The sequence below is a fragment of the Solanum dulcamara genome, chromosome 10 (assembly GCF_947179165.1).
Source record: "Solanum dulcamara chromosome 10, daSolDulc1.2, whole genome shotgun sequence".
NCBI lineage: Eukaryota > Viridiplantae > Streptophyta > Magnoliopsida > Solanales > Solanaceae > Solanum > Solanum dulcamara.
The window spans coordinates 45,332,724-45,404,812 of NC_077246.1; the positions used below are offsets into that span (position 1 = coordinate 45,332,724).

The 72,089-nt window shown below is 36.5% G+C and overlaps 1 protein-coding gene across 1 annotated transcript; it reads left to right on the forward strand.

Annotated features, from left to right (window-relative positions):
- The first annotated feature begins 40,494 nt into the window (after positions 1-40,494).
- LOC129870094 (uncharacterized) lies at positions 40,495-47,675 on the forward strand. Its single transcript, XM_055944685.1, has 5 exons — positions 40,495-41,242; positions 42,627-42,678; positions 46,690-46,754; positions 46,869-47,036; positions 47,166-47,675. The coding sequence occupies exons 1-5, from the start codon at positions 40,622-40,624 to the stop codon at positions 47,214-47,216; spliced, it is 957 nt and encodes a 318-aa protein (XP_055800660.1). The 5' UTR covers positions 40,495-40,621; the 3' UTR covers positions 47,217-47,675.
- Positions 47,676-72,089: the final 24,414 nt, after the last annotated feature.

Genomic DNA, 72,089 nt, shown 5'->3' on the forward strand with positions numbered 1-72,089 from the left:
GGTGCAAGGACGCTAAAGCGGTCCAAGGCAGTTTAGGTAGCTATACTAGCATAGGCACCACCCACACTTGCTAAGTGCTAATAAACTCTAATTTGGTGTTCAAGAATGGTTTGGAACCCTGTACACATAAACAAACTATGAGACCCCACCAAATTCAATATTTTAGACTCAATAAAGATATTGAAACTTCCATCAGAGATCATCTTGACAAAAGTAGGTCTCATACCCAAGGCTCCATTTTAGCCATAAACCACAAGGTTTCTTGAAATGAGTAAGGAAGCCTTGAGACCTAAATCAAGGGTCCTTCTAGACTAAACTCAAAATTATAAAGCTAACAAAACCATCAGAATTTCATTCTAGGTCATTTACTTAAATTTTTGACCAAAGTCAACTGTTCAAACTTAAAAAGCTCCTAAACACAGAACCTTGTATAAAAACCAAATGAACAACCAAGTGAAAAAACTGTAAATGCGGGTTGTTATAGAAAACCTCTAAACAACAGAAATACAAGGATATAGAAAACACGTCCTAGCAAATTATAAAACAACTTTAATCCTCAAAAGTAAAGAGTCAAAAAAGTACTTGAAGGCTAGAACAAGTGGGATAGTACACTCGCATCCCCTACTTGGCCTCCCAAGTAGCCTGCTCGACCGAACAATGTGCCCACCAAACCTTAACAACCAGAATCTCTCTCAAATGCAACCATCTAACATCCCTGGACAAAATAGCAATTAGCTCATCAATATAGGTCAAACGATCATCCAACTGAAATGAGTCATACCGAAGCTGTAAGACCCTAGAAGTAGGAAGAGTCAGAAAATGAAGTCTAAAGGGTGTTCACCTGAAAATATCAGTTTTGCCCCAGGTGATCTCTACGGGATCAGTTCACGAGATGTGAATATGAGTACTAGCCATATTATCCATCTTGTTCCAGCCTGGAACTCAGGTGATAAGTTGAGGGGTTCACGATAGGGACCATGGTCCGTGGTGAGCACCATGAGCCATGGTTCCTTCCATGGTGGACACCTCCTTCAGACCCCTGAATCCAAGCCCAAGGTAGTCACCACAACCACCACCATGGGTCGTGGCAAGGTTCACTGACCGTGGTGGGATACCCTTACAGGTGTGTCATGACCCAAACTAGGGCTAAGTAGTGACACAGCAATCAGAATTATGAGAAATCCCAACAAATCCATCTTGGCATACATTGCATACATAAGGTAAAGAAACATAGTGAACTAAGCAAAAGTAACAATTTAAGGGAATTGGGTCTAAGGGGTAGAATTACTCAACTAATGTCTGAATGGACTACATCAAAACATCGTCTAAACATGCCTCTATTCTAATCTTTGAAGGAAGCTTAGGACAAGGTCCTAGCTCACCCGAAACAAAAGTAAAGTCATAGTAAACAATGTGAAAGAAAAAGTATTATCCTCAATGATGAGGACTAAACAACTTCTTTGAGAATCTAAAGCACTCTAGCCACGAATAGGGTGATCGTGAGTGTCGTTCGTCCATACATTATGAGACAAGGTAGGCAAAATATGTGTAAGTACATAGAAGGTACTAAGTATGTAATATATGCATGAACAATCAAAGGAATGTGAGAAATATGACATATGATGCATGAACAACATAATGAAAATGAATGAGTCTTAAAAGCATTTGAAAACGTGTGAAAACTCATGGTCAATGCATCATAAAAATTCATAGTAAATCTCATATCTTTAACCTTAAATTTTTGTGGGATAGGACCTTTAACCGACATCTTAAGACCATATGAGCTATAACATGGAATCTAATGTAATCCATATTGAGAAGGGGGAGGCTACCTTGCCAGGGTATACTCCGACATGGTACTCAAATCAACTCAACTATGCTATATGTGGATCCACTAGCTAGGCCATGAAGGCAATCCTACGTGGGCAACCTAGTTTGGTACTTTAGGTTGCTACTAGAATTCCCTTGGGTAACTAATTGTGTTATCGGACCAAACCCCACTTAGAAGTCCTCGGTGACTAGTCAATATCCCAACGAAATTCATTAAAACATGATCATAAACATTATAGGGAAAAATAGTAACTACCTATCAATCCATCTTTACAAAATATATTAGGAATAGCTCATTAACTTTAGTGATTCATAGAAATCCATAACTTTGGTGAGAATTGTCCTTATCACCATTTTAAACATGATTGTGTCAAAATTGTACTTATCACACCATAATAACTATCTTTGATCATAACTTGACCATCATCATAACTTCATCATTAAAATCATAAGCTCAACTTTAAATCATAGAACTTTCCTTGAAAATAGTTAAACTCATAATAAACTCATAAAAATCATCTTTAACTTCATAATCATAACTTGGAAATAGATTTATGCATGGGCATTCCTAATTCAACTTAAAATTATGCAATTCATGTAGAAATAGTCTTAGAATAATCATTGATAATAATTCAAAATGAAATTTAACCATCCCAATGCAATTCATCAAAACTAGGGTTCATAAACCATTGAAAATTAAAGGATATATTGAGAAAACCTTGGGATTCCATGGGTGAAAGAAACTCATGGATAAATCCCTAAATACCTTTATTGAATTAACTTAGAATTGAAGAATAACACTAGGTGAAATATGAAACCCTAGCTTGAAACTTGGAAAGGAACCTTGAGAGAATTTAGTTCTTGCCTTAGAAGAATTTAGAAGAATGATTTAGAATGAGGGAAATTTCAAAGAATTGGGTAGATATAGGCTTGGACGTAGCCATAATTGTGTCTAGGTTCATTGAATTGAACTTGGTAAATGACATAAATACCCCTCATTAAAAACTCAAATTTGACCGTAAGAGATGACTCTACGAGTTTGTCACGACCCGACCTAGGGCCTAGTCGTATCACAGCGATTGAAACCCTAAAGGGCTCCAACCAAGCCTCTTGTACATATTATAAGCATACATAAGGTGAAATAAAAAGGCAGAAACATCATAAAAGAGTCTAAAACATGAATAGAAATCTAAAAATGTCTTATGAGAATATAGACTCAAACATATGTCCAACTAGATACCTCTAAACATGAGTATGGGAGGGGTGTAAGACATGTCCCTAGATCACCCTCAATATACAACGTAAACAAAAGTCTTTTGAAAAGAAAACAGTAACTAACTTAAAACTAGTCTCCGGTAAATGAGGACTCATCACAACACAGTCGGATAGAGAACGCCTACTAGTTACGTGGACGATTAGGATCTTCAACCTCAACCCCTATATTATGAGACAATATAGGAAAAAAGTATGCATTAGTACGTTGGAATATACTAAGTATGAGGGCGTGACATGCAACATAAATCATGGAATGCAAAGGTCAAGTAAATCACATGATAAGATGGAATATGTAAAATCATGAAAAGATTATATTGACCAAGGCATTTAAAAGCATAAATTCAAAATCATAACATACTTAAAAGATCATACATATGTGGGATAGGAACTACAACCAACAATAAGACCATGCAAGCTATAACATAGAATCTGATGATACCCACATCGAGAAGGAGGAGGCTACTTTTCCAAGGTAGACTCCTGATCATGAACATGTGCTATTTATGGATCCAATAGCTAGGCCATAAAGGCAACCTACGGTGGCACGTAGTTTATGGGACATGAGGTTGATACTAAGGCTTTTGATAGGGCCATCACCTCAAGTCCACTCGGTGCTAAGTCAAATCCCACGGAATACACACATAACATAAGATCATGATTTCATATATCATAGTCATAATCATAGATTTGAAATCATAGAGTAGCTCATTTTGATAACATACTTATAATGTAAAAATTGTCCTTTCATCATATAATTATATTTGCATAATTCATATCGTTAGGCCTTAGGTCACCACATAGGGTCCTAAGTCAGCTTACTTCATAACTTGCATGAAATTCATACCTTGAACTTAGAGTAAAACTAAATTTCATAATCAATTGACTTTGAAAATCATGTAATTCACTTAAAAACATGCATGATCGTCAACTTTATATCAGCTCATACATAATTCATATAGATAATATGCTTTGGAAGTATAATTGAAAATACTCATAATTTACATCATGAACCCTAGAGATCAAAATAGGAGAATTAATGGGAAAACTCTTCAATTCAATGCAATAACCATCAATTTATATCAAAATAGACTAATGATCATACTTTAAATCATAATTCATGCAATAGGAATAGAGATCATAAAACCCATAAAATACATACTTTAATTTGATAGAAAACCTTGAGAAATTGATTGGATTTCATGGATGAAAGAATCCATAAATCAGTACCCACATACCTTGAGTGGGAATACCAAATAATTGGAACAACTTGAGAGTTTTATGGAGAAATTGAGTAGATTACATGAATTCTTCAATGAAAACCCTTGAGAGCCCTTTTTGTAGATAGAGAAATATTTGATAAATGAATTATAGGAGAATGAATAGAATTAGGGGCTTAGGTGAATTTATAGAATCGGATTAGGCCCTAAAAATATCTAGCTTCATTGACTAATAATTTGGAAAAAGTTTAAAATGCCTTTAAAAAAAACTCCACTCGGCTAAAAAACTCTCCCGGGTCCACGACGCGGACCTGTCGAAGACCCTACTATTTTATGAATTTCTCGAAAATCTATCTTCCAATATACGGGTCCTAAAAATCTACCGAGACCATTTTTCTGTAGGTTTTGACCCCTTGATCGATATTTCGAACTCAGATTTTCCAAAAAGATTAAGGATAATGTATTACATAAGCGGCCTATTCCCAAGACATTCTTAAGGTATTTGTGAGCATTTTTTGAGGGATGTTACAGAATCGTAGGAAAGAGTATAATTCATCAAGATGGTTCGTCCAGTAGGACTTAGAAAACTTTGAAAATCAAGCCTCTGAAGATTGCCTCCATGAGTCGTGATTACAACTCGTCTTTGGGTCTATTAGTCATCATATTGACTCATCCTGCAGTTCTGAAAACAAGCAAGTTTAGAGGTCTCTGAAGTTCAGTCACGTCAATAGGATGATGACTCATCCTGTTGAGTCGTAGAACCTCTCCTAATGGTGCTAATGAACTGTCATGACCCAACTCTATAGGATGGGTGACCGAATTGGACACTCGTGTATACCCTTGCTAACCATAAGTAAACCGGTCTCTTATTTGAGTCATAGTATGCCAACAGGCAAGATAATATATAAGCCGATAAGGCTATCGTAGCATATCGGCACAACTGTACATATATACATATACACAACCCACTTACATTTCCATAAACCTCTAAGAGTAAGAATAGTAACATAAGGCGGGACAGGGCCCTCGCCATACCCGTGAACAAATAAATATATACATCGAGGGTTAATACCAAAACTAGGCTCCAACACTATGGGGCGCTTTTGAACTGCTGAGTGGAACTCCTATGCTGACGGATCCCTAAAGTGTGCATATGTACCTGCGGGCATGACCCTTGAAAAAAGGGGGTCAGTACGACATATGTACTGATATGTAAAGCATAGACATCATAAGGAAATTACAGTTGGCGTAGGGATGCAGGGGAAAGTGTGACATCTAATCATTTACTGTACATGTAGCTTATAACATAAGGTCATACATACTATCATCACGTACAGTACCCATGTCGTTCGGGGACTTGGTGTAATAACTACATCACTTTATTATCATAAGCATTTGTATACTATTAGTGCTATATCATATAATAATATTGAGGAACATACGGCCCGATCCATATACCAAATAGTAATACTGAGGAACGTTCGGCCCGATCCACATATCATATAGTAATACCTAGAAACGTTCGACCCGATCCATTATTATATAGTAATGCCGAGGAATTTTCAAACAGATTTGTATATTATATACCATACCCGACCCTTTATGGGACTTGGTGTCATCATATCATCATATAGTGTACCCGGGCCTTTATGGGACTTTGTGTAACAATTATTATATACCGTACCCGACCCTTTATGGGACTAGGTGAAAGATGTATTATAGTATACACGAGTAAGGTAGTGAGTAACCATATACAATATAAATCATTATCAGAGACTCGATAATGTAAGAAGATTAAGCTATCGTCTGAGGACCAGAATAGTAGTGTAGCCATCTCGAATGCCTTCTAAATGTCATTAAGGCCTATACCACTAAGGATCTTGGGGACCCTACACATGTACTAAAGTAATACTAATAGTTCATAGAATTAGGGATACCCGTCATCACATAGTCCTTAGGACTAGGAGCTTATGCATCCAGTACTTCTCAACCTATGGAGTTCAAGGAAAGTAGTTCAACTTACTACAAGAGTTTGACATTCCGAAGTGAATAAGAGATACTGATTACATTTAGGATGTAAAAGTGGAGTTACCATAGATCTCATATCACATTTCACTTAAAATTAGGACATGCAAAAGGAAGAGAAAGAATAAGCTTTACCTAGTCTCTACCTTTCCACAAGGAGTCATCATTACATTTATCTTACCCGGCCCGTAATGGGCTCGGTATCATAACCTTATTATTGCATTACCTTACCATCATAGCACCACACTTATGTCAAAGACATATTAAGAGGAAAGAAGGGTAGCTCTACGTACCTATGCCAAAACATGCCAAGAGAAAGGAGATAACTTTACATACTTACTACTCTCCATTATATAGAAGCCTTGAGAGGCAATAACTCAACTAGTATTGGAATTCTACCATCGAGAAGTGAATAAGACTTATGAGTCATACTTGGGGTTCTATGAATGAAATTATCCCCACATTTCGTATATCAATCACTTAAGGCTAAGACATGCCAAAAGAAAGAAAGGGTAAGCTTAACATACCTCTTACGGATTACTCTTAAATGTTTGCCTTGTCATCTCTTAAACCTATTTAACATGAAAGTAATACTAAGGTTAATGACCTTTCACTTTCCAATTCCAACTCTACACCCAAGTACTCATAGGAGTTATTTCCTTATCCATTACCCTCGACTAGTTTGTTACTAGTAACAAACCTACCCAAAATCTGGCAGCATCTCTCCTACAACTTCAACATCCCCAAGATTTCAACTCGGCCACAATGTCCACAACCATACCAAAAACAAAAACCAGCAGCATATTTACAAGTAAATCACTTCAACCTTACACAATATAAGCTCCAAACTACAATACAAAAATAGAGTTTTTAATCTTTGTTTTGCAAAATCTTTAACCATACCAAACGGAGGGTCATGTGTCTACAACCAACAGAACCCACACCCAACCAGCTGCACCCAGAGCACTACAACGACAACCCACTACTCGACTTCAATTTAACGCTAGCGATATCAATTTAGTTTGTTTCTAACATCAAGCATCATTATGCAATTATTCCACTTCCAGCATAATTTAAGACATGTAATATACCCCATAACAACATCATAAACTTCAATTTGGAAGAAAAATCATTACCTTGTCCGAAACTCGCCAAGACTTGCCTCGGAAGTTCCTTTAGCGAGCCTAAAACTTCATGGTTGTTTGATAACATTTTGGGATGCTCCAAACCATAAATTTTCACTACTAACACCTTCATAACATCTTGGTTCACCCTAGGTGATTAATTCGCAGAATGAAATCGGAGACTTACCTTTTTTCTCCTCCAAAACCAAAGCTCTCTCTTCTCTCTAGCTCAAGTTTCTCCTCTCTTTTCTTCTACACTTTTCTTGAATTTTTTTGGATAAAAAGAAACTAAAAGGATAAGGATGACTTAAAAGTCTTCAAACACATCTATATATAGGCTACCTTAAGGGGTGATATGTTTCAACCCCTAAGTGGTGACACGTGTTAAGCCCTTATAGGGCCAATGCATCACCCCCTCTACTTAGAGGATGCCACATGGCATGTGGGGACCACCCCCTTGCTGCAGTTTCTTCCACATGGCACTCCTTCATGCTTCCATGTGGCACTCTCTCATGGGCTTCCATGTGTCGCTTACTTTTCCTCCTCGTGGGTTTGTAATCTCATCTTGCTTTATGAACCTATTTAATCCTTACTACGTAACCTTGGTATACACTCAAGTAGCTTAAGTATGTAAGATTTTCAAATTGGTAGCTTACGTAAGTAAGTCGAGTCTTACGACTCATTACTTGGCCTCCAGTTCCTTCCGGATTCTCATAACCACATTTCCAATCTTCCCTTCTATGGGGTGCCACATTCTCCCTTCCTTAGAGTTATTTGATAGCGTCATAGATTATCCGTCTCACATGAAAACTTATAATGAGCTTACAATCCTTTCAAGAAACTTAAGAAGCTTGAATAAAAACTTAAGAAGCTTAAGAGGTTCAAGAAACTTAAGAAGCTTAAGAAGCTTGAGAACCTTCCAAGAAACTCAAAAACCTCTCAAGATACAAAAGTCTTTCAAGGTACAAAAGTACGGGGTATAACATGAACAACACTCAAAGGCTCCCTCTACAACTCGTGTCATAATACTGAGTCCAACCAACATTTTGAGAAATTTCTCCTTGGTTCCATATTTTCGACTTTCGGGGTCATACAATATCTCTCTCCTTGGGAACCATCTTGTCGAATGAGATTAACTTATCATATAAAAGACACAAAAAAAGGACTAGCATTCCAACATGATAATAATGACACCTTGAAATGCATAGAACATGAAAACTTCAAACTTAACATAAAACATGCCTTAAATCATGTGCAACACGCTAATACTTCAAATTCAACGGTCATCTCTAATGGTCATCTCCTCCCTCTCTATCTCACACTGTTCATCTCCGGTCAGTTCTGAATGGCTTCACCGCCGCCGGTGAAGCTCCCTTGGCCACCGAATATAGATCATCAAACATCACCAGCTAATGACACTCTGAATCTGCAAAATAACACTGCAATTTCAAGTGAAGCTGGTGTGAATCAACAACAATCGATCGGTTAACAAACTACTGATGCAATCACTGTCTCTGAAGAGGAGCTGAGAATTGCACACAAGATCATCAATTTTCAGAAACATGGTTTGATTCGAGTATCAAGAACTGTGGTAGATGATTCCTTATCTTTTGGACTACATACAGTCCAAAAATTGGATCAAACCACCGCACCATTTAAGAGCACTGATCAGGCGATTCTTGAGAGAAACATCGCAGAGTTGCCGGAGTTGCGCCTTCATATTCGAAGGGGCTCCGGCGATATTCGAGATGGCGGACCCCTTGGGGTTTGTTCCCCACCTAATGGCGCTTCTACCACCAAAATTTCAACCCAAATGGACAGTGAAATCATTGGGGACGATGGTACCGACGAGGTTGCCGGAGCTCAGGCGACATTTTCAGGTAGAAACCAATGCAAAACGGGGCATTTCATTGATACAAATACACCCTACCAGCAACTCACAAACACTAGAGAAGGAATCAAATCCTCTCAAATTAGCTCGAATTTGCCAAATCAACAGAGTCACTGTTAGAGTGCCAGCGCCGGAGCTCTGGCGAACCATTTATCACAAGATCAAATCCAAAATATCCCTAAGGTCAATGCGCAACTTCCCATCCATAAGAGGTATCTTGAATCATCAACAACAAATTCAAATTCAAAAAGTCATCGAGACACTCATCAAGGTGATATGCACATTTTCACTGATAATCAAGCTGAAGAACATACATTGGTTCAAGACCAATATCAACAATATGGTCAATTCAATCAACTAAAGGATGATATGCACACAATTGATAATGCAAAGTCGATGCATCCTTTTTCCAAAAATGATAAACATGCCTCAGGAACTTCACAACAATGTAATAGTGCTAATGTTACAGACCTTCAAGGTAAGACCAATCCTTCCAACTTGATATACTCTGAGACTGCCAATTTGAAATCCAGTGGAGTTCTTTTGCAACCTAATGCAAATGTAATCCCTAGTAATGCTGTAGGTAACTCCTTGCAGGGCACTGATCATACCAAAATCAATTCTAAAAGCAGCCCTGAAATTCCTACCAAAATGCCTAACAATTCTATTCCTCAAACTAGCAACCAGCTACACACTCAACAACCTACCACCACCCACAATAGCTTCCCTAAGGTGTCTAGTAATTTTGACATCCAGGTTCAAACTAGCCAACCTAAGGTGCCCACCAGCTATGCTAATGTTGTTCCTAGACATGTTGGAACTAAATCAGTCAATACCCAACCTCAACCAAATTCCACTAACCAAAACCCCCAGAAAAATATTTTTCCCAACTTAAAGGACCAGGTCCTTCAGCCTGCCCCTTACACTGTAGTTCAGACCTTTGCTACCAAACTCAGAAATAATCAAGCAAAGAATGAGGCTCCTATTGAATTAGCCACCCCTGAATACACAACCAAACAGGGCCTGCCTGTTGTGTTTTTTGAAAAAGAAGACTTTATGCACAAACTAGCTCAAAGATGCAAATACACCTTGGTTGGCAAATTTACCCACACCATGCCAAAGATAGAGTTGATAAGAAGGAGCTTTATCATTCAAACTCATCTCTCAGGAGGTGTAAAAATTTCTCATTTCAATGCTAGACATGTCTACATTGACTTGGACAATGAGTTGGATTACAATACTGTCTGGACCAAACAGAGAATGACAATAGAGGGCCAACTCATGAGGATTCAGACATGGACACCTACTTTTAAACCTGATGAAGAAACCCTAATAGTGCCAATTTGGGTAGCCTTACCAAAACTACCTTGGCATTGTTATAACATGGAGTTCACCACTGCCCTGCTAGCCTCTGTAGGGAAGGTACTTTATCTAGACACTACTTCCATACAAAAAACAAGGGGAAGCATAGCCAAGGTGAGACTTCAAGTGAACCTCAGCAATAAAAGACCTCTCCATGTTTGCCTGGGATATGACAAAACTGATAAAACTCTAGAGAGGTGGCAAGCTATTTTATATGAAAATGTACCTGATTACTGCATATATTGCAAACATCAGGGTCACTTGATACATGTTTGTAATATTCAAAGAAGGGATGAAGAACAAAAAAAAGAAAAGAAGAAGAAACAGCAAAAATGAATAAAAACAAAGAGGGCATGCTAACCAAGGATCATGATGACACAAATATCAATACATCTGTAAAAGATATTCTTGCTCAGCCACAACAAACACTTGACAATGCAAAAGAACTGTTGTGGCAAGTTCAGAGGAAGAAACAGTCTAAGGGATAAAACAAGCCCCAACAAACAAATGTGATCAGCTCTATCAACCACAACAGAACAAGGGAGTTGATAAACCTCAGCAAAACATCACAGGTCCAGGAGAACCAAGTAACCAAAGGAATTCCACTTTGAAGAATTCAGCAAAAATGCAGGAAAACACCATAATTCAACAACAAAGTACTACTCAGGGGATCAATGTAACAAGGAATACAGGTATTGACTTATTACTCCCCATACCCCTTACACCCCCACATCATACTCCTGCTGTTGTTGGCTGTGTAGTTGATGGAGGAATAGTTGGAGGAGTAATGGAGAACCCCACTAATCTGCAGGATGGGGAACCCAAAGGGGGGGATCTTGTCTCATATTCTGCATGAGAATATCACTGACCTTAGGAGTGACCTTACAGCCCCTGCTACCCCTGCACACAAGGCTCAAAATGACATACCAAATACTGAATCCATCAGAAGAGATCCCCCTACTGATGATTCTACCATGCAAAACATCTTAGGCTCTATGGCCAAGGATTTGGGATCCATTGCAAGCAGTAGTGACAAAGACTCTAATGCTAACAAGAACAAGTTAAGCAAGAAAAGGAGAGAGGCTATCAAAAAGAAAACAAACCTTTCTGAGAAATGCCAAACTCCTTTAACTGACAGTGTTGCAATGCAGCAAAGTGAACAGGGATGTCAACAATTTGTACTTGATGATGATCAGGTGGGTATAGATATCACCCCTTTTCAAACTCCAGAGGTAGCTACAGATCAATTCACCTTCAACACCAACATACAGGACCCTATTGATGAGTATGCTGTATGTGATTCATAAAATAAAGAAGCTAATAATTATCAGCCCTTGCATGATCAGGAGAAAGATAATATTATAAGTGAGCATTTAATCAAAACCATCAACCCCTCTTCTGAGAATATATATGAGGAAGACATCCAACAGGTGGCTAGTTCACAGGGTCTATCTCCTAGAGGGATACTTAAGACCAGATTTAGCAACAAGGAAAAAATTTCTACAAAAACTGCCCCCACAGGCAGACCAAGTACCAGGTCCCATACTTCAAGAATTTCTCAATGATTAGTACCCTTAGCTGGAATGTAAGGGGTATTATTACCCAAGGAGCCATGGATAGAATAAAACTTCTCAAAAATATCCATCAAATTTCTCTTATAGCTCTAATGGAACCTTTTTCTGATAACTCTCATTTACAATACTTCAGAAACCAGCTCAATATGGACCATGCCATCCACAATCCCAATGGTAAGATTTGGATTTTCTGGACCAAAGATGTGAATTGCAAGATTTTGGAGAATGATGAGCAACTAATCACTTGTGAGCTCAATGATGCCATGATCCCAAATCAATTCATCACTACCTTTTTCTATGCTAAATGTAAAGATCATCTCAGAAGACCTTTATGGGATAGCCTTTTACAGCAGTCTACTACATCCAATCCATGGTGCACTATAGGAGACTTTAATGTTATTGTAGACCTTGAAGAAAAATTAGGGGTGTCCCCTATAATATGAGAAAGAGTTTTGAGTTCATTAGCATTATTGAGGCTTCAGGTCTTCAAGACCTTGGTTTCTCAGGTCAGAAATACACCTGGTCCAATCTGAGGGGTATCAACTTTAGAATTTGGAAGAGACTTGATAGAGGGATGGTTAATGATAACTGGCTAGAGACCATGCCCCATACCAGCATTACTCATCTTCCTTCTATGGGTTTTGATCACTGCCCCTTGCTCTTGGAAATGATCGACCAACGACAGAACCCCATCAAGTATTTCAAATTCCTGAACTGCTGGCCTGAACAACCTTCTTTCATGGATACTGTCAAGAATTGCTGGAGCAGACCTTCTGAAGGAAATCCAATGTAGAGTTTTCATCAGAAAATAAAAAGACTTACTGCTACTCTTAGCTGCTGGTCAAGAAATCAATTTGGAGACATCTATGCTAAAGTCAAAGAATATGAGGAGAAGGCTAGACAAGCTGAAGAGAATCTGATCAGTATAAACTCCAATGAAAATAGGTCTCAACTGCATGCTATCAATGCTGAGTACATTAGATACATGAAGTGGAGGATTCTATCCTCAAACAAAAGTCTCAATTTCAATGGTTCAAAGAAGGTGACAGGAACTCTAGCTACTTTCATGCTCTCATCAGAGGTAGTAGAAGAAAGCTTTACATCCACAGGATCCAAAATAAAGAAGACTCTTGGGTGCAAGGTGATAAAGAGATAGCTGATGCTGCTTGTGAATATTTCCAACAAATTTTTACCGGAAAGGAGGAGCACATCCAACAGCAGACACTCTATTGCATTCCTACAATGGTGACTGACAAAGACAATAAAGATTTACAAGCCATGCCTACTATGGAAGAAGTGAAAACTGTTGTTTTTACTATGAATCCTCACTCTGCTGCTGGCCCTGATGGGATGAATGGAACATTCTTTCAGGTGTGCTGGGACATCATCAAAGAAGACCTCCTTAGAGTGATCACATCCTTCTTTTGTGGACAAACTATGCCTAAATATTTCACCCATACTTGTTTGGTTCTACTCCCAAAAATAAACCATCCTACAAAAATCTCTGAGTTTAGACCCATAAGCCTTAGCAACTTCACTAACAAAATCATTTCCAAACTCCTCTACCTAAGACTTGCTCCTATTCTCCCCAACCTCATTTCCTTGAACCAATCTGGCTTTGTCAAGAATAGAAACATCTCTGAAAATATAATGATTGCCCAGGAAATAATCCACCAGATCAAAAAACCAAATGTTGGAGGCAATGTTGTGATAAAACTTGACATGACCAAGGCTTATGATAGGGTATCTTGGAATTACACTTGTCTTGTGATGAGAAGAATGGGGTTTAAAGAAACTTTCATTGACATGGTTTGGAGAATCATGGCTGATAACTGGTACTCTGTTATAGTCAATGGTTCAATACATGGTTTCTTTCACTCCACAAGGAGTCTCAAATAAGGTGATCCTCTCTCCCTTGCTTTATTTGTCCTAGGTGCTGAAGTACTATCCAGACTACTGAATAATCTTCATCAGCATCCCCAATTCCATGGTTTCTTTATGGCAAAAAAGGGACCTCAGATCAATCATCTGAGTTTTGTAGATGATATCATCATCTTTACTTTTGGAAGAAGGCACACCTTAGCTCTCATTATGGAAACATTAACTACCTATGAAAGAGTTTCTGGACAATTGATTAACAAGCAAAAAAGTCATTTCATGGTTCCCTCCAATGCTTTCAAGTCTACTATACTGAGAATCAAGAGTATCACTGGTTTCAACCAAAAGAGTAGTCCTATATCATACTTGGGATGTCCTATTTATATTGGTAGGCAAAGAGTTATTTACTACTCTAATCTTATTGCAAAAGTTGTAAGCAGGATCACTGGTTGGCATGCTAAAATCCTGAGCTATGGGGGTAGAGCTATTCTTGTGAAGCATGTTATTCAAGCCATGCCAATACATTTGCTTTCAGCCATCATCCCTCCCTCAACTATCATCAAGCAGATTTAGAGCATCACTGCTAACTTTTTCTGGGATGGAAAAATGACAAGAGGAAGTACCACTGGTCCTCATGGAAGAACCTTAGCTATCCATATGATGAAGGGGGCATAGGGTTTAGACAAATCACTGATGTGGTTAAATCTTTTCAATACAAGCAGTGGTGGACCCTTAGAACCAAGAACACCTTTTGGGAGATTTCCTTAAATCCAAATACTGTCAGAGGGCCAATATTATTACAAAAAGTGGGACACTGGTCAGTCCTTAATTTGGAAGCACCTCATGAACAACAAACACAACATTGAGCCTCACATTCAGTGACAAATTAAGTTTGGCTCTTGCCTTTTTTGGTGGGACAACTGGCTAGGTGTTGGCCCTTTAGCTCACTTTTCTGCTAACAGCTGTAGGTTTAACCACACCCAAGTTTCAGCTTTTCTAACTAATGGCTAATGGAATGTTGATCTCATTATCCAAAAAGCCCCTCCCCAGTTTGTCCCTAACATTTTAACAACTCAATTCAGCTACCATCCTCTCAAACAGGACCATCCATGCTGGATTCCTAATACCAATGGGTAGTTCAGTTGTTCTTCTGCCTAGGAGCTCATTAGAGACAAGAGGACAAATACTATGCTGAATACATGTACTTGGCACCAACTAATACCTTTCAAATGCTCCTTTCTTGTTTGGAGAGCTCTTAGAAGGAAATTACCTAACAATGAGAAAATAACCAGCTTTGGCAAATCCCCCTCTCAGTTCTATTGTTGTGATAGACCTAGCCAAGACACCATTGATCACACCTTTGTTGCAGGAACCTTTGCCAAGAATACTTGGAGGGTGTTTGCTGATTCTTTGGGCATAAAAAAGGATTACACACCTCTTAGAAATATGCTTATGAGATGGTGGACATCTAAATACAAGAATAAAGCACATAAGCTCCTGTTACAAGCAATCCCTGTCTTCATTTGTTGGAACTTATGGAAGAATAGATATGCTTCCAAATATGGAGGGAAGAAATCTAACCTTTCAAGAGTCAAATTTTCTGTCTATAAAGACATCTCTAACCTGCTCATCACATCTTTTCCTTATATTGAATGGCCAAATAACTGGAAGGACCTAGTCATTTTAGTGGAACAATGCTACCATGACACCAAAATTACCCCTGTATGCTGGATCAAACTAGGTGATCACATGGTAAAGCTAAATACAGATGGTAGTGCCCTTAACAACCCAGGCAACATTGGTGGAGGAGGAATACTTAGAAATACTCATAGTGACCTTATCTTTGCCTATGCAGTTCCATTGGGGGAAGGAACTAACAACCAAGCAGAAATCAGGTCTGCTATCTTTGGTCTATCTTGGTGTATTCATCTTGGTTATTTACAGGTAGAGTTAGAGGTAGATTCTCAACTCCTAATCAGGTGGTTACAACAAGAAGCAAAACCCCCTTGGTCAATAAAGGAGTTGCTGGACAATTTAAACAACATCATCAACCAATTCCAAACTTTCAGCTGTAAACACATCCTTAGAGAAGCAAACTACACAGTTGATGTCTTATCCAAACACAGCCACAAATGCAAATCTCCTGAACTCTATTTCACTATGCATGATCTCCCCAAATAAGCTAAGGCATACCTTGAGATGGACAAGCTAGAAATGCCTTCTTTCAGAAGAAAGAAACTCGGGAGAATCAAGAAACCTCCCTAACTCATTCCATTTTGGTTCTAACTCAAACTTCAACATGGTTTTGTCTATGCATAGCTATAAATACCATGAAGATCTCATAGTTAGAACTTCTGGCAAAAGGAAAATCTCCCTTCCTTATTACTATCTTTATTATTTTCTTAGAATAACCAGTCTAACTTTAGAGGTAAGGAGTAGAGTAGTTTATATTTTGTCTTCTCTTCCTTCTTGGCTTAATAGGTATAGGAATCTTGATTGGAAGCCCAGGCTGGTTTCCTTGCAACACACATGGGACACATTCAAGTTCTTGTTTTTGTTTTTGTTTGCTGGTCTGTGCAGATACATCACATTACACATCCTGGAATTTTTCTACATCAGTAACAACAAGAGGAGCCACAAGGGAAGTGCTTCTTTTTGGGGTGACTTAATTGTTTCCAGATTTTGCCTTTTGTTTTTGTTTCTGTGCAGGTTACAAACTATAGCAGGAACAACATTCCAGCCTCTTCCAAGATTACAGCAGTTACAACAATCCGAAAGCATTCATCAGGAACACCTCTCAACAACTCCTACCAACCTGAAATTGCACCTCTTGAGCCATCTGTATTTGTCTGTTTATCAGTACAGATTCACAACACACTCCAGCTGTGATAATTTGAACAACTTGCAGACATGCAGCTCTACAGATTCAGCAAGATCTCAAGATCAAAAACAAGAGAAGTTGTTCCTTGCAACAAGTTTGTCAAAACTAAGGAGAAGCAGATGCCAGAAACAAACCTCTGCAGCCATCAGCCCTCAACAACATGCATCATGCAACATCCAAAATCCTCCAAATTTTGCAGGATATTAGCATCCCCAAAGATGGTTGAGCCCAAGAAATTTCAGCTCAAACGGATAACCGGAGACGTTAGTCGAATGACATTGAAAAAGACAGTCGATGTTGCAGGCAGAACAGTAACTCTCAAGAGGAGCAATAGTATACATCATCAAAAATGCTCCAAATTTTGCAGGAATATAGCAACTACAACAATTGTAGAGCCCAAGAAATTTCAGCCCGAACGGAGAATCGGAGATGTTAGTCGAGCGACCTTGAAAAAGATAGCCGATTGTTATGGAACCCCTTTATTTCTTCTTCTTTGGCAAAATCCAAATTTTAACAACTTTCAACAACTTGTATGTTAGCTATTATATGGACCCAAGAATGTAAAGCTCGAATGGATTCTCAGAAACATTAGTCGAGCATCACAGAAGATATGACCGATCTCAACCCATGCAAAGGAAATTGGGTATACTTGATTTTCTTCAATTTAGCTAGGTTTTGTACCTTAGTTGAATAGAACTAGTTTCCTATACTTGATCTTCCTAGTCGAGAGGAGTCCTCTCCTTACATATCTTCCATTTTATTTTCGGAGGTAAGGCCTTTCACGTCCCCCTCCTTGTACTCGTCAGTTTACTTTTATATATATAAGATGAAAATTTTTAAAAAAAAACATACCTTAAAAATAAACTTTCATGAACATGCATGCATATGAATGACATCGAGAAACTGAATACGTAAGAGTTCAATTAGCTTGATTAAGAATAATTTACTACATTAGGCATGAGTAGAAGGAAAGAGGTATGGGTGTTGTTTCATCAAATCCGCCTCTGCTTCCCAAGTAGCACTTTGTACTTGTTGATTCCTCCATAATACTTTGACGAACACTACTTCTTTGTTTCTTAACTTCTTGACTAGCCGATCTAATATTTCCACCAAAACCTCCTCATAGGTCAAACTCTCTTCAACATTTACATCTTCCAATGGTACAATGGAATTTGGATCACCCATGAACTTTTTCAACATTGACTCATGAAATACCAGATGAACCATAGCTAATTCAAATGGTAAACCTATCTCGTAAGCCACCTTGCCAACACATCTCAATATCCTATAAGGTCCAATATATCCAGGACTCAATTTTACTTTCTTACCAAAGAGAATTGCACCCTTCATGGGAGCAACTTTCAAATAGACCCAATCACCTACCTCAAATTCAAGTTATGTCCTCCTAACATCCGAATAGGACTTTGGATGACTTTGAGCCATCTTCGATCTCTCTCTTGTGAGTCTCACCTTCTCCATATCATCTATTACCAAATCTGGACTGATCAAGGCCATATCACCTATTTCAAACCATCCCACTGGGGCCTACATCTTCTCCTATACAATGCCTCAAAAGGAGCCATTAGGATGCTAGAGTGATAACTATTATTATAGAAAAACTCAATCAATGGTAAATTCACATTCCAATTTCCTTTAAAATCAATAACACAAGCCCTCAACATATCCTCTAAAGTTTGGATCGTTCTTTTGGCTTGACCATCAATTTGTGGATGGAAATTGGTACTTAACTTAACTTTTGTACCAAGACCCTTTTAAAATAACTTCCAAAAGTGTGAAGTGAATTAAGTACCTTAGTATGATATAATGGATAAGAAACACCATGAAGCATTACTAATTCACGAACATACAACTTAGCATAATCTTTGGCACCATTAGAAGTCTTCGCCGGTAGAAAATAAGCCAACTTAGTCATCCGGTCTACAACAACCCAAATGGAATCATATTGTTTCTTAGTACGAGGTAAACCTATTACAAAGTACATATTCACATCTTCCTACTTCCAAGTAGGAATTTCAGTGTCTTGAGCTAAACCTCCCGATCTTTGATGCTCAACTTTAACTTATTGGCAATTTGGAGACTTATCTACAAACTCCGCTATGTCCTTCTTCATGTCATTCCACCAATACACTTCCCTCAAATCACGATACATCTTGGTGGAATCCGGATGAATTAAATATCGAGAACTATGGGCCTCATTCACTATGAACTCTTTTAACCCATCAAAATTAGGCACACATAACTGTCCTTGATAAATAATTACACCATCTCCCCCTTGGGAGAAAGACTCAATGGATTTTTCGACAACCGACTTCTTTAACTCAACTAACACCGAATCATGGTCTTGCTTAGCCTTAACATACTCTACAAGTGAAAATTTCGAACCACTATGCATAAGAACACCTCCATCAGTAGAATCAATCAAACATACACCTAAACTTGCCAATCTATGATTATATTTGGTCAATGCCACACTATTCATGGATAATCTACTTAGTGCATCGGCAACCACATTAGCTTTGTTGGATGGTAAAACACACTCATATCATATTCCTTCAACACATATTGTAAACTCTTATGGTAGGTGAACACATCCACACAGAGACCATAAAGACAGTGTCTCCAAATCTTCAAGGCAAACACAACCGCGGCTAGCTCCAAGTCATGCGTTGGATAGTTTCTTTCATGCACCTTAAGTTATCTAGAATAATAGGCTATCACCTTACCATATTTCATCAAAACATAACCAAGACCAACTCTTGAAGCATCACAATATACAATAAAACCATCGGAGCCTTTTGGTAGAGTTAAAATAGGAGAGGTAGTAAGTCATGAGTTGGATAGTTTCTTTCATGCACCTTAAGTTGTCTAGAAGCATAGGCAACCACCTTAACATGTTGCATCAAAACATAACCAAGGCCAACTCTTGAAGCATCACAATATACAACAAAACCATCAGACCCTTTCGGTGGAGTCAAAATAGGAGAGGTAGTGAGACGATCCTTTAACTCTTGGAAACTCTTCTCACAAGCTTCCGACCATTGAAACTTTACTTTCTTTTGAGTCAACTTAGTCAAACATGATGAGATCGATGAAAAAGATTCTATAAATCTTCTATAATATCTGGCTAGGCCCTAGAAACTTCTAATATTTCAAGGGGACAACGGTCTAGACTAATTCTTAACCGCCTCCATTTTCTTAGGCTCAACCATAATCCCTTCACCGGACACAATGTGACAAGAAAAGCCACCTCCCTTAGCCAAAACTCACATTGATTGAAATTGGCAAATAATTGCTTGTCCCTTAGAGTTTGTAATATAATTCTTAAGTGATTAGCATGGTCTCCCTCATTCTGAGAGTAAACCAAAATGTCATCAATAAAAACAATTACAAACATATCCAAATATCATTTGTATACCCTATTCATCAAATCCATGAATGTTACTAGGCATTGATCAAACTAAATGACATAACTAAAAACTCATAATGGCCATACCTTGTTCAAAATGTTGTCTTAGGAATATCACGCTCCCTCACCCTTAGTTGGTGATAATTGGTACGAATATCATTCTTAGAGAAGTAAGTTGCCCCTTGTAATTGGTCAAAAAAATTATCTATCCTCGGAATTGGGTATTTATTCTTGATGGTTACTTTGTTCAATTGCCGGTAGTCAATACACAGACGTAGCGAACCATCCTTCTTTCTAACAAACAAAATGGGAGCACCTTATGGGGATATACTTGGTCTAATAAAACATTTATCTAACAAGTCTTTCAATTGATCCTATAAATCCTTTAATTCTGCCGAACCCATTTGGTAAGGAGGAATAGAAATGGATTGAGTACCCGAAAAAAGTTCTATGCCAAAGTCAATTTCTATTTTAGGAGACACACCAGGTAGATCATCGGGAAATAGTCCAAAAACTCATTAATAATGGGGACCAACTCTAGATTAGTGTCTTCAAAATTTGCATCCCTAAGCCTCACAAGATGGTAGATACAATCCTTGGAAATCATTTTTCGAGCTTTAAGTCACAAAATGAATTGTCCTTTGAATACGAAATTACTACCTTTCCATTCTACGACCGGATCATTAGGTTGAAACTTGACCACTTAGGTCTTACAATCAATACAAGCATAATATGCATATAGCCAATCCATAGAAAGGATAACATCAAATCGGTCATCTCAAACTCAACTAGGTCACATAGAATAACTTTATAAAAAATCAAAATCGAAAAACTTCTATAAACTCTTTTAGCCATAATCGACTCACCTATGGGAGTATAAATGGAAAAAGGTTCTAATTATATTTCAGGGCTAACATCAAATCTCATGGCCATATAAGGAGTAATAAAAGACAATTTTACACCCGAATCAAGGCATAAACATCATAGTGAAAGACTCGTAATATATTGGCAACAACATGGGAGTCTCTTCCACCTCTTGCCTACCATGAAGAGCATAAAACCGATTGTTGCGTTGACCATCTTTTGGTTTCACTTGAGCACCTTGAGCAACTTGTACTTGAGGATGACCATCCTTGACTTGCACTCCTTAGCATGATGATCCGTCTTACCATATTGATAACACATATTCAAGCCCACTAAACACTCACCCTTGTGGTTCCTGCCACACATCTTGCATGCAAGAGTAACTTGGTGAATAGGAGCACCTCCTTGAGGCTTAGGGTTGGGCACCCTATCTTTGTCAAACCTTGGAGTAGTGACATTTGAAGACCCTTGTCTGGAGAACATTTGGTGAAAATGAGGACATCCACCACCTTCGTACTTACTATAAGTAGAATCACCATCATCGGTCCTTGCCCTTTTGAACTCCCTAGTTTTCTCCCTTATCTTCTCACTCTTTATCGCATAAGTCATAAGTCTAGAGATGCCCATTTTCTGAATCAACATGACCATCTTACATTTCTTAGAAACCACATCCGACACACCTGACACAAACTTGCTCATACGAGCTCTTGAGTTGGCAACCATGAATGGAGCATATTACGATAATTGGGTGAACTTGAGGGAATACTCCCTCACACTCATACCACCTAGCTTAAGATTGATAAACTCTTGTACCTTTGCCTCCCTCAACTCAAATAGGAAGAAACAATCAAGAAACACTTTATTGAACTCATCCCTAGTCACGGGATCCACCACTCTAGGCCTCTCACTCTTCAATTGATCAAACTAAATTTGGGCAACACCCTTCAATTGATATTGGCTTCGCCCTGTCAACTAGGCTAACCCCTATAATATCCATAATCTTGTGAATTCTATCAACAAACTCTTATGGATCCTATTCCACCTTAGAACCCCAAAACTCCAGAGGATTATCGTCATGAAATCATGAACTCTTTTTACCATCATACCCATGTTTTGGTTCACGGAAGCAACCACCTCACGATTGGCTTGAGCCATAACGTTTTGAATAAGTACATGAAAGGCCGCTCAAAACTCAACATTGGAGACTTGGTTATTCAAGGGATCATTCAGAGCTTGTTTCTCCTCTTCAACCACATTCTTTCTAGTGAGGTATCTTCGCGAAGGCATTTTCTGAAAATCACAAAGAACAAGCGTTAGAGGGAGAAACTTAGTGAACACTCTATTGCACGATATATATTATGAAAGAAGTGAGATTTTTTCCTAAGATGTTTTGTAGCCTCCTATTCATGGATGTAGAGCGCTTCACACCAATGAACAAGACTCTACTTAATGAAGTATGTTAGACTAACTAGGACTCTTCTAAACCTTATGCTCTGATAGCAAGTTTGTCAAAATCTGAACTAGGGCCAAGTCGTGACACTACATTGGGATTACGAGGGATCCCAACCAAGAAATCTTAGCATACATTGCATATATAAGGTAAAGAAATATAGTAAAATAAGCAGAAGTAACAAGTCAAGGGAATGGGTTTAAGGGATATAATTACTCGATCAATGTCTGAATGGACTACATCAAAACATCATCTAAATATGCCTCTACTATAATCTTTGAAGGGGGCTTAGAACAAGATCCTACTCAGCCAAAACAAAAGAGAAGTCATAGTAAACAATGTGAAAGAAAAAGTCTTATCCTCGATGATGAGGACTCACCAACTTCTTTGAGAATCTAAAGCACTCAAGCCACGAATAGGGTGATCATGAGTATCGTCCATCCCTATATTATAGGACAATGTAGGCAAAATATTCGTTAATACATAGAAGGTACTAAGTATGTGAGATATGCATGAACAAAAAAAAAGAACAACAATATAACATAAGTTGCATGACCAAATAATGAACATGAATGAGGCTTAAAAGGATTTAAACATGTGAAAAACTCATGGTCAATGCATCATAAAAATTCATAGTAAACGTAACGCCCCAAATAATTTAAGCTAATTTTCACATTAAAGTGGATATTTCTTGATGATATGATCAACTACTACTTACTCGAATTTTGTTACGTGAGAATAAAAACTTTATTTCATTAAATCGTGACAGTATTATGATGGATTATATTAGGGTAGTTTAGTAAATGTCCATGATATTTTATATAAGCATATACTTCTAATAATGGTAATCAAGGTGGGATTGATTGTTTTAAAAGAAATGACAAAGTTGGGCAGCCACTAAACTTTTCAGCAATATTGAGTGATGGATATCATTTCTATATTATATCATAATGAAGATCCACTAAGAGGTTCACTTATTTTAGACTAAAGGACGATTATAGGTCATTGAAAATGAGTTATTTCACAAAATTCTGAAGAACAACCTACTCCCTTTATATGGAACTCAAGATACACTCTACATCTTGGTAAGTGTTCAAATCCATTTTTGGGACTGTGTAGCCAGTAGTAATTCTTGAATATCTCTTGTGTAGACCTTTGATTTTAGCAAATAAATATGTTTTTGAAACCTAACGCACGTACCTACAACTCTTATGTTTATGGTGGAGCCTAGATATGTTGTTATTAAGTCGAAAAAAAGGATGAAACGTAAGATAAGTTATGTCCAGATTCTTGATTTAAAAATCCTTCATGTATAACGGTTAGTGTTTTGATAATATCTTTTTGTAAAAAATGCATTTTGTGGTGATTTATTTTGGATTACAAACTTAATATATATATATATATATATAAAAGTGTCATGAAGGAAATAAAATCTATTTTTGCCGATTTTATTTTCAAAATTTAAATACAACCTGAGGTACTTGGCTTGCCAAAGTTACTGTTTTGGTAACATAATTTGGTTAAAAATATTTTAAGCTTACTTTTACTGATAAATCTTGTTTTATGTCAATATTATGGATATTATAGAAATTAAAGAGAACATTTAATGTATTTTTAAGGTTGTTTATATCGTGTACAAGTTGAGGAACTTGAGACATTGGTTGGTCTACAATTTGAACTCTTGAAGTCGTGTTGGATTGTTGTATGCTAAAAGGTTGAGGTTTGTGTATAAACTCTTATTACCTGCTAGTAGATTTGAAATCATATCTTGGTATGTTTGTTATTTCTTGAAATTTGTATTGTCATGTTGGTATATTTGGAAATTTGCAAGACACTTGTTTAACTCACCCACTTGTACGGATTGCTCGATTACTTGAAATTCTTGTGGACTTTGTCCTTCTTATGGATATGACTTTGTCACTATTGGCATACCTCTTGTTTCGAACCTTTTTCCATCTTGATTATGGATTTTTAGTTTGTTTTAAGTATGGAAGTTGTCCATTTTAGGTACGAATTAGGAAGCCATTTTTAATATGGTTCTTGGTTCTGTTAATTATTGGGTCTTTACCCTTGTTGATACAGGGCTCCGATCCTTCTTGATACTTGATCATATTTGGTGTGATGGCATGACGTACATATTGGGCAAAATTTGGTGCTAAATCTTATAAATGTGCTTTTATGAATTATTGACACTTAAACTTTTACATATAGAACTTGATACTCGTGATATATTTGTTGGCTTGATTTATTTTTTATGTGTACATTTGTGCTTCTCATGACTTGAGAAAATAAATTGGAGAACCTAAAGGCTTCAAACTTGTAGTTTGCACCACTAAGCTTCATGCTTAGCGATAGTTGTTTCTATCGTAGGAAATGTCCGAGAAGATGCTTGAGGTGTTGGCCATTGGAGATAAAGTTTTTTGGAAGCTTTAAGGAAAATCACATTTGCATATAGGCATCTATATTTTGTAGTATTTTGGGATATGTATATGATCTATGGGGCATTTGTATATATGTATTTATGTATTTATTTTTAAGGGTTGATCCATTCATGACACTATGGGTTGTAACTTAAAGTTGGTAGCTTGTTTTGTTATTTTGGGGCATGTAAATTTCCAAGTCTTATGATGTACTAAATTTACCTTTGGAGTTGGAATATTTGGATGAAGCATGAATTAGTTAACCTTGGGTACTTATAAGTCGGTAATAGTTTGTACCATGAATTGTAGTGATAAGGAATAATACATGGATGTCTTGCAAGTTAGTTTCTTAAATTATTTTGAAAAGTTGTTCCGTCCTAAATTAGAACTTTTATTTGATTTAATTGAGATGAAATAATTTTAAACTGGCTAAAAACTTACACCTTTAACTATTTTTAAATGGGCCAAATTTCACTACTAGATTATATAAATATGCCCTACGGAAAGTTCTTTTTTAAATGTCACGAGTTTTATATACATTTTTTTTAAGTAGTAGCATACTCCCAAGAGGGTCGCTACAGTAAATCTCATATATTTAACCTTCAACTTGTGTGGGATAGGACAGTTAACTGATATCTTAATACCATGCAAGCTATAACATGGAATCTGATGTAACCTACATCGAGAAGGGGGAGGCTACCTTGCTGGGTATACTCTGTCATGGTACTCAAATCAACTCAATTGTACTTTATGTGAATTCACTAGTTGGTCCATAAAGGCAATCCTACGTGGGATACCTAGTTTGGTACTTTAGGTTGCTACTAGAATTCCCTTGGGTAACTAATTGTGTTATCGGACCGAACCCAACTTAGAAGTCCTCGGTGACTAGTCAATATCCCAACGAAATTCATTAAAACATGATCATAAACATTATAGGGAAAGATAGTAACTACCTATGAATCCATCTTTACAAAACATATTAGGAATAGCTCATTAACTTTAGTGATTCATAGGAATCCATAACTTTGGTGAGAATTGTCCTTATCACCATCTTAAAGATGATTGTGTGAAAATTGTACTTATCACACCATAATAACTATCGTTGATCTTAACTTGACCATAATCATAACTTCATCATTAAAATCATAATATCAACTTTAAATCATAGAACTTTCCTTGAAAATCGTTAAACTCATAATAAACTCATGAAAATCATCTTTAACTTCATAATCATAACTTGGAAATAACTTTATGCACGGGAATTCCTAATTCAACTTAAAATCAGGCAATTCATGTAGAAATATGGTTAGAATAATCATTGATAATAATTCAAAATGAAATTTAAACAGCCCAATATAATTCAACAAAACTAGGGTTCATAAACCATTGAAAATAAAGGATACTTTGAGAAAACTTTGGGACTCCATGGGTGAAAGAAACCCATGTATCAATCCCCACATACCTTGATTGAATTCTCTCAGAATTGAAGAAGAAACCTTGGTGAAATCTGAAACCCTAGCTTGAAACTTGGAGAGGAACCTTAAGAGAATTTAGTTCTTGCCTTAGGAGAATTTTGAAGAATTATTTAGAATAAGAGAAATTTCAAAGGATTGGTAAGATATAGGCTTGGACTTATCCATAATTGTGTATAGGTTCATTGAACTGAACTTGGGAAATGACACAAATACCCCTCATTAAAAAATCAGATTTTACAGTACAAGATGACTCTATGAGTCATAGGAAAGATTGCCTCTATGAGTCATGATTACGACTCGTCTTTGGGTCTACGAGTTGTCATATTGACTATTTCTACAGGTCTAAAAACCTGCAAGATTTGAGAGGTCTCTGAATTTTGGTTAGAAGTCATTCTTATGACTCGTCAATAGGGACGATAACTTATCCTGTTGAGTCCTAGAAACCTCTCCTGAGGGTGGTACTGAACAACACTCAAAGTCTCCCTCTACGACTCATTTCTACGAGTCGTAGAAACCTATAAAAGTTGTAGAGTGAGTTGTAATACTAAGTCCAACCAGTATTTTGAGAAATTTCTCCTTGGTTCTGTCTTTCCGACTTTCAGGGTCTTACAAGATGCAATTCCAATTTTAATTTGTGGGTAGTTTGGTCATTTCCTATGTTATCATTAATGAATGTGGATGGTTTTGGAAAGTTTATTCTAGCCTATTAACTACCTTAAGCCCTTTTAACCCTCTAATTCTCACCCTAACACTCTAAATCAAAATTTTCTCTCTAAAAGTGTGCTCTCCAAGTCTCCTTCTTCCTCAAGAAAATTCTAAGGATTTCTTCAAGGTCAAACTTCAATTCTTTGTAAGTTTAAGGCTTCTAAAGGTCAAGTTATGTGGGAATTCATCCTTGGGCCCTTTCACCCATGAAATTCCAAAGTTTTCTCTCAAAATCTCTTATGATTTCTTTTTCTAAAAGCCCTAATTTTATGATTTGCATTGGTTCTTATTAATTATGATATATTTCAATGCTATTAGCCTAATTATTTATAATTCACATTACATTACATGATTTAAACATGATTTTTTAAAGACCTATGTTATATGTTAGTTTCAAGCATAATTTATAGTTATGATCATAATTTTTAAATTATTTCAATGAAAACTTTATGAATAATGTTCAAAGATGATTTAAAAAGAAGTTATGAATGATGTTTCAATGATTCTATAAGCAAAGAACCTATAGTGCAATAAGGTCAATTCTTGCACAATCAGGTTAAAGAAGTTAAAGGTTGTGATGGAATTTCCTCATACACTCTTGATGAAGATGACAGATGAGCTACTCTTATATTATTTTATAAATTTGGATTGGTATATATTATAACATTTCCTTATGATGTTAATAACTATGTTTTTATGAAAGTTCCGTTGGAATAAAAACTTAGCACCGAGAGGACTTTAAGGGTGGGGTTTAGTTCGATAGCCATTGTAGCTACCCAAGAGAATCCTAGTAGCAACCTTTAGTCCCTAACTACATTACTCGCGTAGGTTTAAAGATTCCAATATAGTGAAGCTTGTGGATCCACATATAAGCAAAGTTAAAGAGACTACCATGAAAAAATATGCTCTGGCAAGGTATCCTCCCCCTTCTCATTGTCGGGATTATCAGATTCCATGTATTATCTCGCATGATCTTAAGTGTCAGTTAAAATCCTATTCCATACCAGTTAAATAAAGGGTATAATTTTGTAATGATGATGTTTTGATGCATTGACCAATGAGTATGATGTTTTTAATGTTTTTATAGTTTTACTCATATTTTAAGATATTGGTCTTGCATCCCATGATTCATATTTATTATGTCCTACATTTGTTGCTTATGCATATTTCTCACATACTTAGTGCATTCCATGTACTAATTCATACTTTTGCCTGCATTGTAACATAATGTAGGGTCAGATAATCACACTCATCCTCCCATTCGTGGCTAGAGCTTATTACATTGTATTAGTGTTGAGTCCTAATGTTCTGAGGACGTGACACTTTACTTCCTTATGATTTTATGAGATTCTTTCATCGTTTATATTGGGTGAGTTAGGAGCTTGTCTTACGCCACCATGTTGTATGTTAAGAGTCTATGTTGTCTTTTATTCTGAATTTTTTAGACTTATTCTCTATATTGAGACTATGCTTCCATCTCTATCCTTTAGCTTATTTGCATATTTGTCACGATCTTACCTAGGACCTAGTCGTAATACGGCGATTGAAACCTCAAAGGGCTCCAACCAATCCTCGTATACATATCATAAGCATACATAAGTTAAAGTAACAGCGGAAACATCATAAGAGAGTCTAAACTATGAATAGAAATTTAAGAACGTCACATGACAATATAAACTCGAAACATTTATCCAACTAGATGCCTCTACTCATGAATATGGGCGAGGGCTAAGACATGTCCCTAGCTAACACTCAATATGAAACATAGCAAAAGTCTTTAAAAATAATAACTAACTCGATAACTAGTCTTCGATAAATAAGGACTCACCACAAACATTGCTGGATAGGAAGGCTTAACTAGCCACGTAGATGAGTATGATTTTCAACCTCAACCTCTATATTATGAGACAATGTAGGCAAAAAGTATGCATTAGTATATTGGAATGTACTAAGTATAAGGGCGTGACATGCAACGTAAATTATGAAATTCAATGGTCAAGTAAATCATATGATAAGATGAGGTAAGTAAAACCATGAGAAAATCATATTGACCAAAGCATTTAAAAAACATAATTTAAAATCATAGCATACATAAGAGATCATACATATGTGGGATACGAACTATAACCGACAATAAGACCATGCGAACTATAACATAGAATCCCGTTGTCTCCTCATACAATAAAGAAAAAGGGGAATCTACTTGCCAAGGTAGACTTTACTCCACTAGGCAGGTCATACATACGCTATATATGGATCCAATAGCTTGGTCATGAAGGCAACCTATGGTGGCACGTAGTTTATAGGACATGAGGCTGCTACTAAGGCTTTTGGTAGGGCCTCCACCTCAAGTCCACTCGTTGCTAAGTCAAATCCCATGAAATACATGCATAGCATAGAAGAGTAGCTCATTTTTCATAACATACTTGTAATGTGAGAATGGTTCTTTCATCATTACAATCATATTTCCATAATTCATATCGTTAGGACTTAGGTCACCACATAGGGCCCTAAGTCACCTTTTTGTTGGGCCTTAGGTCACCACATAGGGTCCTAAGTCACCTTACCTCATAACTTGCATGAAATTCATACCTTGAACTTAGAGTAGAACTCAATTGCATAATCAATTGACTTTGAAAATCATGTAATTGACTTGAAAACATGCATGATCATAAACTTTATATCATCCCATACATAATTCATATAGATAATATCCCTTGGAAGTATAATTGAAAATACTCATAATTTACATCATGAACCCTAGAGATCAAAATAGGAGAATTCATAGGAAAACTCTTCAATTTAATGTAATAACCATCAATTTATGTCAAAATAGACTCATGATCATTCTTTGAATCATAATTCATGCAATATGAATAAAGATCATAAAACTCATAAAATACCATACTTTGATTTGATAAAAAACCTTGAGAAATTTATTGGGCTTTATGGATGAAAGGATCCATGAATCAATACCCACATACCTTAAGTGAGAACACCAAATAATTTGGAAGAACTTGAGAGTTTTGATGGAGAGCTTGATTAATCTACTTGAAGTCTTTAATGGATTCCTTGAAAATCTTTTGTAGAGAGAGAAATATTTGAGTAGGTGGATTATAGAAGAATGAATAGAATTAGAGGTTTAGGTTAATTTATAGAGTTAAATTAGGTCCTAGAAAAATGTCTAGGTTCGTTAGCTAACAATTCGGGAAAAGTCTAAAGTTCCCTTACTAAAAACTAAATTCGTCCAGAAAACCATTGTCAGGTTCGCGATGCGGAGGCAAGTAAGTCCAGGATGTGGACTTGTCGCGCACCTTATTGGTTTGCACAATTCCTTTGAGAAATCTATCTTTCGATCTACGAGTTCTAAAAATCCACCGAGACTATTTTTTGCAGGTTTTGACCCCCTGATCGATATTCCGAACTCAAATTTTCTAAAAAGAATAAGGATAATGCATTACATGAGCAGCTTATTCCCAAGGCATTCTTAAGGAACTTATGAACATTTTGAGGGATATTACAATATTACCTTATGTATGCTCATGAATGATATGCTAAGAGATTTGGTTGGGGACCTTCTGGATTCTAATCACCGTATTGCATCTAGGGTCTAGCTTGGGTCGTGACAAATTTGATATCAGAGCACAAGGTTCAAGCGTCCTAGGGAGTCCAACAAGCCGCATCAAGTAGAGTCTTATTCATAGGTGTGAAGCGTGTCACATCTATAAATAGGAGGCTATAAGGCATCTTAGGAAAAACATCACTTCTAACATGTAAGATCACAAAAGTCGAATAGTTGGAACCAAAGAAAAAATTCCTAAAATATAGACTGACTTCAAGTTGAGAGTCTTTCTATGACTCGTAGCCTATTCAGGAGCATTCTTGTCACGACCCAACCTCATAGGCCGTGACTGAGGTCCAACCTGGACCCCCTTATGCGTGTCTATCAACTATACTCAAGTTGAACCATGTGTGATGTGATACTATACACAAAAACCCAAATGGGTCAAAAAAAATTTCTTAAACCTATAGCCTCTTTCACCTGTTTCATAAAAAGAAAGGGTATGCAAGCCGACACGGCTGCCATAACACAAAAAAATTTGCAATACGTCATATGAGCACAACTGAAATGAACTTGTAAATAACCCATATACACATGTCTATATACCTCTAAGAGTAATAACTATATCATATGGCGGGAAAGGGCCCCCGCCGTACCCCTGAGTAAATAAACATATACATCAATGACCAGCATCAACAGTTAGGCTCCATAATAGTGGAGTACGTCCAACATATCTGAGTGGAAACCCTAAGCTAGCGGATTTCCAATACGAACATCTGTACCTACGGGCATAAAATGCAGCCCTCCGGAGAACAGAGGGTCAGTACAACATATGTACTGAGTATATAAGGCATAACTTATCATAGCTGAAACAACAACTAAAGTGGGGATGCATGAGACAAGTATAACAATTAACAAATTACTGTACCTGCACTTTAGAATATGTAGTCATGTACATCATCATACCTTGTGCCCGGCCCTCTAGTGAACTCGATGTCATAATCGTCTCATCATATTAACATGTATATTACTTCATTATATCATCGTATACATCATCACATCATCGTATACGGTACAATCTTTCTGTATATGTCATTATTTTACATACGGTTCATTATAGGGCTTGGGGTCACAAATGTATCACTATATTTCTATACGCATGCTTACATAAAGTATCTGGCCGTTTAGTGAGGGACTCGGTGAATGGAGGAGTGTACGTCTATAGCGTACCATCATAATATACATACCATACCCGGCCCTCTAAGGAGGGACTCAGTGTTCTTTCCTTATTTCACCACATATGCTATCATATTATAGGTGGCCCGGGACTCGCTGAATAATCATATCATCATAACATATAACATATACCACACCTCACATACGGAATTATCTCCTCATGCATGGAATTGTACATATTCGGCCCGGGATGCGGTGAAAGAAGTAGTAGACCTGCGCCCGACATAATATCCAACCCATCGTGGGATGAGAAGAAAGAAGGGTTACAGCATGCACGAATAGAGTAGTGAGAAACTATATGCAACTAAGTCACCCTCTGAGACTCAATGAAATAGTCAAGTGAACCATCACCTGAAGACCAGAGTAATAGTCATCTTAAATACCTTCTAAACACCGTTCGAGATCATATTAGCTGAAGTTTCAGGAATCGTAGATGTGTATAGAGATAAGGTTAAACATTTTAAGGAGATAGAGATGTTTATCGTCACAGAGACCTTAGGAATAGGAGCTGATGCATTCAATTATCATTCATCAGATAGGAGACTCGAGGGTAATAATTCAACTACTTAAGCATTCTAATATCAAGTAATGAATAAAAGTCATAAATTATACCCGGATCTTATAACTAGAACTACCTCCACTTCATATCATATGCCATTACATTTATACTTAAGACATTCCAAAAGGAAGAACAGACAGACTTTACATATACTGTTGTTCATGATCTAGCAGCCTGGAAAGACAATAACTCAACTATTAAAAGAGTCTTAATATCACAAAGTAAATACAGTTTATGAATTACATTTGGAGTTTCATGAGTGGAATTATCTCCACCTTTCATATACAAACCATTCATAACCTATACCTAAGACATAACAAAAAAAAAAGAGTAGCTCTACATACCTGTCATGGGTTACTCTTTCTCTCGTTCGCCTCGTCATCCTTTGAACCTTTTCAACATGAAAGCAATATGAATATCAGCAATCCTTGACTTTCTAGTGCCTTAGGTTACACACGAGTATTCATAGAACTCATTCTCTCGCTCGCCTTCTCGACTAGTTCCTTAACTAGTTAAGAAGTTAACGGAAATCGGACAACACCTCCCCTATAACATGCCCTATCCAAATTTCCAATCATACCCTTAATCACTACAACCAAACAACACAAACCTGCTGCATATGTATAAGTAATTTACATCAACATTATAAAACATAAACTCCAAACGACTCGCTCGAAACTATGATACCAAAATAAGGTTTTTAGTCGCTATTTCATAAAACCTTTAATCGTACAAAGCGGGGGATCGTGTGGATGTAACCAGCATCTCCTACACCTATTTTAGAATGCATTTAGGCCCTAAAACACACCACTACACACCTATATCATCCCCCACACGTACAACGCCTCATTTTAACTACAATTTAACTATAGCAATTTCAATTTAGTTTATTTTGAACGTCGAGCATTTCTATGACATTCTTACACTTCCAGCAGCATAAAAGGGGTGTAATACACCCTATAACAACACCATAAACTTCAAATTGAAAGTAAAGACCTTACCTTTCCCGAAATTGGCCAAAACTCGCCAAAGCTATCAAAACGTGAATTCTGGACAACCTAGTGTCTTGTATTGTCGCTTATTTTCGAAGGGGTAATTGAGGGAAAAAGAATTGGTGGCCTCAAGTAAAGTTATATACATGTGTCTTAAGGTCGCATACAATTTCAAATCACCCCTACAACAATTTTGTACAAAAATATATGCCCAAAATACCAACAGTAGTCCGTGTAGGATTTCCAAAACAAAATCTGAGCAGCACCTCCCCCATACTTCATCACCCTTTTTTGAGCAGATAAAAGCAAAAGTGGATTTTTGAGTCTAAATGAAAGTTATAGACCTATAAAATATATTTCCAAAACATCTTGAATCACTCAAAATGAAGCTTTACACAAGAAGTTATATTAGAATTACTAACAGCAGTCCTATTCAAAAACGGGTTTCTTAACAAGAACAAAAACCTCCCCGTTGCCCCAACGATAAATTTTATATGGTCAAACACCGTTATTTAATCATAGGATACCTTGAATAATTAATTCCCGAATCAAAAATGGAGGACTTACCTTATTTGGTTGCTGCCGTAGCTCTCTCTATTTCTTTCAAGTTTACTCCTAACTTTTCCAAGTCTAAAATGAAGCAAAGATGAGAGATTAGTCATCTTTACATGTATATATACCCTTTTTAAGAGGGTTACATGTGGAATCCCCTAGAGGTGACATGTGGCAGCCCCTTAGGGCACCACCTCACACCATGTGACCAATCACATGCTGCCACGTGGCATGTGGGGGGGGTCCACCTTAAGTAGGTGAGTCACCTGCTTGCTTGTCACCTACTTGCTTCACTTTCATAAGTTCGAAAACTAGTTTTTTCTCCCTCTCGTAGGTTCTTCATCTCATCTTACTTCGGAAATCTGCGTAGTCCTTTCTACTTAAGCTCGACGTATACTCAAGTAGCTTAATTACGTAAAACATCCAAGTTGGTAGCTTATGCAATTCAATCGAGTCGTACGACTTATTTCTCGGCCTCCAACTCCTTTCGATTTCTTATAACCCTATTTCCAATCTTCCCTATTATGAAGCATCTCATTCTCCTTTCCTTGGAGTTATTTGATAGCGTGGTAGATAATCTAGATCACATGGCACTTTTCAAGAGACTTAAGACAACGTCCCAAGGTATGAAAGTACGGTGTATAACAATTCTCAGAAGAATTCCATATGACTTGACAGGATGAGTCATCCTCCAGTTGACGAGTCGTGAATCTAACTCGTAATGAAACTTTAGAGGCTCAGATTTGGAGGTTCTTAGGACTTGTAGGACGGCAAGGGTCTACGACCTGTAATATTTTTGATAAGTTATAAGGACGACTCATAGAGGAGGATCACAGACTCAGGATTTTTAAGATTTTGGGAAGTATGCAGGATGAGTCATTTCTACGACTCGTCAACCTATCTACGACTCGTAGGAGTCAATTGTAGGGTCAAAATTCAAAATTTCATGAAGGGTATTTCCATTTTTTCCCAAGTTTGATTCAATGAACCTGGACACTTTTATGGCCAAGTTCAAAGGCTATGTTTACTCAATTCTTAAAATGCTCATCCTATTCTATTCATTCTTCAAAATTTCTCTAAGGCAAGACTTTAAAATTTCTCTCAAGCTTCTTCCACAATTTCAAGCTAGGGTTTCAAGTTCAACAATGTTCCTCTTTAATTTTTGAGATAATTTCATCAAGGTATGTGGGGATTGATCCATGGGTTTTTATCACCCATGGAGTCCCAAGGTTTTCCTCAAAATCTCTTGAAATTCCATTACTTTTAAACCCTAGTTTTGATGAATTGTGTTGGGCTATTTCAATAACATTTTTAATTATTATTAATGATCATTATAAGCATGATTCTATATTAATTGCATGATTTCAAGTTGAATTATGAATGCCCATGCATAAAGCTATTTTAAATGATGATTCATATGAATTATGATTATGAAGTTTAATGATTTCAAAGTATTCTCATTGTTTTCACTCAAATTGACTATGTATATGAGTTTCACACTAAATTCAAGTATGAATTATGATCACCGATTACAATTATATTCAAGATATGAATTTCACGCAAGTTATGAAGAAAGGTGACTTAGGATCCTTAATTGGTGACCTAAGAACCTAATAGCATGAATTATGCATGTATGATTTGTAATGTTGAAAGGCTTTTACTCACATTACAATTATGACATGAAAATGAGCTACTCTATGAAGGTTAAACCTATGTATAAGTTTTATGATATATGTTAAAGTATGATTACTATGTTATGTATTCTGTGGGATTTGACTTACCACCGAATGAGTCTTGAGGTGGGGGCTCGACCAACGGGGTCCTTATATAAAGTCCTTAGCCTTATAACTATGTGCCACAGTAGGATTTGCCTTTATGGCCTAGCTAGTGGATCCACAAATAGCTCATGTAAATGGTCCTTACCTTGGCAAGTGGGACAACCTCTTTTTGGTGTGGGGAAGACACTAGACTTCATGTTATAGCTCACATAGTTTATGTTGGTTAACGATACTTCTCACTATGCTATGGCTTCACTATGTTATGGCTTATTTATGATTTACTTACGAGTTTTGCATTGACCATGTTCAACGTTTCTAATGATATTTTAAAAGCTTTTATGATGATTTAGCTTGGTCATTGCACTATAATGATTTATGTCATGCATTGCACATTCTCCATACGCATTATATTCTGTAGTATTGACGCATACTCTTTTGCCTATATTATTTTATAATATTTATCACGACGCTCCTACTCATTCTCGTGGCTAGTACAAGTTTCTATTGGTGTGCATCGCTTGGTGAGTCCTCGTGCTTCAAGGGTGCAACCACCTTATAATGTCTTTTATTTCGTGGCTTTTCGTCTCAGATTGTTTGGGTGAGCCAAGGCTTGTCCAATGCCTCCGTCTATGGTAGTTAGAGGCTATGTCAGACTTAACATATTTTCTTCCGCATTTCAGATGTTATTCCTATATTATCTTTGTGATTGAGTTGCTATAATGAGATTTGGTTTAAGACTTATCTACCACATTCTATTGTTTTATGTTTTTTTTATCATGTTATCTTACGTCATGTTATACTAAGAAGTTGTTTAGGATCTTTGGGGCTCCTATTCGTCGTGTCACGCTTAGGATTTAGCTTGGATCGTGACAAAAAGAAAAGTGTACAATTAAAATGGGGTGGAGGAAGTACTTTCATAGAATTTTTTCTAATATAAGAAGGTATTTTTATTTAGATTAAAAGTTAATTACTAAATTTAAAGGAGAAGTTATACTGATGTACTCCATAATGATAATAATATAGTAGTCTTGATTATTGATTCCACAATTATAGTAATATTTAATTTAAATTCATATATATATATAAATATAAACAACACATTTGTACCAATATTAATTTTTCTTTTAACAAATTTTAGGAATCTTTTTCAAGTTTTTATTTCCATATATTTTAGGAGTCTCCATTAATTCAACAAATATCTTTTACCATAAGTTTTTACTTGCAAACCCTTGTCAATTTTTATAAAACTCATTTTGATAAGTTTTCACTTAGTAGCTCGTCCTTCCGCCTGAAGTTATTTTTCATTATCTTTAAAAATGAATGTCTCAAACTATTTATTGGACAAAGCTATTAAGTATTGACAGAAATGATACATACTCATTAAGAGAGATTACCTATATTAAGACTTATTAATGAAACGGTCTTAATTAATGATTCTTAGAAAATAAAGAAAAGACTATTCACCATATTATTAATTTGCTGATCGACTTCCTCCATTCTTCACCCAGTTAAACTTGTTATATGAGAGAACTTCATATCTTCCAACTCTTTCATGATCTAATCAAAGTTTTTCTAAACGACATTTTAGTTATCACCCAATAGTTCACGAAGTCTTAATAATAAAACTAATATCTAAAATAAATTGAATTAATTACATGTAGGACAATACATGTTGATGTGCATTGCAATGCCGAAATTAGTAAAAAGACGATTTTATTTAAAGAAGAGACTTTAAAGTACATGTTTTGCACGTGTCTCGCGTCAATCAAACTTATAAAGAAAAAAAATTGTTAAAAAATAGCAATTGATGTTAAAATAAATTTTATATCTATTTAAATGATATAGTTATACCAAAAAGAAAACATAATCAATAAAATTATTAAAAATGACGCCGATATATTTTCACTCACAATAAAAACAGTTGTATATAATTGAAATTGTAAAAGAGAATGTATATAGAATTAGAATAACTAACCAATTTCTTGTGATGGATTTAATGATCCAAAAATCTGGTAAGAATTGTAAATTAGTCAATTTCAAATTATTCATTGTGTATGAGTCATTATAAACTAAAATCGCAAAAAATTTCTCAATTAGTATTTAATTGTCAAGAATACATGATAATTTGTTATTTAAGCATCAAGAACATACTAAAATTATAATAGAAAATTTCTCAATTAGAAATTGTCTATCAAAATACATGATAGTTTATTTTTACGAACATAAAAAAACATACAAAATCTTGGAAAACTCACCTCAAATCAGAAGGAAATTTATCTCTTCAATCACAGATACTATCATTATTTCATAAAAAAAAACTTTGGAATTAGCAATTGTTTATCAAGAATACATGATAATTTATTATTGTAAACTTCAGGTACATATTAAAATTTTAGAACACTTACCTCAAATCACAAACAAATTTTTCGCTTTAACCGTAGATACTATCAAGATTGTGAACATAAAAAAAACGTACTAAAATTTTAGAAAACTTCCCTCACATCACAAGTAGATTTGTCTCTTCAATTAAGGTATCTAAAGATTTTATAAAAATTTCTCAATTAAAAATTCTCTATAAAGAATTCATAATAATTTGTTTATTTGAAACTTCAAAAATATACTAACATCTTAAAAATTTTATCTCCAATCACAATCAAATTTATGGAATCATAGGTACGACTATCATGATATCAATTCATAAAAAAATTTAAACCTAACTTTTTCCCAACGTAGGGTAGTTTTGGAAGAATAATGTAAACTTAAATAAAGAGAGACAACAATTATTTGTATAAAGAATCCTAATTTTGAAGTGATTCAAAGCTAAATAAAATCTGTTTAAAAAATAATAGACGTTTATGTTTAAAAAAAACTTACTTATTTTATTAAAAAGATGTTTTTAAGAAAATATATATTTGAGGACGGTTTAGAATTATTTATTTGGGAACTTTAGGGGATTATTTTTTTCCTAAAAAATTAAAATAATGTGACAGTTTTGAGTTTTTTTGGGGGAACTTTAAGCAATTGATTTTCTTTTTCTCAAAAAAAATAAAATTACGTGTTTATTTTTTTGGAATTTTAGGACAGTTGTTGGTTTTTGTGATTTATAAGGAAAATTTGCCAAAAGAGAAAAAGGTCAAATATAACCCTATAGTAATGAAAATAGTTTAAATATATTCTTCGTTATATTTTTGGGCTAAATATACCTCTTCTGTTATACTTTCGGTTCAAATATACCCCTCTCATTATATTTTGGTATAAATCGCCCTTAATTATAATGGAAAAATACTTGAAAAACTCAAAATTAAATAACTCATTCCCAATTTTAAATATCTAATTTTTTTAGAAATAAAAAAATTTCAAGTACTAATTTGAGTTTTTTTCCTTAGAAACGACAATACAATACTAATACATGCAATTTCTATCTTAGCATTTTTTGTCTTATCATTTTGAAAAAAAAAGACTCAAAATAGTATTTAGAAATTTCATGTATTAATATTTAAAATTATGTAATGCATTTTGTATTGTTATTTCTAAGAAAAAAACTCAAATTAGTATTTAAATTTTTTATTTATTCCTAAAAAATCAGATATATAAAATTGGGGATGGATTATTTAATTTTGAGTTTTTCAAGTGTTATTCCGATAAAACTAAGGACGAATTTGTACCAAAATATAATAAGAAGGTATATTTGATCCTTTTTCGTTATTTTAATAATTTTAAAACAGATTAAATTGATTTGGTTTTGATTTTGACCAATAACTGATCCAAACCGACACATAAACACCCCTAAATATAGAATAGATAGATAATGTGTAATAAATCACCAACATGAATTGTGGTACAATGATGAAACAATTTCATTCTTAATTGAAAGTCTTGAATTCGAAATCTGAATATGCAAAAAATATTATTGGGAGCGTATCTCAGATGAGCCTTAAATGTCCGTCAAAAAAGTGTAATGAATGAATCAGCTAAAATAAGCTGCTTTAGAGCCTTTTTGGATAAGATTTTTTAAGTTACTTAAGCTTAAAACTGCTTATTATAAGTTTAAAAAAAGTTAGGGTAACCCAACTTATTTTAGATAAGTTAAGCCCGTTTGAATTAACTTATAAGATGTTTTCAACTTTTTTGAGTGTTTGACTTGCTATTTTAAAGTTGTGGCTTATTTTAAGCGCAAAATAACTTTAAGTTAAATAGCCAAACAATCAAAAAAGCTGAAAACAGCTTATAAGTTAATTCAAACGGGCTCTTAGCTTATCTAAAATAAGTTGGATTACCCTAGCTTTATTTTTTTAGCTTAAAATAAACAAATTTCTACTTATAAGTAATTTAGAAAAAGCTTATCCAAACAAAATCTACATCAAACAAATCTAATTATTTTTTTTAGCTTATTTTAAATACAAACTAACTTTAAGTCGGTTAGTCCTGTTTATAGAAAACTTGAAACTAATCCAAACGGCTCTTAGTTGAGGCGTAAACATCCATATCAACAGCCGAAAAATCTCACCATCAGCGGCGGTGCACCACCCCAGCTCCGCCGTAAGATGGAGGAAGAAAAGGCCGCAGCATACTACGACGAGCTCACACGTAAAGGAGAAGGCGCCGCAAGATTCAAGCAAGGTCTAGGCTTTTCTTCAACTTCAAATGGCGTCGTTCCCATTCATGGCTCTGCTCTCGTTTCTTCCTCTTCATCTCTGAGTAGTTTTGTCAGGGCATCAAGCCCATCGAAAACCACCGAGTTCGAAAAACAAGCTCAGCTTCAAACCATCCAAAACAAGCTCAAGAAGAAATCTAAAGACAATAAACATTACCTTTCTTCTAGAGTTTCAAAAGGAAAAACCACTAGAAGCAGAAGTCCAAGTCTCGAAAAACGTTCCAGCCGAAGTCCAAGCCGGAATTTAAAGCATCGGAGTCGAAGCCGGAGAAGAGATAAAGAGAGGCATTCGAGGCGGGATGCTTATTGGTCCAAACGTCCACATAGGTCTAGAAGTAGAAGTCGAAGTAGAGACAGAGATAAACATAGGGAAAGAGAAAGGCAAAAAGAGAAGCAGAGTACAAAGAGGTCAAGGAGCGTGTCCCCGCGGGATCGAAGACAGGAGAAAGTTGGGAAATATAGAGCTGCTACGGTAGATTATAGCAAATTGATTGAAGGTTATGAAAATATGGTAAGTTCCATTCTTAATTCTCAATGTAACTTGGTTTAATTATAGTTTGTGCTATTTTTGCTGCTAATATAATACAAATTCTAGGCAGTGAGTGAAGCAGATTGGTACTATATTCTCATTGTCTTCAGAAGTGTTAATTGTACATCCTGATCTCAATTAGGCAGTATGTTTTTGTGGAGAGTCCCATTACTGACCAAAACTGTCATCTTGACCGCTAGAGAAGCTTGCAGTCATAAAAATTGTAGAGAGTTTAAACAGATCACTGGAGTGTGTAGAATGTTTAAATTTATGTCCAAAGCTTATACTTGGATCTGAGTTACTCCTTCAATCCAAAATTCATCCCAATATATGTGGCATACTTTCCTTTTAAGTCTGTGTAAAAAAAAAAAAAGAACACTTACTTCCTCGCTTATTGACAATTTAACTTTAAACTTTTCATTTTACCTAGAGATGGATTATAGCCACACAAATGTCGCTTGTTTACATGGCAATTTTCAAAAGTCTTTCTTTATTTCTTAAACTCATGCCAAATCAAACACCACCAGATTAATTGGGACGGAGGGTGTTGCATATAATAAGGTTGCACAAGCCTGCATTCAAATTCAATGATAGAAAAGCATCTTACTGTGATTGCTGAATAGGAAGATTGGTTAATGTTGCCTGTAGATGTTTCCTTCATGTTTTGTGCTATATGGATGACTGGATTGTAAAACGTCGTATAGATTCGTATCCAGTGTTATTAATTTCAGTAAATGTGTTTAAGACTGATGTACTTACAAATTTGTTGAAGCTAGAGAAATGAGAATCTTCTGATTATTGAGCACATACAATAGAGAATTTGGGTTTGCCTTCTGGGTCGAGCTCGTTGCACCTGTCTCACGTGCGGGTTACCTCTCCTGTGTGGTTTGCGAGTCATTGCATAGGAGCGGGGGTTTTACCTTGTGGGCACCCAAAGGTTAGCGGCTGCAGGTTTCCCTTGTCATAAAAAAAAAGATAATTTGGTTGCATAGTAGATTTTATCAATGCTCCCATATCCGTAAATTTCCTAACTATCCATCTGAGGCTTCAAATATGTGATAATGGACTGGAAATCACCTGTATGACTACATGGTTGAGGTTTATTCCATCATCAGCAAGTTCTCTTAATTTTTAGTGGTTACCAAGTTAGTGCAACCAATATCTTGGATTGATAGTCTGAAGTTTGTTTGTTGGACTCTTATTTTGTATCCTCTAAGATCTGTAAGTACTTTGTTTTAGATTATGAAGCTTGATGTCCTCATCATTTCTTTAGATGATGAGTTTTTTGTGAATACAAAGTTACCCTTGTCTCAAAAAATGATTATGAAGCCTGATGTTGTTTATGTTTTGTTGCTATGTTGAACAGACTCCAGCTAAAAGAGTCAAAGCCAAAATGAAACTTCAACTTTCAGAAAGTGGTATTTTTAACTTCTATTCTGCTCTTTTTTATGTTTAGAAGTGTTACTGATTGTTATAATATTCTTCACTTGTGGATGCCGAATATGTACATTCGGCTATTTAATGTGCTATACAGTGGATACTATTATGTTTAATTGGTTGGGAGATATTACCTAATTCTGCTGATAGTTATGGGGCCGTAACTCTTTCTAGAAAAAACTGATATAACAATAGTGGTGATCCCTTATGGGAAAGTCTGAGCCTATCATCAATACATGCAAGAAATAGCAAAACAAGTACTCCCTCTAGTCTATATTAAGTGAATTGTTGGGGTATGACACCTCTTAAGAAAAATAATTAAGGACATAAATTGAAGGCTACTGTTTACTATTGCCCTTTTGATTAAATGTATAGTAGTTAAGAACCTCACTAAAAAGAAGGGTAAATATGGAAAAAATTCTAAATAATTCTCTTGAATTTTGAATAATTCACTTATTTTGAACTATGAAAAAAGTTCCAACAATTCACTAAGGTCACGTTTGGAAAGCCACAATGGAATTGAGATTTGGCAAGCGTTTGGCCCCATGTTTCCAAATATTCTCTGGGTAAAGTTTCACCATGTATTTGGCAACAAATTTTTCCAAAAATATTTGTCTGTTCCAAAAAATGTTATTTTGTACTCGTAAGTTTTAAAAATTATTAAAAATACCCATAAGTTTGTGTTCTTATTTTATAATGAATATGTTTCGTTAAAAAGAACTTTATAACATAATTGATAACAATCAACAACAACAAAATAACAATATGGGCAAGAACAATACATAAATCTAATTAAAAACAAGTTGTTCTTTTTTTTCAATTTTGTCACTCAAACAAATTATTCTTTATAAATAAGTTTTATTTAAGAGGGTTGGTGAGCATTCTTTATAGATATATAGTAGAAAGGAGTAGTTCGGTTATTTATTAATAGATAGAGATATTATTTAATGGTGTTGGTTGGCCACATTAATGGAGTAAGTTGGTAAATAAGTATTAGTTGAAATTAATAAATAATAGTTGTTTTTATAAAATAAAAAGTTTGGGTTAATGACCTCGGAGCACCCTGTACTTGGCTCCGTTTATCAGTTGAACCCTCCTACTTAGTAGTTTGCCAATTGAACTCTCAAACCCCTCTGACCATTGACCGACTTATGTGGCGCTGAGATGGCTAAACGCGTGAAAGCACGTGGTTAAAAGCGAGTACATACATAATTTTACATTAAAATTATTTTAAAAAATAATAATTATTTTAAAAGGCATACAATCATACCAAACCAACCAACGCGCATAAACCTAAGTTTCAAGCCAACCTAGAAGCATTCTAAGGATCCTATAACGTCAACCAAGATTAAGGCTAATCGTAATCTAAGGTTTCACGGCTAAGAAGCTAATCTAATGTCTCGAAAATTGCCCTAAGGGTCATACAACCTAAATTCTCATCCTAAACCTTCCTAATGATCAACGCCTACTCAATTTATATAGAATCTAGCTAAGTCGAGTCTAAAAAGGAGAAAATCATAACCTACCTCAAGGCCGAAACCACACTCGAACCTCTATTCTGGAGCTTTTCCCTTTCTAACAGCCTTTGAGCGGTGCCACGCTTTCAAATTGGTCATGTAAATGTCAACACGAGTGAAATGATACCCAATTTGCTATAAAAAGTTTGACCCAAAAATTGGGTCAAACTAAGACCATGGGACCCGTGCGTAGAATCACAAAATTGACTCCGTCACAAGGTCCCACCTATCTCAAGGAACTTGTGGCCTGAAAATGGGCACAATTCGAGCATTGATTGAGCTCAAAACAGTCCCACCACAAGTGAGCTTAAGAATAATAAAAAATGGAAATTAAAGGAGAGAAATGATGAAACTTACAAGTTAAACGCGTGATAGGTGACCCCTTTAACATTCCCCCGCTAACCACCAACAAAACTATGCGATTTCCCATTGATTTATCCTTCAAAATAAGCTCCAAATCGCCAAAGATGAAGCTATCTCAAGGAAAATATGGGGAATTGATTTAATTAAACTTAGATACTCATCGCGATTGCGATTCATAAACCTTGATCGGGTCCATAAATCCTTCATCACAGTCGCACTGGTTAAGGCTCGCGATCTTGTTGACCAAGAAAGTTGGTCTTCGTGATCACACGCCAAGCTCACGATCGCGTAGACCATTCTAAGTGGTCTTCACGAACACGGCTCCTAACACGCGAATGTGTTGAGCAATGCTGTGGTGGCACCAGTAATCAGCTACATCAGCTCAACTTGAAGTTGGGAAAATATCCTGACGGGGGCTCGAGATTCGTTCGGAACCCTATGAATGCAAATGAACTATGCTACCCACCAAAAATGACATTCCAAACTAAACGGAATTGACGAAATAACCAATGGAGGTCATCTCAATAGAATATTGATCCAAGTCAACACTTTTACTAATCAACAACACAACATCTCGTAAAACATCACAAAATCATCTTGATCACCTTGTGTTTCAAATTTAAGGTCTTTCTACACCAAACTCAATGTTTCGGAGTTAATTGTGTTGGCAGAATTCTCATCCGAGCACGTTTATCAAGAATTTTGTCTAAAGCCAATTGTTTGCCAAATTTTTAGAACTCGCCTAACGACTCAACCTCACGCCAAAGGTCTCAGGATCCGAACCAACCATGCTACTAGGCCTAAATAGATCTCCCGAAGTTGATGGAACTGGCAGAAAGCTTATACGACGTCAGATTCTTTGGATGTTGACCAAAGTCAACTCTTTCAACATTAAAGCTTTCAAAAAGGGGAAACTTGTCCAAAACTCTCCCAGCCACCTCAGGAAGCATGTCACCCATCCCAACATATCACAAGAACTGCAGAGAAGCTACAAGAAGAGGCAAAACAGTAAAAATCACACAAAAGCAAGCAAATGATCACGAGGGTCATTACAATATGTTACTTTGGAAACGCCAAGATTCTCTACAAAGGTGTAAGGATTGAGTTAATAATATTAGGATGCATATTCATAACATAAATAAATGACATCGTCGATTGTTTAATTCATTTAATTCAATTTTCTAGATTAGTCATTTGTAAAACAGGAAAATGATGAATAACTTTAGTTTGGTTTCCATTACTTTAAAATAGAATTGGAAAAAATAAGAAACAAATACTATAAATTTAAAGAAAGAAAATTCAATTAAATAGATATTGTTAAAAGTATATTCACGACTTTTAAATTTTTTCATTCGATTAAATTAAATTTACCTTATTTTATATAAATATTTTTTCTAATTCAATTTCAAGTTTAATAACAATTCATCAATTTATTAAAAGAGTACATGGAACAAGAGTTATGTAGAAACAAAGTGAGCAATCGGAATAAGAAGAATAAAAGACAAAAATACAAAGAATGTGCCTAATAAATTTAAACAAAGCTAAATTGAGAAGAAGAAATAGCATAGAAGAGAAAATAAATGAAAGTAACAAAGAATACAACTTTCATTGTACCCAAAAACAATGAGAAGAATAATGAAAAAGAAAAACAATGGAAGTTTCACATTGCGCCCAAAAACAATGAGACCTTTTCATTGGGTAGAGCTCAAAAGTTGAGCCCATCTCAGCCTATGGGACTTTCCAAAGCCAAAAAAGGGGGAAATAGTGCAATTAGTGGGACTCAAACCTGGAGCGTAAAATGAAATTTGAACTCCCTTAGCAATTGAGCTAAGCTTCTCTTTAGTTTCAAGGGGATTCATTCCGACATATATACTCATAGAATCAGAATTTGACCTTACATATACAGTGTAATTTTTTGACGAAGAATGTTTGGGTGAACCCCCTGAGCTCCACGTAGCTCCTCCCCTGATGGGGTACCTTCTTTTGGGTGAACCCTTGAGCTCCACGTAGCTCCTCCCCTGATGGGGCACCTTCTTTCTCCTTACATCAATGTTTTTGTAGACATAAAAGTTCCTTTATTTGCTGACACTGATACACTGTGGATCGCTTTAGCTGTAGAAGATGATGGTGCTTTAGTCAACCACATTGGTAAAAGCTTTTGGTTTTCTACGGTGGAGGTATGCACCTCTTTTTCTTTGTATCATTCTTTTCTCATAACTACGTTGTTGCAAATGGGCTCTGATCATTCCAAAGAGAGCGTGAACGGATGTTTGTTATTTGTTGATTTGAAGACTAGGAGGGAGGAACAAACTAAGGCTGCTCATGATGAGGCTATTTTTGGAGTTCCCTCACTTCTGCCACTTCCACCTTCCACTGAAACAGATGATGAAGCAGAAGAGGATAATGGCAAAAAGGATATATCTGAAATTGCCCCTGCTACAAGTCTCATTAGTGGGCAGGTGATATCTTAAATCTTGTCATAGTGGTTTTTTCGCTAATTATTATAGTACCATGGTTAGGTTTTCACACTTTTTATCTTCATTTCTCGGTCCACACTGCCTAATCATTCTTGTATTATATGAATTTAGGCACTGGCAATGCAACAAGGTTCTTGGCGTGATCGTGCGCGTAGATCATGACTTCTGTGAATGCTTGGAAGAGACTTGATCATGCCTAATATTTGGTTTATGTCGATGGAGGGTTTTTGTATTTGTGCAGGTCTTACGTGGGTTGTTGCCCGCTGCTTTTTGGGGTAGTGTAAGGTCCTTGTTTTTTACTGGACAAATTGTGAAGAAGGGTATTTATGGAGTTGGGCTTCCAGCTTTAAAATATCCATTGTACGTAATGGTCTGTCATATTCTAATTTTATTATGGAGAACTAGCATGGCACAATGCAAGTATTTTTCTGTAAATATTTCTCTTTGGTACTCTTTAAGCTTCGAATTCAGCCCTTGTATAGTGTGTATGTGGACGTCAAGTATAGTGCTTTGGTTAGATTCATCTACCTGCTTGTTAAATTCGGTTATTTAATGGTGACTGAATTGCAATACTACATTCTTCATTGAGAATCATATTTATCAAACTAAGCTTGAGCTTTACTGGATGAGTAGTGGATCGCACTGAATAATCAATGGGAGATCTACAGATATATACAACAGTAAACCCAATCAACAATAATTTACGGTACTATTTTATATCTATAATAATTTGTACTATTTACTTTCAAAAAATAGCAAAAAATATTTACTTGATATATATAACCTCCGAAGAACTCACAAGCCACAAAAAATCAAATTTTGGAGATCTCTCGTTTGAACATTGTGAATATTTTTGGCATTGGAATAACTAAGAAGCCAAAGGTCATTTCTATTAAAATCTTACTTTTATTGGCTATACAGAGATCATGGTCATTGTATTAGTTAAATGTGAAATCAAATTTTGGAGATCTCTCGTTTGAACATTGTAAATATTTTTGGCATTGAAATAACTAAGAAGCCAAAGGTCATTTCTATTAAAATCTTACTTTTATTGGCTATACAGAGATCTTGCATTGGGACTCACATTAGGTGTATATAGAAATAGCAGCCGGACGAATGTGGTCATACCTAGGACTATTGCTTCAGCAAGAGGACTTTCTAGTTAGACCACAATTTTAGCAACCGTTCTCCTCATCCCACTCCCCAATTGTTGTTGCTGGAGTTTTGCCTGTTCGTCGGTGCTTTATTGGAGAATTGTTGTAATTTTGTTTGTTATTGGTGCTTCTTCACCGGAGTTTTGTAGCCAGTTGTTGGCGCTTGTAGGGGTCATATCGGTCGGTTCAATGTGGTTCGATTTATCGGTTTGTTAACATGCTAAATCGATAACTAAATCAATAAAATATTTATTAACAATTTTTGATTAATCGAGTTGGTTTTTGATTTAACCGATAAGAAAATGTTCATATGACCATATATACACGATTTTCATAATATTAAAATAGTAGCAACAAATAGAAGTGCAACACAAATTTCTACATTGATCACTTTTGTTTTTAGAAAAAAATTGTTTGAATTCCTTCTAAAAATTCAAGCAATAAATTGCGAAAACATTAATTGCATGTCTATATCACAGTCAAATCTAAAATTGAGAAGAGACAAGGTAATATTAGTTTGTGTCGAGAAGAGAGAAGATCTTGCAATAGAGAGACAAATAGGTTAGTTTGTGTTGCCTACGGTCGAAAGTAATACTAAAAGTTAGGAAATAACGTTGCTAAAATGTTAAAGTCATAGCTATATAATTAGGAGTAAAATAGTAATTTTAATATAATATTATTGCGTTATTGATTTAACCATTAATCAAAATTATACAATTGGAAAATTGAACTGATAACCCAATTAATATTTTTACAAAACTGTTTAAAAATTATTAATCCAATAGCCCAATACCGATAAACCAAAAGTATTTTTTCAATTCGATTTATTCGTTAACACTCTGGGGGCTTCTAGCTGAAGTTCTCTTTCATAGCTTTCTCAATTTCTCTCCATGTACATTTATGGTCACCTAAATATCATTGTATGTTGTATGTGTCCTCCCCAAATTCGGGAAGGCACAATCGGCACCTCATGCCTCACTTGACTGAGCGAACCGATAGAAACAAACCAAATAACACTACATGCGATAAGTCGAGACCAACGATGCTCAAACGACATCAAACATTCATAATATAAAAGCAAAGTAAACAAAAGAGCAGTCTGACAAGGTCGCATTAAAAGCATAAGCTGCATGGAAGCAAACCCAATAGACAACTATATATACAGAAGGCCGACAAGGACAAAAATGAGAACATGTGAGACCCCGAAAGGTGGAAGGCTAAATAAATGATAGTGTTGCAGAAAAGTTTCAGAAATGGAGACTGGTGCAGACGCTAAGAGCCTACCTATGCTCCGTAGGAAGTCCTACGAGCCATAGGAGGCCAATCGTAGGTGGCCTGGATCAAGTTGGAAATTTGGCTAAGTATAGCTCGATCTACGAAGTGTTCCTACGGATTGTATAAAGTCCTATGACCTATAGGAAATGGTCGTAGAAGGGTCCTAGAAGTTGGAAAATTTCTAAGTTTCGGAACCTTTTCTACTAACAAGAAAGACGGTCTGTAGGTGGATGAATGATCCGTAAGATCGACTCGTAGGTTGAGGTTCAGAAACTCAGGTTTTTAGGGTTTTGAAGGTTGCTAGGATGAGGGGTCCTTACGACTCGTAGTAGTGTTGACGGCCCGTAGGTTGGACTTGTAGGATGGGTCCTGAGTTTTTAGATTTTTGGCTAAGTGTTGGAGTGATTGACGACCCATTCCTACGATCTGTCAACAGACCAATGACCTGTAGGTCCTTGCTCGTAGTCACTCTGGCCATATTTAATGAAAGGAATTTTGGTCTTTTCTCATTATTTTATCAATGTACCTGGATGTTTTGGGGGTATTAAGCAAAGTCTATAACTACTTAGAACCTTTAAATTCCTACCATTCCCTCTTATTTTCTCAAAATCACTAAGGCATCAAGGAATTCTCTACCAAAGAGCCCTTTATCTTCATCAAGCTAGGGTTCCTAAGGTTGAAGCTTCTTCTTCAAAATTCAAGTTGGATCTTCATCAAGGTGTGTGGGAATTCATCCATAGACCTTTTCCATCTGTGAAGTCCCAAAGTTTTCCTCTTTTTTACTATAAATTTCAATTCTCCAAATTCTAGGGTTTTGAACAAAATGTACATGGGTCAACTCAATTACAATTTATTTCAAGTCAAATGGTTTATTCATCCAGGATTTGAGTTAAATTACATGTTTTCAATAAACTTTTCAATGACCCATGCATTATGCCATGAATTTCATGTTTGAAGCTATGAATTTATGATCAGAGAATTATGAATGATTTCTAAATAATTATGAAAGTTATGTATTATAATTCAAGTATGATTTCAAATATAGAACCATGAATTGTGAAAGGTTTTCTCACAATATGCAAGTTATGATGATTTGGATGCTTAGAAAGGTAAGTATTCATAAGTTCAAGTTATGATCATGATTTTCAAGGAGCTATTCTTATGTTATATTTTCATGATATTGGATTGGTTGATTTACCTTTCCTAATGACGATGTTTTATGTATTCTGTTGGGATTAACTTAGCATAGAGTGAACGTTATGGTGGGGATCCATGAGGGAACCCTAGTAGCAACCATTAGTTCCTAATCTACGTGCCACCATAGGTTTGCCTTAATGGCTTAGCTAGTGTATTCATAAATAGCTTATGTTATATTATGTTTATGATACGGAGTCTACATTGGCAAGTAGCCTCTCTCTTCTCGGTGTGAGAGTTACATTAGATTCCATGTTATATGTCACATGGTATTACATGTTGGTTAAGGTTAATATCCCACATATGTTTACGATTTTGAAATGCTTTGAAGTTCTTTCTGCCACGACTAGACCTAGGGCCTAGTGTAGCATAGCAATTAAAATTCCAAAGGACTTCAACCAAGCCTCTTAGCATATCATTTATGAGCACGCATAAGGAAATTAAGCGAATAAGCTAAACCATGATATGGAAGCAAAATCTCATATAAAACGTAAGTTACAAAATAGAAAAGAGATAACATAGACTTGTACTATCTAACATCCCTCTAAAACTAGATGGGGGCATGAGACAATCTCCTAGCTCACTCAATATATAAAGATATAGTTATGAAGTTAAAACCATCTAGGGTAAACTAAATTTCTTATCCGCGAACTATGATGACTCACCAATAAGAAGCTACTAGCAGACTCTAGCCACAAGCAGTAGGAGGATGAACGTGATTGTCGCCCCTATATTATGATACAATCTAGGAAAAAAGTATGCATTAGTACATGGAATGCACTAAGTATATGAGAATATGCATGGACAATAAACATAGGATATAATCAATATGAATAATGAGATGCAAGACCAATATCTTTAAAACATATCTAAGATCGTGAAAATATTAAAACATTTATCTCATTGGTCAATGAATCAAAGAATCTCAAATCATCATAGGAACTCATACCTCAACTAAAACTATGTGGGATAGACCTTTAATAGACATATAACACCATGCAAGCTAATACATAGAATCTGATGGCTCCTGCATCGAAACAAGAGAGGCTACCTTGCCAAGGAAGAGTCCATAAGTAACTCACTTAACTAGGCTATGTGGATCCACTAGCTTTTCCATATAGGCATATGTAAACCTACATGAGCAACGTAGTTTAGGACTAAAGGTTGCTACTAGGATTTTCTTGGGTAACTAATTATGTTATCAGACCGAACTCTACCTAAAAGTCTTCTTGGTTCTTAGTCAATATCCCAGCGAAACTCATAAAATATGATTATAGATATCATAGGGAAAGATAGTAACTACCTATCAATCCATCATTACAAACATCATAAAATAACTTATTAGTAAAATCATAGGATTAGTTCATCTATTATATAACTCATGCAATATGGGTGTAGACCTTCCATCATTACATATCTTTGATCACACACATCTTTAAGGACTTAAATTGCCTTATTTTTAACTTTTCTTGAAACATCATAAAATCATCATTCATGAACTTCTTTGCATAAAACATCTTTTATTCATAACATAAAATGTTCATAAAATATAACACGAAAATCATGATCATATCTCATAAATCATACTTGAAACTAGCATATAGAAAGGGTCATTGAAATTCAACTTGAAATCTTGCAATATGATGTGAATTATATATAATTAGACTAATAACATTAAAATATAACATAATTGAGAAGACTTAATGCAAATCATGAATTTAGGGCTTTTAATTGAAGAAATTGTAATAGGAATTTAGGAGAAATCTTTGGGATTCCATGGGTGAAAAGGTACCCATAGATGAAGTCCCACTTACCTTGAGTGAATTCAAGCTTGGAATTTAGAAAGGAGACTTGTTCTTGAAGAAACCCTAGCCAAAACCTTGATGAAGAAGATGAATTTTGAAGGAACATTGAGAGAGAAGTCTTAAAGTTGATTGGGAATTAATGAGGGAAAATAATAGGTTTAGTAGTATTTAGGATATTTTCATAGTAAATATAGTCCCAAAAATGTCCACATACATTAATAAAAAATAGGGAAATGATCGAATTTCCCCTCATTAAACTATGATTGGGACTCACCACAGAAGACCTATCACGGTCCGTGATGCTCATCATGGCCCATGGTAGTGTTCGTGATGTTAGACTTGGGATTTGAAATTTGGGAGTTGAAGAAAAAAGTCTCTAAACTTTCTCCACGGAACCCTTCATGGTCGGTGGAGTGCATCACGGGATGTGAAGAGTAGGCGTGGTGTAGGTCTTGCAGGAGTGACCACCATGGAGCTCACCACGGTCCGTGAAGATCTATACGACCCGTGGTGGCCAATCGTGGTCCTAGCCTGGGCATCATGTTTTAAGGTCTCAAGGGTGGGGTCACCACGGAGGGCTTCATGGCTCGTGGTGCTTACCACGGTCCATGGTGCCCTGTTGTGGATGCGACCCTACAGGAGTGAACCTAAGGGTCACTAACATGGTGGCTTAGCACGAGGTGTGGTGCTCACCATTACCCGTGATGGCTTTCGTGGTCATCATCTGGTGCCAAAATTGTAGGTTTTTCAGAAATCTCATGTTTCGATCCTTTGTTTTCCGACTTTCGAAATTCCAGAGTCTTACAATACCTTTTCCTTAGGAACATTCATCCTCGAATAGAAATCAATCTAGCATGAATGGAATAGGAAAGGAACATAACATCCCAACATAGATACAAAACATCTCGATAATGCATAAAAACATGAAATCATTAATCTTAACTCAAAATATAACTTTAAAACTCATTTCTGAACATGAATGCATATGAAACCATGAGAACAACTGAAATGCATGATTTGGGCTGGTTGCATCATGAAGAAGCTAAATACCTCAATTAGGCACTGAAGGAAAGAGATGAGGATATCGGGACATCATATCGGCTTCGGCCTCCCATGTAGAACTCTTAACCTCTTGATTCCTCTATAACACTTTAATTGAAACTATTTCTTTGTTTCTCAACTTTCTAACTTGCCAGTCCAAGATTTCAACCAGAGCCTCTTCATAAGAAAGACTCCCCTTGACCTAAATGTTGTCCAATGGTATAATGGAGCTAGGATCACCTATAAACTTTCTCAATAGTGACATGGAACACCGGATGTACCGATGCTAAATCTAGAGGCAAATCTAACTCATAAGCCACATTACCAATACGCCTCAAAATATGATATGGGCCAACATAGCAGGGACTTAGCTACCCTTTCTTACGAAAATGCATTATACCCTTCATGAGTGAAATTTTCAAGTAAACCCAATCATTAACTTCAAATTCAAGTTCCTTTCTCCTCACATCGAAATAGGATTTTTGTCGGCTTTGGGCCATTTTTAATCTTTTTCTAACGAGTCTAACTTTATCCATAGCCTAAAATACCAACTCGGGTCCTATCAAAGCGACTTCACCTACCTCAAACCAACCGATAGGGGATCTACACCGTCTACCATATAGAGCTTCAAATGGAGCCATTTCGATGCTAGAGTGATAACTGTTATTATAAACAAACTCTATTAATGGCAAATGGTGATCCCAATTTCTTTTAAAATCCATCACGCATGCTCTCAACATATCCTCCAATGTTTGGATGGTAAGTTCAGCCTGACCATCCATTTGTGGATGAAAAGCCGTACTAAATTTAACTTGGGTACCAAGACCCTTTTGAAAAGATCTCCAAAAATGAGATGTAAATTGAGTACCTTGATTAGAAATGATAGACAATGGAACACCATGAAGCTTGACCAACTCTCGGCTATACAATCTAGCATAGTCCTCGACTGAATATGATGTCTTAATTGGGAGAAAATGAGTTGACTTAGTCATTCAGTCAACTATCACCCAAATGGAATCATGTTGCCTATGAGTACGAGGAAAACTAGTAACAAAGTCCATATTTAAGGCTTCCCAGTTCCAAGTAGGAACCTCAATTTCTTGAGCCAAACCTCCCGGTCTTTGATGCTCAACTTTCACTTGTTGACAATTGGGACACTTAGCCACAAATTCTGCAATGTCTCTCTTCATGCCATTCCACCAATATACTTCTCTCAAATCTCAATACATCTTTGTGGAACCGGGATGAATAGAATACCATGAACTATGGGCCTCAGCCAATATCATATTTCTCAAGCTATTAATATTCAGCACATACAATATGCCTTGATATCTCAATACACCATATCCTCCTTGGGATAAAGCCTCAATGGCTTTTTCAGAATCTCTTTCTTCAATTTAACCAAAGAGGGATCATCATTTTTCTTTTTCCTTTACATCCTCCACAAGAGATGACTTAGAACTATTTTTTACAACGACACCACCATCCTTGGAATCAACCAATCTAACACCCAACGGGCGAGCCTATGCACATCCAGAACTAACTCTCTCTTTTCATCCTCAATATTAACAACACTGTTCATGAACAATCTACTAAGATCGTTGGCACTCACATTCGCCTTACCCGGATGGTGTAGCAAACTCATGTCATAATCTTTCAACAGTTCAAGCCATCTCCTTTGTTGAAGATTCAAGTCTTTTTGAGTGAACATGTATTGCTAACTCTTGTGATCGCTGAACACATCCACATAGACACCATAAAGATAGTGTCTCCACAACTTCAAAGAAAATACCACCGCCGCCAACTCCAAGTCATGAGTTGGGTAATTCTTCTCATGCACTTTGAGTTGCCTTGAAGCATAGGCTATCGCTTTACCATTTTGCATTAACACACAACCAAGACCAACTCGTGAGGCATCATAATACACAACAAACCCATCATACCCTTTTGATAAAGTCAACACCAGAGCAAAGGTAAGCCTATCTTTCAACTCTTGGAAGCTTTTCTCACATGCTTCAAACCTTCTATTTAGTCAAAGAAGTAAAGGGAGATGAGATGGAAGACAAACCTTCCACAAGCTATCTATAATAACTAGTTAAACTCAAGAAACTCCAAATATCAGAAGGACTCAACGGTCTAGGCCAATTCTTAACTGCCTCAATCTTCTTTGGATGAACCATAATTCCTTTCTTGGAAATAATGTGACCAAGAAAAGCAACCGACCTTAGCCAAAAATCACATTTGCTAAACTTTGCATACAACTGTCGGTCTTTGAGAATTTGTAACGCAATCCTCAAATGATTGGCAAGCTCTTCCTTACTCCGTGAATAAATCAGAATATCATCAATAAACACGATTACAAATATATCTTAATATTGCCTAAATACCCTGTTCATCAAATCTATAAAACCTGCAGGGGCATTTGTTAATCCAAAAGACATAACCAAAAATTCAAAATGACCATATCGAGTTCTAAAAGCCATCTCAGAATGTCACACTCCCTCACTTGGAGTTGATGATAACTCAATTGGAGGTCAATCTTTCAAAAGTATCTTGCTCCTTGAAGTTGATCTAACAAGTCATCAATCCTTGGAATGTGATACTTATTCTTAATTATGACTTTGTTCAATTACCAATAATCAATATACATACGAAGAGAATCATCCTTCTTTCTGACAAAGAGAACCAGAGCACTCTATGGAGAGATACTCGGTCTAATGAAACCCTTATATAGCACATCCTTTAACTGATCTTTTAAATCTTTTAATTCTGCCAGAGCCATTCGATAAGGAGAAATAGAGATAGGCTAAGCATCGGGAAGGAGATCAATACCAAAGACTATTTCCCTTTCGGGAGAAAATCCTGGAAGATCACTGGGAAAAACTTTTGGAAACTCATTTACAACTAAAACTGACTCAAATAGGAGTTTTAGAGTTATATCCCTAACTTGGACTAAATGATAGATGCAACCTTTGGAAATCATTTTTTGAGCTTTAAGGTATGAGATAAATTTACCCTTAAACACGGAATTACTACCTTTCCATTCTAGGACTGGCTCATTTGGAAACTGAAACTTAATCACGCGGGTTCTACAATATATAGAGGCATAACATGCATGAAGCCAATCCATACCTAGGATAATATCAAAATCAGTCATATCAAGCTCTACAAAATCAACGGAGGTGATTTTGTGGAAAACTAAAACTGGACAATTTAGACTCTTTTAGCCATAACTGAATCACCAACTGGAGTATAGACTAAAAAAAGGTTCTAATAAGATCTCGGGACTAACAATGAATCTCATAGAAAGACAAGGAGTAACAAATGATATAGTAGCTCCCATATTTAATAATGCATAAACATCAAAGTCAAAGACTCTCAATATACCTATACGGCATAAAATTTGTTCTGGAGCTGACCGCCACTCGAAGTAGTAGCACGTTGATCTGGACGACCGATAGCTTGAGTCTGACCTTGGGATGACCGATCTTTTCATACTTGAAACTATCACGACCCAACCCAGTAGGCCGCGACGGGTGTCCAAGATGGACACTAGCGTATACCCCTATTAACTATAAGTAAACCTCGCATAATTTATAACTTAAGGAAATAGAATGATCTCTCAACTGTCACAACTCATCAATAAGTAACACAGTACATAAGTTGTCGAGGCTGTCATAACATGTGGGGTCATCCCATTATACACATATCGCGAGCTGATAAGGCTGCTACTATGAAAGGGAACATCCCAAAACATAAGTCACATGGACACAACCAAGCACATATACACACAACCCACACACATGTCTACAGACCTCTAAGAGTGTCAACGGTATCATATGATTGGACAGGGCCCCCGCCATACCCCTGGATAAATAAATATATACATCAAAAGATCAGTACCAAAAATCTAGGCTCCAACATAATAGAGCATTTCTAAAATCGCTGACTGGAAATCCTAAGCTGGTGGATCCCAAAAATACGTGTATGTACCTATGGGCATGAAACACAGCCCTCTGAAGAGAGGGAATTAGCACGAAATACGCACTGAGTATATAGAATATAAAATACCACAAAGGGGATTACATCTGAAATAAGGATGCAGGAGACAAGTATAACATTTAACAAATCACTGTACCTGCATCTTATGAAATGAAGTCATGCATCTTATTATCATATATTGTACCTGGCCTATTTTGGGACTCGGTGTTATAGTTATATATCATGATATCATTATATGTATATATATACCATATCTGGCCCTATAGCGAGGGGCTCGGTGAATAAAGTAGTGTACACTTATACCATACCCGGCCCATTATGGGACTTGGTGCCATAACCATATCATTGCATCATTATATCACTAGATACATATATCATACCATACCCGACCCTCTAGCGAGGAGCTCGGTGAATAGAATAGTGTACACTTATACCATACTTGGCCCATTATGGGACTTGATGAAAGATGTGTTACCATATGCATGAGCAGAGTAGTGTGTAACCATTTGCAAATTAAATCATCATCTGAGACTCAATAGAGTAATTAAGTGAACCATCACTTGAAGATCAGGGTAGTAATCATCTTAAGTACTCTCTAAATGTCATTAGGGATCATATAAAATGGAGCCTCAGGAATCATAGACATGAATCAAGATAATGCTAGACAACTTATGGAATCAGAGACATTTGTCATTGTAGAGTCCTTAGAAATAGGAGCTTAGAAATCCAATTACTATTCAACATATAGAAGGCTCGAGGGTAGTAGCTTAACTACTTTAAGAGTCTTAACATTCAAAAGTGAATAAGAGTCATGAATCATACTCGAAGCTTATGAATGGAATTACCTCCAAATTCATATCATATATCACTTAGATCTAAGACATGCAAAAAAAAGAGGGATAGCTTTACATACCCTTTAATGGATCAACTGTAACCTCGCTTGCTTCGATACCCTTTGAACCTATTTAACACGAAAGTAATACTATTATTAATAACCTTCGACTTTCTATCTTTTAAACCTACAATCAATTACGTATAGGAATTACTTCCTCGTTCACACTTCTCGATTAGTATATTGGTTAGTTAAGAAGTTAATGGAAATCGGGCAACATTTTTCCTATAACTCTCCCTATCCGAACTTCCAATTAACCTTCCATTAGTACAACCATACCAACAAAACCACCACCATCCATATACAATAAAAATACTTCAACATTATTCAATACAAGTTCCAAATAGCCCACTTAAAAATATGATATCAAAATACGGTTTTCGGTCTTTATTTCATAAAATCACAACCACACGGACAAGAGCATAACATGGATGCAAATGACAACACTTATACTCATTTATAACCTTATTTCCAGCCCTTCAACATATACAAATCACCTTCAAATACAACACCATAATAATGACAATACTAACCAAACTTTAATTTACTAGAATAACTCCAAAACAACCCCTACATGATTTTCAACACCCTTCAATAGTAATGTGCATAACTTCATGTTTTTAGTCCATATTTACGCATCCATAAAATGTTTAAACCCTTACTCAAATGATTGAAAAGGGAATCAAGCCGTATATTATCAAACGAGCTTCTGAAACTTGCTGAAAGTTGATGGAATTTTTGTTGGACCTCCTTGCTGCCCCAATAATTAATTTAAGCTATTAATCACCTTCACTTAGTTGAGGAATACCTTAGATAATTAATTTATGGATCAAAATTTGAGCTCTTACCTTGCTGCAAGCCTTGGCCGTAGCTCTCTCCTTATTCCTCTCTAAAATTCTCTAAAATTTTCCAAGTTTGAAGACAAGAAATGAAACCCTTAGTCATTATTTGACTTTACATACCCTATATTTGGGAGTGACACGTGTCATCCCATATGGGTGACACGTATCCATCCCCTACTCATCCACTTTATCCATGCACCCACCCCACTGCTGCCACGTGTCCTTGGTGGGATCTACCTTTAGTAGGTGCATCACGTACTCACGCCAGGTAGGTGCATCGTAGGTGAATCACCTACTTGAAGTAGGTGCATCACCTACTTTCTCCTTTTCATAGGTTCTTAATCTAGTCTCACCTTGAAATCCTACGTGATCTTTTCTACTTAAGCTTGACATATACCCAAGTAGCTTAATTATGTAAGACATCCAAACCGGTAGCTTACGTAAGTAGGTTGATTACCATGACTCATTATTTGTCCTCCAACTCCTTTAAAATCCTTCCAAACCTATTTCCAACCGTCACCACTCATATAGGACTTCATAGATAATATGGATCCCATAGCAACTTTTTAGAGAAACTAAAAAAAATGTTCCGATGTACAAAAGTTGGGGTATAACATCCTTCCCCCTTTAGAAAATTCATCCTCGAATGTTAATTAATCTTATAAGGTCTTACAAGGATTTCAAGAAATATCTATAATAGTTTTCATCCATAGGCCTCGTATTAATAAATACAATTAATTTAGAAGTTTAGATTACTTGTAGACATAGGGAACAGGTGTGGATATTTATATTTCATCTAATCTTAGGCTTCCTAGGTCATCTTTTCTTTATTCTTATTTCGCCACAATACTTTGATGGAGGCCACTTCCTTGGTACGCAACCTTTATACTTGGCGATCAAGTATGGCGATAGGGTATTCTTCATAAGATAGTTCCTCTATCACTTGGACATCATCCAAGAGGAATACTCTAGAAGGATCACCAGTACACTTGTGAAGCATTGACACATGAAAGACTGGGTGTACTACTTCCAATTCTGATGGTAGGTCCAACTCATAGGTAACTTTGCCTATTCTGTGAATAATCTGATAAGGACCAATGTATTTTGGGTTAAGCTTCCCTTTCTTGCTGAATATCATTACCCCTTCATGGGTGAGACCTTTAAGAACATCAAATCATCACCCTAAAACTCTAAAGGTCGACGTTGATTATATGCATATGATTTCTGTCGATTCTAGGCTGCTAATAACCTCTCTTGAATGAGATTCACTTTATCCACAACTTGCTGAACCATGTCCTTGCCTATTAGTCATGTTTTACCAATATCAAACCAAACCTACACTTTCTTCCATACAAAGTCTCATACGGTGCCATCTAGATATTAGAATGATAGCTATTGTTATAGGAAAATTTGATAAGTGGCAAATAATCATCTCAGCTGCCTCTAAAGTCAATGATACATGCCCACAACATATCATATAGCGTCCGAATAGTACGTTCAGCCTGCCCATCAGTCCGAGGGTGAAATGCTGTGCTAAGATTTATTTGTGTCCCCAATCTTTCTTGGAATGATCTCCAAAAGTTAGCGGTAAACTAAGCTCCTCTATCTAATATAATAGATGTGGGGACCCCATGCAGTCTTACTATTTACTTAATATATAACCTCACATAGTCCTCGGCTGAATATGTGGTCCTAACTGGAAGGAAATAGGCTGATTTTGTCAGCCTATCTACAATAACCCATATGGAATCATACTTCTGTAGAGTCGAGGTAAGCCTGTAATGCAGTCCACATTAATTGTTTCCTATTTCCAAGTTGGGGTTTCCATCTCCTATAGTAGTCCACCAGGCTTCTGATGCTCAATATTTACTTGCTGGTAATTTAGGCACTAGGCTGCGAATTCTGCTATATTTTTCTCCATGCCATTCCACCAATATAAACATATGAGGTCATGATACATCTTGGTTGACCCTGGATGGATAGAATAATGGACATAGTGTGCCTCTCCTATCACCTATTGCCATAGCCCTGCAATCTCAGGTACACATATTCTGCACCTATATCTTAGCACTCTGTCAGGTGTGATCTCGAATGGAGTCTTTTCCTTTTGAAGAGCTGCATCCCTATATCATGCCAGAATAGGGTCTTCGTACTAGCATTGCTTTACCTTTCGTGATAAAGGATTCAACAATTCCTTAAACAAAAACCCCATCATCATCCGAGTCAGCCAAATGGACTCCAAGGTTAGCTAACTGGCAAATCTTATAGACTATCTCTTTCTATTTTGGTTGTACATCTGCCAAGCTATCCATTGATTTATGGATGAGTGCATTGGCTATAACATTTGCTTTCCTTGGGTGGTATAAAATATCAACATCATAATTCTTAAGCAACTCTAACCACCTTTTTGCCATAAATTTAGCTCCTTCTGCTTAAAGATGTATTGGAGACTTTTGTGATCTGTATAGATATCAACATGTACGCCATATAGATAGTGCCTCCATATTTTTAAAGCATGAATTACTGCTGCTAACTCTAGATCATGAGTTGGATAATTCCTTTCGTGCTTCCTAAGCTGTCGAGAGGCATAGGCTACGATTCTACCATGTTGCATTAATACACCACCTAGCCCAACACCATAAGCATCACAATAAATAACGTAGCCATCTGGTCCTTCAGGAAGAGTTAGAACTGGGGTCGTAGTCAACTTATCTTTTAGCAACTAAAAGCTTCGTTCACATGCATCGGTGCACTGGAACTTAGCTGCCTTCTGAGTTAGCCTTGTTAAAGGTGCAGAAATCAAAACAAAGTTCTCCATGAATCTCCTATAATATCCTGCTAGCCCCAAGAAACTACGTACCTCAGTAGGTGTCATAGGTCTAGGCTAAGTCTTTATGGCCTCAATTTTTTATGTATCTACTCGAATACCATCATTTCCAACAATATGCCCCCAGAATGCTACAAAAGTTAACCTGAATTCACATTTAGAGAACTTAACGTATAACTTCTGGTGTTGAAGCACCCTAAGTACCATCCGCAAATAATTAGTATATTTCTCTTCCGATCGTGAATAGACAAGAATATCATCAATAAATACAATAACAAATAAGTCTAAGAATGGCTTGAACACCCAGTTCATTATGTCCATAAACACCACTGGAGCATTGGTCAGCCAAAAAGACATTACTCTAAACTCATAATGCTCGTATTGGGTTCTGAATGTAGTCTTTGAAATATCTTCTTCCCTTACCCGTACTTGATAATAGCCTGACTGTAGGTATATCTTTGAGAAATACTTGGCACCCTGCAACTGGTCAAATAAATCATCAATCTTGGGGAGGGGATATCTGTTCTTTATTGTCACCTTATTCAGCTGCCTATAATCAATACACATTCGTAGATACCTATCTTTCTTTCTCATAAATAGTACTAGTGCTCCCCAAGGTGATGTGCTGGGCCTAATAAAACCCTTTTTTAACAAGTCTCTCAGTTGCTCCTTCAACTCTTTCAGCTCTGCAGGTGCCATTCTGTAGGGAGGAATAGATATGGGTTGAGCATCTTATAATACGTCTACAGTGAACTCTATCTCCCGTTCAGGGGGAAGACTCAGGAGTTCATCTGGGAATACATGTGGATATTCATTGACTACTGACACTGACTGAAGAGTCGGTATCCCTTCTTCCAGGTTATGCACATTAACCAGATGATAAATATACCCCTTTCTAACCATCTTCCTTGCCTTGAGGTATAAAATAAATTTACCCCTCAGCGATGCTGTATTCCCCAACCATTCGATAATTGGCTTATCTGGGAAATGGAATCAAGCTACTTTGTTTCTATATTCAACGTTAACATAACAAGAAGCTAACCAGTCTATACCTATAATAACGTCGAACTTCTTCATATCTAACTCTATTAAATCAGCCAATGTATGAAGACTACATATACCCACCGAGCAATTTATGTATACTTGCTTTACTATAATAACGTCTCCTACCGGTGTATCTACCTCAAATGGGTCTATTAATTTGGGTTTTATTCCGACTCTACTAGCAACAAAGGGAGATATATATGATAAGGTGGAGCCTAGATCTATCAATGCATATATATCCCGAGAGAAGATTGATAATATACCTGTAACCACATTTGGTGACGCCTTCTGATCCTGTCTGCTAGCTAAAGTATAGATGCGATTTGAAGGACCTCTAGAACTAGAAGTTCCACCATGGCCTCTACCACAGCCTGCTGATGTATGAATACCCTGCCCCATAGGGTGCATAGCTACCAAAGAAGAAGAACCAGGAACTGACCCAGTAGGCTGAGCTGCACCACTTGGTTTACCCTCGAATGAACATTCTCTTATGATATGGACTTGACGGCCGCAAGTAAAACAAGCACTTGTAGAAAAATGGCATTCCCTAAAATGAGTCCTACCACAATGAGGACACTAAGGCAAAGGTGGCCTCGACTTATGCAAATCCTTATTCATCTGTGAACTTGAAACCCTGGAGATCTGACCGGCTCCTGGATATCCTGTGCTATCGAATCTCCTATTTATGAACTGTGGGGGTGCACTTCGGGCTGGCTGAGAAGGATATCTACTATACTGCTGAGGCTTCCCACCTCGAAACTCCCCCGAATAACCAACCAACCTAGCTCTCTTATGCTGGCCCCTATCATAATCTCTATCGGGCTATCGCCCTCTATGTCGATCCTCCACCCCTTGTGCATATGCCTATGCCCGAGCAATATCCATACTTGGTTGAGAAGCTATGGCTATATAATTGTCAAAAAAATAGAGATCCAACCCCATCACATAATGATGCACCCTATTAGCCATATCAGCTACAATAGTGGGCATATGTCTCGCCAACGAGTCAAACTCAAGGTTATAATCTCTAATGCTCCTGCCATTCTGCCTCAACTATAAGAATCTATCAACTCTGGCTCATCTTATCTCTGGAGGTAGAAAATGGTCAAAAAAGGCTTCCACAAACTCATCCCACACTGCTAGAGGAGCAACCTCGCCCCTCGATAATTCCCAGGACTTATACCAATTAACGGATACATCACGCAACCGATATTAAGCCAACTAAACAGACTCAGTCTTAAAGGCCCTAATTATTCTCAATGTATGCTGCATCTGTCGAATGAAATCCTATGGGTTATCCGCAAGCCTTGATCTATAAAACTCTGGGGGGTTACAAGTCAGGAAGTCACGAACCCTCAAACTATCATGTCTATTTGCATCATCTACCCATAACCCATGCCTTCGAGCCTGCTCTACCATTAATCTGGTCAGTAACTGAACTGCATCTCTCATCGCCCTATCCTTCAGCTCTGGCTATGGGGCCACTAGAGGCTCAGGTACTGGAACCTTAAGGTCTGTAACTGCTACTGCTCTAAGCTCCTCTGGAGGTGGTAGTGTAGTAGAGCTCCCTGACTGGATCACGACCTCAGGCACAGACTGAGCCCTAGCAACTCTTGGGGTCTGACTAGTTTCTCCCGCTACTGACTTGCCCTTCTGGGCAGTTGTCACTTTTCTTGGAGGCATTACTATAAACATATTAATCCGTTAGGGAGGAATTATCCGAATAATACAACTCTATCTCACAATTTAAAATAGAAGGAAAGACAATATCTTAAATATCCTATAACTTCCTGTTTATCGATTTAGTGCACAACACATTGATAAATAAGACTCTACTAGACATGGTCTGTAGACACTCTGAGGATGAACTGCTCTGATACTACTTTTGTCACGACCAAACCCTATAGGCCGCAATGGGTGTGCAAGGTGAACACTCGCATATACCCTTGTTAAACATAAGTAAACCTCGCATAATTTATAACTTAAGGAAATAGAATGCTCTCTCAACTGTTACAACTCATAAATAAGTAACATAGTACATAAGTTGATGAGGCTATCATAGCATATGGGGTTGTCCTATTATACACATATACGCGAGCCGACAAGGCTACCACTACAAAAAAGAACGTCCCAAAACATAAGTCACATAGAGACAATCGAACATATACACACACAACTCACACACATGTCTACAGACCTCTAAGAGTGTCAATGGTATCATATAGTGGGATAGAGCCCCCACCGTACCCCTGGATAAACAAATATATACATCAAAAGATCAGTACCAAAAATTTAGGCTCCAGCACAATAGAGCACTTTTGAAATCATCGAGTGGAAATTCTAAGCTGTCAGATCCCCAAAACGTGTGTATGTACCTGTGGTTATGAAATGCAGCCCTCTGAAGAGAGGGGGTCAGCACGAAATATATATTGAGTATATAAAGCATAAAATACCACAAAAGGGATTACATCTAAAATAAGGATGTAGGAGACAAGTATAACATTTAATAAATCACCGTACTTGCATCTTATGAAATGAAGTCATGCATTTCATTATCATATATCGTATCCGGCCCATTTTGGGTCTCGGTGTTACAGTTATATATGATGATATCATTATATATATATATATATATATATATATATATATATATATACCGTACTCTGCCCTCTATTGAGGGGCTTGGTGAATAGAGTAGTGTACACTTATATCGTACCCGACCCATTATGGGACTCAGAGCCATAACCATATCATTGCATCATCATATCACCATATACTTATATCATACCATACCCGACCCTCTATCAAGGGCTCAGTGAATAGAATATTGTATACTTATACCGTACCCGACCTATTATGGGACTCAGTGAAAGATGTATTATTGTATGCACGAGCAGAGTAGTGCGTAACCATTTGCAAATTAAATCATCATCTGAGACTCAATAGAGTAATCAAGTGAACCATCACTTAAAGATCAGGGAAGTAATCATCTCAAGTACCCTGTAAATGTCATTAGGGATCATATAAAATGGAGCCTCAGGAATCATAGACATGTATCAATTAAATGCCAGACAACTTATGGAATCAGAGACATTTGTCATCGTGGAGGACTTTAGAATAGGAGCTTAGACATCCAATTACTATTCAACATATAGAAAGCTCAAGGGTAGTAGCTTAATTACTTTAAGAGTCTTAACATTCAGAAGTGAATAAGAGTCATGAATCATACTCAAATCTTATGAATGGAATTACCTCCAAACTCATATCATATATCACTTAGATATAATACATGCCAAAAGAAAGGAGGGATAGCTTTACATACCTTTTATGGATCAACCATAACCACGCTTGCTTCGATACGCTTTGAACCTATTTAACACAAAAGTAATACTATTATTAATATCCTTCGACTTTCCATCTTCTAAACCTACAATCAATTACCTGTAGGAATTACTTCCCCGTTCACACTTCTTGACTAGTATATTGGTTAGTTAAGAAGTTAATGGAAATCGGGCAGCATTTTCCCTATAACTCGCCCTATCCAAACTTCCAATTAACCTCCGATTAGCACAACCATACCAACAACCACCACCACCATCCATATATAATAAAACTACTTCAACATTATTTAATACAAGTTCCAAACATCCCACTTAAAACCATGACATCAAAATATGGTTTTCTGTCTTTATTTTATAAAATCACAACCAAACGGACAGGAGCATAACGTGGCTGCAAATGACAGAACTTATACTCATTTTAACCACTTTTTCATCCGTTCAACATATAAAAATGAACTTCAAATACAACACCATAATAACAACAACACTAACCAAACTTTAATTCACTAGAATAACTCCAAAACAACCCCTACACGATTTTCAACACCCTTCAATAGTAACGTGCATAACTTCATGTTTCCATTCCATATTTATGCATCCATAACATGTTTAAACCCTTACTCCAATGATTGAAAAGTGAATCAAGTCGTACCTTAACAAATGAGTTTTCAAAATTTGTTGAAAGTTGATGGACTTTTCGTTGGACCTCCTTGCTACCCCAATAATTAATTTATGCTTTTAATCACCTTCACTTAGTTGAGGAATACCTTAGATAATTAATTTATGGATCAAAATTCGAAACCTTACCTTGCTGCAAGCCTTGGCCGTAGCTCTCTCCTTCTTCCTCTCTAAAAGTCTCTAAAATTTTCCAAGTTTGAAGACAAGAAATGAAACCCTTAGTCATTGTTTGACTTTATATAACCCACCTTTGGGAGTGACATGTGTCATCCCCTAAGGGTGACATGTGTCCAACCCCTACTCGTCTACCTTATCCATGCACCCACCCCACTGTTGCCATGTGTCCTTGGTGGGGTCCACCTTAGTAGGTGCATCACCTACTCACGCCAAGTAGGTGCATCACCTTCTTGCTCCTTTTCATAGGTTCATAATATAGTCTTTGCTCCTTTTCATAGGTTCTTAATCTAGTCTCGCCTTGAGAGCCTACGTGATCTTTGCTACTTAAGCTTGACATATACCCAAGTATCTAATTATGTAAGACATCCAAACCGGTAGCTTACATATGTAGGTTGATTACCATGACTCATTATTTGGCCTTCAACTCCTTTCAAATCCTTCCAAACCTATTTCTAACCGTCACTACTCATTTAAGACTTCATAGATAACATGGATCCCATAGCAACGTTTTAGAGAAACTAAAAAAAATGTTCTTGTCACGACCCAACTCTATAGGCCATGACTAGTGCCTGAGTTGGGCACCCATACGTACCCTTAGCCCTACTTAGCGTGTTAGTAGAATAAACAAAAGTAGAAATCAAAAAGGGGTCGCTAGAGGGTGCACGAAAATAGATTTAGCACACGGAGGCCATCACTGAACACGACCCCAAAACACATATACATCACCCACAATACAAGTCTACAGACCTCTACAAATATATAGCATAATCATATAATGGGACAGGGCCCCGTTATACCCTTAACCATTACGTATAAATATACAACAAAAAAGTTAGTACCAAAATAGGGCTCTGGATAAAGGAGCACTGCCAACCAACAGAGTGGATGTCCTGGACGAGTGGATCAACAAACTGAGCGTCTGTACCTGTGGGCATGTAACGCAGCCCTCCCTCCCTGAAGAAAGAGGGTTGAGTACAGAAAATGTACTGAATATGTAAAGCATGAACTTTAATAAATTAAGACATTACCAGAACAAAAGGTGCAAAAATGAGCAAAATATCCAGAATACCAAAATGCTTTTCATAACCACAGATAATGTATGCAGAAAAACATATGCCATATCCGGTCCCATTATAGGACTCGGTGAACAAATCATGGTTGCCGCCCCGTCACTGGCGCCACAACACATCATAACTCTAAAGTAGAGAATATCTCTGTAACAGATCATATCATATTAGATGGTCATATCAGATCCTATCATACCATATGTGTACATGGTACATCATAACTCCACAAATCCCATGTATAGGTCATACCTGCTCTCTCACATTGGGGCACGACAAATAATGCAGAGAAGTACACGTGATAACAAATCTTGGCCCGGGCTCAGTGAACGAAGCATTGAGGCATCCACGAGTGGAGTAGTGAGAAATTAACTGCAATTTAAATCATATTTGAGACTCGATGGAATAATCAAAAGGAGCTATCATTCAAAATCAAGACAAGAGTCATATCAAGTACCTTTTGAAAGTTACTATGGGTTATATCAAAATAGAAATTTTGGTAATCATATACACATATCAAGGCATAACAAATATCTTTTGGAAAATCAAGAAGTTGGCCATCCTAGCGGCTCTATGAATAGGAACTTCCTTGGAATCATATAAAAGTCATATACTTGCTTCATAAAAACTATGTCAATAAGGAAGATTAGCTTTACATATTTGTGCCCAAAACATGCCAAGAGATAGAATAATCTTAATACACTTATGCCGAAGACATGCCAAAATAAAGTCTAAGCCTTACATACTTATTCCAAAAACATGCCAAAAGAAGGAAACATTAGCTTTACATTCCTCTTATGGATTACTCTTAACACGTTTTCCTCGTCGTCTCTTGAACCTATTTAACATGAAAGTAATTCTAAGGATAGTGACTTTCAACTTCCCAGCTTTTAATTATACCACCACTTACCTATAGGAACCAATCCCTTATCCATTTCCTTAGACTAGTTCATTACTAGTTCCTTAGTTAGTTAAGGAGTTAACGAAAATTGGGCAGCACCTGCCCTATAACATGCCCTATCCGAACATACAATTACACCCCTAATTACTACAGCCAACCAAAAACAACAAACTTCAGCATATATACAAGTAATTCAATTCAACATTACAAGATACAAACTCCAAACAACTCATTCAAAACTACGATACCAAAATAGGGTGTTTAGTCTCTATTTCGTAAAAAATTTAACCCTACGAAACGGAGGGTCATGTCGCTGAAAAAAGAAGAACCTAAAACCCGTTTAGAACACTTTCCATCCCTTCAACACACAATCAAACCACCTGCAAGCACATCACAACAACCACAATACACTACTCGACTTCGGTTTAACTATAACGACCTTAGTTTAGTTTGTTTCAACGTCAAGCATCCTTGTGCAATTTATAGAACGTGTAATATACTCTATAACCACACCATAAAATCCAAATTGAAATAAAAACCCTTACCTTACCCGAAATTGACCAAAGCTTGCCAAAACTCACCTCGGAAGTTCCTTAATTGCGGCTGAAATATTGTGGCTGTTTGCTATCCATTTTGTGCTGCCCAAAACCATAAATTTACATTATTAACACATTAATATCATGTACAAACCCTTAAAAAATGTGGGAGAAGAGAACACAGCCATACCTTGCTAAAACTTGCTAAAACTTATCTCAGAAGTTCTCTTAACATGCTGAAAATTAACGGACTATTTGTATCTCTTCCTTGCTGCCCCAAAATGAGATTTTACATTATTAAACACCGCTATATGACCATAGTATATATTCAATAATTAATTCACGGAGAAAAATCCAAAACCATACCTTTAATTGAGCCAAATCCGTAGCTCTCTTTCTCTTGTTCTTCACATTTTTCTCTCCCTCTCTCTCACATTTTCTAGTTGTAAAATGAAGTCCAAGGTAAAGATTAGTCATCTTTACACATGTTTATAACCTTTTTGGAGAGTGACACATGTCATCCCCTAAGGGTGACATATGTTAAGCCCTTAGGCAGCCACGTCATCTCATGCAACCAATCATATATTGCTGCATCACCTACTTTACTCTAAGTAGGTGCATCACCTTCTTTTCCAAGTAGGTGCATCATCTACTTTCTTTGAGTAGGCGCATCATTTCCTTATTTCTCTTTCATGAGCTCGTAATCTCGTCTCACTTCAAGAGCCTATCTATTCCTTGCTACTTAAGCTCAACGTGTACTCATGTAGCTTAGTATGTAAAATATCCCAAGTAAGTCGAGTCCTACGACTCACTACTTAACCTCCAACTTCTTCTGGATTTTTATAGCCCTATTTCTAATCTTTTCTCTTATGGAGTATCTTCTTCTCCTTTCCTTAGGATTATTTGATAGCATTATAGATTATCCGACTTACATGATGAGTTCTAAGAAACTTAAGAGCCTTCCCAAAAACTTAAGAAGCTTAAGAAGCGTTCCAAGGTACCAAAGTATAGGGTGTAACATCCTTCCCCCCTTTAGAACATTCGTCCTTTAATGTTAATTAATCTTATAAGGTCTTACAAGAATTTCAAGAAATCTCTGTAATAGTTGTCATTCACAGGCCTCGTATTAATCAATACAATTAATTTAGGAGTTTAGATTACCTGTAGACATAGGGAACATGTGTGGATATTTATATTTCATCTTTTCTTTGGCTTCCTAGGTCATCTTTTTTCTATTCTTATTTAGCCACAATACTTTGACAGAGGCCACGTCCTTGGTACGCAACCTTCTGACTGACGATCAAGTATGGCGATAGAGTGTTCTTCATAAGATAGTTCCTCCATCATATGGACATCATCCACGGGGAATACTCTAGAAGGATCACCAGTACACTTGCGAAGCATCGACACATGAAATACTGGGTGTTCTACTTCCAACTCCGATGGTAGGTTGAACTCATAGGCAACTTTGCCTATTCTATGAATGATCTGATAAGGACCAATGTATCTCGGGCTAAGCTTCCTTTTCTTGCCAAATCTCATTACCCCTTTCATGGGTGACACCTTTAAGAACACCTAATCATCAACCTGAAACTCATAAAATATGACCATAGATATCATAGGGAGACATAGTAACTACCTATCAATCCTTCATTACAAACAACATAAAATTGCTTATTTAGTATCATCATAGTAAAATTATAGGATTAGCTCATCTATTATATAACTCATGCAATGTGGGTGTAGGCCTTCAATTATTACATCTCTTTGGTCATAAACATATTTAAGGACTTAACTTTCCCTATCTTTAACATTGCTTGAAACATTATATAATCATTATTCATTAACTTCTTTTCATAAAGCATCTTTAATTCATAGCAGTAAGCGTTCATAAAATATAACTTGAAAATCATGATCATATCTCATAAATCATACTTGAAACTAGCATACAACAAAGGTCACTGAAATTCAACTCGAAATCATGCAATATGATGTGAATTATGCATAATTAGACTAATAACATTGAAATATATCATGTTATGTCCCATACTTTCGTACTTTGGAATGCTTTCTTATGCTTCGTAAAATTTTCCACGCGATCCAGAGTATCTATAACATAATCAAATAACTCTAAGGAAGGAAGGAAGGATGTGATGCCCCATAGTAGGGAAGGTTGTAAATAGAGTTATAAGAATTCGGAAGGAGTTGGAGGCCAAGTAATGAGTCATAGGACTCGACTTACTTGCATAAGCTACCAACTTG

What these genes read in the sequence shown, in the direction of transcription:
- LOC129870094 (XM_055944685.1), top strand. Translation starts at nt 40,622, where the DNA reads ATGGAGGAAGAAAAGGCCGCAGCATACTACGACGAGCTCACACGTAAA. An exon ending in TTGAAGGTTATGAAAATATG is followed by an intron (nt 41,243 to 42,626) that starts GTAAGTTCCATT and finishes TATGTTGAACAG; the next exon opens with ACTCCAGCTAAAAGAGTCAA. An exon ending in TTTGGTTTTCTACGGTGGAG is followed by an intron (nt 46,755 to 46,868) that starts GTATGCACCTCT and finishes GTTGATTTGAAG; the next exon opens with ACTAGGAGGGAGGAACAAAC.